This window comes from Phascolarctos cinereus, unplaced genomic scaffold (genome assembly GCF_003287225.1).
Source record: "Phascolarctos cinereus isolate Bilbo 61053 unplaced genomic scaffold, phaCin_HiC Scaffold_5;HRSCAF=322, whole genome shotgun sequence".
Lineage (NCBI taxonomy): Eukaryota > Metazoa > Chordata > Mammalia > Diprotodontia > Phascolarctidae > Phascolarctos > Phascolarctos cinereus.
The window spans coordinates 245,542,977-245,615,065 of NW_027555958.1; the positions used below are offsets into that span (position 1 = coordinate 245,542,977).

Consider the following 72,089-nt stretch of genomic DNA (forward strand, 5'->3'; position numbering starts at 1 on the left):
TTGGGTTAAACTGACCATGAAGAGTACTAGGAGTAGCTCCATCCTCTGGGTCCTTGGTAAGCCCCAGAGCTGTCCCTCCCTCAGCCCTTGAACTGTGGCAATGAATGCAGATTGCTGGCAGTCAATGGGCTTCTTGCTCATTTTCCCCAGCCACTCATTCCATAGGCAAAGTCCCACCCCCACCCCCAAGCACAAGTCCTGTGGGAAGAACCATGTATAGGGGGCACTATTAGACTAGGGAACTTCCTCCATTTGCCTCCACAGCCATCTGTCCCCTCACAAGTGTCCTGGGAAGCAGTCAGTGTGATGACTGATACTTCTCAGACAAATGCTCTACTCCCACTCCATTGCAAGATTTAACATACCCATTTCTCCCCTGCCAATGCAAGACTGCTCCCCAAAGATAGCTTCCCTTTACTCCCACCCAGGTTTCCACTCTCAATGGCCCCTACATTCCCAAGGAGAGCAAAAATGAAATGGCTTGAGAGACTCTTTTCCTAGAGGCCAAAGCCCAGTCGGGATCCCCCCACCCCACACATATTTCTTTTACCCATCCTTGAATTCAGTGGGGTGGTGATCGGGAGGAAAGGCTTCATTTGTCGTCTTTCAGCTCTCAGGCTCAGCTAGACCCCCACTTCGGAACTTCTTCTATCCCTCTTTGCTCGTGTTAGAAATTCCCATTTCCGTTCCTGTACACATCTCTTGGCTCTGGAAAAGTGTCTAGCACGCTCACCCTCCTGCATCGTCCAGACACTGAACTTGGCTCCAGGCTCCCACTCTGCTTTCCGACCAGGAGCCTGCAGCCCAGACCAGGCAGCCCTTCCCGCCCCGCTCCCATTTCCTATAGGAGCGCACTCGCTCTCTCTGCGATCAGTTGAGCTTAAAGCTTGATTTGCCTACTGGCTAGTGAAGTTTAAAATCTGTGGGCGGGAGGGCAGGGGGTGGGACAGAGCACAGAAATAGCCGAGAACAGAAGAAAGCAGGTACTGGAGCTCAGGTTGGACTTTCCCCACTTTCAGGCTTCAGGGATCTTCTCGTGCCTCCAGTACTTGGGTGGATCAAAGGAATCAGCTCAACTTTTGGTTTCTTTTTCCCAGAAACGTCTCCAACGCTTTCTGTCAGAGCAGGCTGCCACAGTTGGCTCCTTGACCTGGCCATCCACCTCATCCTACAGGTGGCCCCAGTCAGGGACAAATTCCAGGCTCTCTATTGGGATTGAGGGAATGCTGCCTTCAGAACCCAAATTCTTTACAAAAATAGGAAGAACAGGAAAGTAAGGAAAGTAAGCCAGAAAACTGTCCTCTCCCAGCTCTGGTTACGGCTCCCAAGCTTCCTTGAATTTCTCAGCTATTCTGAATAACTGTAGGTGTTTCTGTTACCGGAGCTCTTGCTTCCTATTTGCCTAACCCATTGAATGAACCAATGAGCGAACGAACAGACGGACGAATACCTTTCCTCTGGTAATAACAAGCTATGTGGGGTTAAAATATCCAACTGAGAGGCAGCTGGGTGGTGCAGTGGATAGAGCACCGGCCCTGAAGTTAGGAGGACTCTGAGTTCAAATTCAGCCACAGATCAAACACTTGAAACTTACTAGCTGTGTGACCCAAAAAATCCAACTGACAACCAAAGATTTAACTTTTTCATCCAAAAAGGAAGGTGAATGAATTCGGTGATTTCTGGGGACCATTTTAAAGTCTGATATCCCATAATTTCAGTGAGTACGGTGACTTTGGGTATGTAACATTGTAAAGAATGGGGCTCTCTAAGTCTGGAGGTTGTCTTTTTGTCTCTGCATCCTAGGGATCTAGTCGGTCTGGGAGTTGCCAACTTTGAGATAGTAAACTTCTGCAGCCTCCTGGGTTTGCAGGATGGAGTTTGTGTTCGCCAATTGAAATCCTCTAACACCAGGAAAAGCTAAACGGCTGCTCAGTCTCTCAGCATCTTGCTACCGCAAAGCCAGTTAGCTAACCCCGACATTAACTAAAGCCCAACGGGTCCTAGTGCCCTCGTGATAAAAGGTCGCTCTGCCCCTCTTCTCGTTATCTCCCCCCCACAGGTGAGCTTATCTTTTTTTTTGTTTTACTTTCCAGTCTCTCTATATCTAGTGTACAATTGATAGTCAAATACATTCTGAAAGTATGATATCTCAGAATCCCTTTGTTTGACTCTGGCCTCCATCCTCAATTAATATTGAGGAAAATAAAGTCTCTTTTCTTTTAAGGAATAATTTCCTTTTTCTATATCTCGAACTGAGAGTGTTCAATAATGAAGCAAGTTCTAGTTGATGACATAAAAGTCTTTTTTTCCCCCTCCTCTTTCTCCTCCACTTTTAATCCAGTCTCCCAGTGGTGCACTGAATAGAGCTATGGGCAGGCAACTTGCCTTCTGGCCTGGGGCCGGAGACCTCACATCTGGCCTCCTGTGTTCCTGGCCTACTGAGCAAAGATGGAGGGGTTTTGGTTGCTGATCTGGGGTGTGGCTATGAGCCTCCAGCTGGACACAGTCTGTACTTGGCTCCACTCCCTTTTAGCCCAAGTGACACAGACCTTTCCTGAAATCCTTCTAAGTTAAGGTGGAAAATTGTTTCACTTCATCTTTTTGTAGATTCTGTCACTTTAGAACGTATTTAGAGGCTTGATTTATGGTTGTTTTTGAGGGAAACTAGGGAGAGCTCAGGCAACTTCCTGGCTTCTCTCTAACATCTTGGTTCTGCTCCAACAAGGGTCTTTTCAAAATAATTGATAAGAACAGGAAGCTGTTTCTGGCTAAACACTGTTTCCTTCTCACTGAGGCAGGACCTTGTTCTAGGAGAAAAGGAAAGAAAAGTTTTGGAGGGTGACAGGAGCATTTCCTCTCTTTATTAGGTCAAGGATTTTGTTTTTAGGCAATTAAAATCTTTATTGAAAACAAGATTTTCTCATACAACATTTTTACAAGAAAAAAATGAAACAACTGGAAATGTTCACAGAATTCAAACTGGTTTACTAAATGATAAATCAAGAATGTAGGAAAAGGAGTTCAACCAATTCCCAGATCTAGGATGCCATTATCAAATAAAGTATTATTGACAAAACAAAAGTATTTTAGAATTTTAAATGCAGGAAATCTATAAGCCAATAAAAACATGGAAAGAAAATCCTGACCAAACTAAAGCCAGAATGACCCTTAAAGTTTGAATGAGCCCCCTTTTAATAATTAAGCCTATAAAACTGTATTACTTGATATATTTCTCTGTGAACTTTTTGTGAAGTTCTGATTGAAAGGTATCATTTACAAATCTTTTGTCCTTTTTCAGCTCATCTACTCCTTTGGCACAGTTCTTAAAGATCACATCATCATCCCACCTTCTCTTTACTTTTAAGTTGGCATGGGGCTGAGAGGGACCAGTGAGATTAAGAGGAGGATTTCCCCTGAGGATATTATCCATCCAAATTCTTTCTTCTTCAGCCTTTTGTTCTGTCTTTTCTGGTCTGGTTCTTCAGCTCTTGGTTGTTGTTGTTGTTTTTCCCCCTAGTTCTTCCAGCAAAGCTGCAATGTCACCATCAATGCTTTCTTCCTCAAAATCCTCATCTTTATCTGTTAGGGGATCATCTGCATCAAGGTTGGCTGCAGGAATTTGGTCTGAGGTTTCTTAGACACAGAAGATTAGGTTGTATGCTCTCTAGTTGGATGATCTCTGTGTTTTTCTCTTGCAACAATTCTCTTTCTCTCTTCTAGTTCTCGAAGGAAATCACAGTTGCACACCTCTTCAGCAGCATCCTGAGTAGTTTGTCTGTATTTGATCTTTGTGTAAGAAGGTAGATCTCTGCTTGAATTTTGTTTGGAAAGCTGACTCAAATCACCTTCTCCTTTTCCTCTTCCACCTGTTGCAGGTTGAAATGTAGGCCCTATTATCCTCTTCAGCAGCACAAAGAAGCCAAGTTTGCATTTCCTCCATTTCTGACAGGAAAAGTGACTCCTAGGAAGGGTGGGCCTCTTATCTAAGTACTCAGGAAAAGTAGGTGGGAATTCAGACTTCTATTGTAATTCCTGCCTCCCCCAGCAACTGAAACAACAATTTGCTAGAAGGAAAGTTGACAGTTGGCCAAAATAACCTAAATAAGCCTGCTAACAGGAAGGCTATAAGAGGCTAAAACTATAAAGAGTGGAGAAAGTGCTAACTCATTTTGTGAATCAGAAGGAACTTTATCTGGGACTTCCCTAGATCAGTGAATTCACAAGTCCAGTCCCATATCCTACAATTCTGAAGCCTTGTTTTACAAGGCTGGCAGCTGAGTGAAGAGGACTGCTGTGGGGAGAAAGACAAGGCTTACTTCAGCTTCAATGCCACTAGACCCAAGGCAGTCAGGCTAACCTTGATACATATGGTTGTGGCTAGACAAAGAACTAGGTAATAAAATGTAACAGTAACAATGAGGTAGCTTTGCCTAGTGACAAAAAGTCTATTCATGGCAGGGTTTCATGAGAGGAATGTGGTTGCTGCAAGCGTTTGTTTGTTTTGTTCAGTTTATTTTTTTTTTCATGAAAGAGGTCCAGAAATTTATTTAAAAGCCAGTAAGAAAAATAAACAAGGAATTTTTTGTCTTTGTTTACCAAGAGACTAAAAAGTTGAGTGCCCTGAATCTCCTTCCAAGTCATGTCATTGCTGTCCAAGCAAAGAAGCCATGGGGTCATCTGGCCTCCTGCGTTTCATCCTGTATGCCTCCATTTCCTCTTCCGTAGGCTCTTGGACTTCATACATGCTATGGGAGGACCTCTTCCTCTCATATAGCTGCATTATCTCTTTGATGTGCAAGAGTTGGGCCTCCTCAGCATTTAATGCCTTTTTCAGTCTTTCATGTTTCTTCTTTTCTTCACCCTCAGTGTCAGAACTACTTTTCCTGTGTTTCTTCTTTTTCTTCTTCTTCTTCTCCTCTTTCTGTTTCTCTTAGTGGAGCTCCATTAGAGTTTTTGATCTGTCTGTTTGCTCTCCTCCCATGGCATCATCAGGAATAGATTCATCTGCATTAGCTATTTCCTTCTCAACCTCTCCAGTACATTAGGAAAACTTAATAAAGGAATGACAGCACTTGTACTCCCATCTACCTTCTTTCCAATAGGATCCTCAGATATGTGTATGATTGTTGATCGTGACATCCTCCTCATACTTAGAGCAGGCTATAGCTCATTCTTGTCCTTCAATGATTGTTCCATGTCTTGAATATTCCACATAGTCTTCTGTTTGAGCTAACAGTAACTCAGAAGGGGGAACATCCAGATGTTCTTGACCTCCATACTTCTCTAGGATGCTTTCTCTCTGTTGGTCTTTGAAATCATCTTTCTTGACTTTAAATGATTTATACAGCAACTCCAGTTTTGTTGGATCTGCTTGGAGATGCACTTCAGACCCTTTGTCATAAGCCTTCCAGGCAAACAACTGTGTTTGTGCCATTGAAATTGTATCTCCAGTGTATTGAACAAAATTGTCTCCTGCATAACTAACTTCATCAGGACCTTTTCCTGCATTGGCATATGGATTCTCTCGCATTGCTCTGGTTTTTGGATCATAGTAGGCAGAATTGGGATCTAAATTTCGCAAGTATTTAGCAATGTCTTCTTGAATCCTGAGATTAAGTACTGTAATTCGTCTGTTAGAGTCAAAATTTTGTCCAGGCATATCAATGTCATCTGCATACCTATCTTCATCCTCATCTTCACTGTTATGGTCTCTTTCCACAAGAGAATTTGGTTCTTTTTCTCCCCACTGGTGTTTTGAGGAATTGACTTGTTCCATTGATTTTCCTGAGGCTAATTCTTCCTGTAGCTTGTGAGCTTTCAGTATGTGTTTAGCCAGGTCAACTTTGGCATATTCTTCCACAATCTTCATATGTTCCTCTGAGTTATAGCCATTCCACCTATCTCTTTTACCATCATAGTCAAACATAAGCTGAGGCTGAATATGTTCATCTGGGGCTAAGTTAGTCCCTGTGAATTTGGCACCAACACACCTAAGTCTCTCAAAGCAGTCTTTTTTTGTGTGTGTGTCATAGCCCCACAATTTTCACATGCTCCTTTGCGGTATTTTGTAGTCACATTATTCTCTTTCACACCCATCTTATGCCATTCTCCAAATGAACTGTACTCTTTTTGTCAGGTTGGGGTCTTTGATGCTTCAGTGTGGGTCTTTTTGATGGATCTATAGACCATGGCACAGAGGAAATGTACTAAGGAATATGAGGATTGATATCTTTTCCTTTCTCATCTACTTCAGCTGGTGCATTACCTAGCTTTCTCTGTTGTTCTAGCTCCTTTTTCTTTCTCCAGTCTTCCCTTGTCATTTTCCTTGGCTCTTCCAAATCCATGTCATTTGATCCTTCCTGGGGATCAGTGTTTACTACTTCTGAAACAGCAGCCAACTGGGTCCTGATTATCTGGCAGTGCCCCTGCCTCCACCTAGAGGAAAACCCCAGAGGAATGAGCCCCAGACTATGATCCAGACAGACTTCTAAAGCAGTCTGTTTACTGCTGCAGGTATTTGTCCAAGTATATTTTGGACACCTAAGCAGGGCTTCTTTGCCTCTGCCATCACTTGAAAAAATGTTTTGAAGCTATACTTCTTAAACAATGCATTTATTGCCTAGTGCAAGATGCTGAATGCAACCCTAAGGATAGCACCCTCCTCCAAAAATCCCCACTCCAGTTCTTTCAGGAGTTTGCCTTTCCTCTATTTATATAGGAAAAAGTACCTCCCACAAAGGACGTCATGGAAGGGTGGGGTCTCTTATCCATGTACTCAGGAAGAGTAGGTGTGAACTTGGATTTCAATTGGAATCCACCCTCCCCTGCTCACCCAACCCAACAATTGAAACAATTTGCTAGAAAGAAAGTTGGCATTGGCCAAAAGAACCTAAGGAAGGTTGGTAACAAGATTAGCAGTGGTTAAAACTATAAAGTCCAGACAAAGTGCTAACTTGTCTTATAAATTAGAAGGAATTTCTTCATCTGGGGCTTCCCTAGATCAGTGAGTTCACAAGTTCAGTCTTTTCCCTAGAATTTTGAAGCCTTGTTTTACAAGGCTGGCAGCTGAATGAAGAGGGTTGTTGTGAGGAAAAAGGCAAGGCTTCATTCAGCTTCAACTCTATTAGACCATAGGCTGATAGCCCTAATGATAGAATGTTGATAAAGTTGCCCCCAGCCCCAATATTCTAACTTCCTTATGGGTTTCAATGAACAGTAGGCATGTCCTGATTTGACCACACAATCTGACTTTAACCACACCACAGGCCCCCAGACTCAATCATAGGCCTCACTGAACAACAGGTCCTCTGCCCCTGCCTAGGCACTGCCCCTCCCCCCCTAAATATTCTAACTTCCTCATATATGCCTCCTTAGAACAGCAATCATGTACACATGACGGGATCAATGAAGGAATTGATGGGATCACCTTCACAGAAACAGACGCATAGTACGATCTTACATAAATGTGTATGTGTTTATGCGTATACAGGTACATGTTCATAGACATCTATAGATATATGTTTATAGACATCTATAAATATGTGTGTATATGTATATATGTATGTATGTATACATGCTTAATTACAGCCTTCTTTCAGGTGGGAGGTGGGAAGGGAAAATAAAGTAAAAAGTATAAAGCAGAGAAGTAAAGAAAACCAATAAGAAAGCAAAGAAAAGCTGAGCAGCTTTGAAAATAATGTGTACTCTTTATTACATAGGTTTTCTTGAAATTGAAATTTATTGTTTTATAGGGAATCCTCTCTTACTCTCTGTTGTATACATGCAATATTTTTTCTTTTATCATTTTGTATTTAAGTTTAAATTAAAAAAATTACCAAAAAAATTGAGTCACTTAAGTGTATTCTATTGAAATAGGAACAAAAGCCAAGGTCACTTACGTTCTCTCTTTAAAAATTTCATTTATTTATTTATTTATTTTTAGTTTTCAACATTCACTTTTATAAGATTTTGAGTTCTAAATTCTCCCCTCCTTTCCTCCCCTTTCTTCTCCCCTCCCCAAGAGATCATGCAATCTGATATAGGATATACATGTACAATCGTATTAAATATATTTACATGTTATCCATGTTGTGCAAGAAGAATCGGAACAAAAGGGGAAAGCCATGAGAAAGAAAAACAAAACAAAAAAAGAGGGAAAATAGTATGCTTCAATCTGTATTCAGACTCCATAGTTCTTCCTCTGGATGTGGATAGCATTTTCCATCATGAGTCTTTTGGAATTGACTTAGATCATTGCATTGCTGAGAAGAATTAAGTCTATCAAAACTGGTCATTGCACAATGTTGCTGTTTCTGTGTACAATGTCCTTTTGGTTTTGCTCGCTTCACTCAACATCAGACTATACAAGTCTTTCCAGGTTTTTCTGAAATCTGCTTGCTCATCATTTTTTGTGGAACTATAGTATTCTATTACAGTCATATACCACAACTTGTTCAGTCATTCCCCAATTAATGGACATGTCCTCAATTTCCAATTCTTTGCTACCACTAAAAGAGCTGCCATACATATTTTTGTACATGTGGGTCTTTTTCCCATTTTTATGACCTCTTTGGGATATAGATCTAGAAGTGGTATTGCTGAATCAAAGAGTATGCACAGTTTTATAGCCCTTTGGGCATAGTTCCAGATTGCTCTCCAGAATGGTTGGATCAGTTCACAACTCCACCAACAATACATTAGTGTTCCAATTTTCCCACATATTCTCCAACATTTATTATTTTCCTGTTTTGTCATGTTAACCAATCTGATAACTGTGGAACCTGAGATTTGGATTTCTCTAATCAATAGTGATTTAGAACATTTTTTTTTCACATGACTTTAGATAGTTTTAATTTCTTAATCTGAAAACTGCCTGTTCATATCCTTTGGCCATTTCTCAACTGGGTAATGACTTGTATTCTTATGGATTTGACTCAGTTCTCTGTATATTATAGAGATGAGGCCTTTACCAGAGACACTGGCTGTAAAAATTATTTCCCAGCTTTATACTTCCATTCTAATCTTGGGTATATTGGCTTTGTTTGTCCAAAAACTTTTAAATTTAATGTAATCAAAATTATCCATTTTTCATTTCATAATGTTCTCTATCTCTTGTTTGGTCATGAATTCTTCTGTTCTGCGTAGATCTGACAGGTAAACTGTTCCTTGCTCTCCTAATTTGCTTATATCATCCTTTATGTCTAAATCATGTATATGGTGTAAGATGTTGGTCTATGCCTAGTTTCTGCCATAATATTTTCCAGTTTTCCCAGTAGTTTTTGTCAAATGGTGAGCTCCTGTCCCAGAAGCTAGTCTTTGGGTTTATCAAACAGTGGATCACTATAGTCATTGACTACTGTGTCTTGTGTATCTAACCTACTCCACTGATCCACCACTATTTTTCAGCTACTACCAAGTAGTTTTGATGATTACTGCTTTATAATACAGTTTTAGATCTAGCATGGCTAGGCCACCCTCCCTTGCGTTTCTTATCACTAGTTCTCTTGATATTCTGGACCTTTTGTTCTTCCTTATGAGTTTTATTATTTTTTCTAGCTCTATTAAATAATTTTTGGTAGTTTGATATGGCACTGAATAAGTAAATTAATTTAGGTAGAATTGTCATTTTTATTATATTAGCTTGGCCTACCTATGGGTTGCTCACATTCTCCTGGGGGTCACATTCTCTTGCCAGGTGGGAGGAATGCAAAGATAAGGAATGATGAATTTCAGGAGGAAGAGTGCCTTGCCATCTTAGGACCAGCAGCTTAGAGTCTAGTGGCATTGAAGCTGAAGGAAGTCTTGTCTTTTTCCCCACACCAGCCCTCTTCATTCAGCAGCCAGCCTTGTAAAACAAGGCTTTAGAATTGTAGGGATGGAACTGCACTTGTGAATTCATTGATCCCAGATGAAGAAATTTCTCCTAACTAATAAGATGAGTTAGCACCTTCTCTGTACTTTATAGTTTCATCCTCATAAACTTTCTGTTACTCAACTGTTTAGGTTCTTTTGGCCAATTCAACTTTCCTACTATCAAATTGTTGTTTTAGTTGGGGGGCAGGGTGAGATTCTGTTGCCCGCAACCAGATTGTACACTGAACAGAGAGGCGTGGAATAACTTGAGACATGGGCTAGGCAGAGCAGAATTACTGACTCAGTTTATTCATCTGAGGATACAGGATATACAGAGAAAATCTAGCCTAACTTCAAAGAGTCCTCCCCGTGAGATACTCCCCAGAACACCTGCTGAGGATGTGATAACATGAATTTCCTCGTTACCAGGGTTCCTAGATTTGGTTGTATATTCCAAGGTTTTCCCAGGCACCTTGGCGCCACCTGCATAGAGGAGTGAATGTGTAAATCTAAGGTTCAAAGAGTGAGAAGGAATGTCTCAGGGACCTCCTAATCAGGAAGGGATTGGAGAGCCATAGCACTTAATCATTGAGCCCTTTCGGGTAAAAGCCTAGGCAGAAGTCAAACTCTGCCTTGGATCTTAAACCCTTATCAGACTCTTAAGATCGGCCCTCAACAAAATCCCAGTTGAAGTCTGAGTCCACACCTACTCTTCCTGAGTACTTAGGTAAGAGGCTCTACCTTTCCATGATGTCCTTTGTGGGAGGTCTTTTTTCGTATATAAATGGAGGGAATGCAGACTCCTACAAGAAAGAACTGGTTAAAGGTGTGAGGATTTTTGAAAGAGGTTGCTATCTATCCTTAGGTTTGAATTCAGTGTCTTGCCTTTAGTGATAAATGCATCCATCTTTGAAGGAGTGTGACACTTCAAAACATTGGGGAAAAAAACCCCAATAGATTGTCAAAGGGGAAGAAAACTGTGTTAAGGCAAGTTGGAACTGCTCCTACTTCCACTGGCAGGGCTGTGGCTACCGCCACTTCCAAGATGGCAACATCTCTGGGCTCCAATACCTAACACAGGCAGAACTGGGAGGACTCGGACTTCTGTATTCTATGTCAGATGTGCCTCAGAGAAAACCCCTACATCCAGATGACCAAAGAAAAATATGGAAAAGAATGCAAAATTTGTGCCAAGCCGTTCACAATGTTCCACTGGTGTCCTGGTTTTTGCATGTGTTTTAAGAAGACTGAAGTGTGCCAAACCTGCAGCAAGCTAAAAAATGTATGTCAGACCTGCCCTTTAGACCTAGAATATGGCTTACCTATTCAGGTCCATGATGCAGGACTATCCTTTAAGGATGATATGCCTAAGTCCGATGTGAACAAAGAATGCTACACCCAGAATGCTGAACGAGAGATTTCTAACTCTGATGGAAGTCGACTAGTTGGTGTTCTAGGGAAAGCTACAACTACAGGTGACATGCTGCTCAAATTGGCTCAGATGACTCCTTACTACAAATGCAATCGTCCTCACATTTGTTCCTTTTGGGTGAAAGGAGAACGCAAAAGAGGAGAGGAATGAGAAGCCTACAGACCCAGACGATCCTCTTGCTGATCAGAACATCAAAGATAGCTACTATGGTATTAATGATCCCCTGGCAGATAAGCTTCTAAGGCAGGCTTCAACAATGCCTCACCTGGCCCCTCCAGATGATAAGACCATTACCACTCTATATGTTGGTGGCCTGGGATATACAATCAGTGGGAAGGATCTCAGAAATCACTTTTACCAGTTTGATGAGATCTGAACGATAACAGTTAAACAGAGGCAGCAGTGCAATTTCATCCAGTTTGCTACAATGCAAGCTGCAGAGATGGCTGCCAAGAAGTCCTTCAACAAACTGATTGTAAATGGACACAGGCTTCATGTGAAATGGGGAAGATCTCAGGTGACCAGAGGAAAAGAAAAGGAAAAAGAAGGAACTATAGACTCTGGAATTAAGTTGGTGCCTGTCCCAGGACTTCCTGCAGCTCTTCCTTCTCCTCCAGCAGCTGAAGAAGAAGTCTGTACCAATTATTTTAATCTCCCTCCCAGTGTTCCTCCAGTAGTGTTGAATATTGCCCTGCCCTCCTTGTGGGATTGTACCTGCTCACCCACCAGGTTTTTGGATCACACATGTTCAACCTAATGGCACCACTACCTCACTTCACTGGAAACTCCAGGACCCATCCACTATCCTTGTCAGGATCCCATGAGGATGGGGGCTCATGCAGGAAAGCCCAGCAGTCCCTAACATCCTGCTACAGTGGCTGGGCTCTGAGGAATAAAGAAGCTTTTGAAATGGAACAAATAAATCTTTGAGTAATTTTGTTTTCCTTTAAGTTTCCATGGTAGCACATAACATACTGCTAAACTGATATTCACAAAAATGGTCACTGGTGTAACAATGTCCTTTGCTTCTTAACCATACAGGAAAAAAGAGGGTCAGGGTGAGTGTGGAGCTTCTGGGAACTTTTAAGGGAGTTGTAATTTTCATTTTGTATTTTTGTATGCAAATTTTGTACATTTGTATGTATTTTTCTGTGTGTTTGGGGTTTCACAAACTTTGACCTGGAGTGAAAGCAATTGTTTGACAATATTTTTAAAATAATTCTTTTTCTAGTAGTAGTCATTAAGAAGAGTCAGTAAGTATTATTTCCCTATTACCCAAGGTTGAAATTTGAAAATCAAACACCCCTAGATACTTTCTTTCATCTTTTGTCCTCCTTTTGTTAAAGGAAACTCTGCTAAGGAAACCAAACCAACTTCTTTTCAGTCTTAAGAAAACTCTTGTTTATGCTCTGCCATCCAAAGTGACCCTTCTCTTCATAAAACTTTGGGGCCTGAATTGCAAACTCATGCCTTCTTCTGTGAGAGAGATGTTAATCTTTCTTTTTTTTTTCTTAATATAAATTTATTTCTTTTTAGTTTTCAATATTCACTTCCACAAGTTTTTGAGTTCCAAATTTCTCACCCCTCCCCCCACCCCAAGATGGCATGCATTCTGAATACCCCTTCCCCTGTCTGCCTTCTCTTCTATCTCTCCCCCCTCCCTTCTCTTATCCCCTTCCCCTTCTATTTTCCTGTAGAGCAGGATAGACTTCTGTACCCCATTTCCTGTATTTCTTAGTTCCCAGTTGCATGTGAAAACATTTTTTTTAAACATGTGTTTTTAAAACATTGAGTTCCAAATTTTCTCCCTTCCTCCCTCCCCACCCACCCTCATTGAAAAGGCAAGCAACTCAATATAGGTTGTACATGTGCAGTTATGCAAAACACTTCCTTAGTAGACATGTTGTGAAAAACTGACTCTATTTCCCTTAATACTATCCTGCCCTCCCATTTATTCTATTCTTTCTTTTGACCCTGTCCCTCCTCAGAAGTATTTGCTTCTGATTACCCTCTTTCCCAATCTGCCCTCCTCTCTATCACCCCCTGCTCTCTTGTCCCCTTCTCCCCCTATTTTCCTGTAGGGTAAGACAGATTTCCATACCCAATTGAATGTGTATGTTATTCTCCTTAAGCCAAATCCTATGAGAATAAGATTCCCTCATTCCCTCTCACCTTCCCCTGTTTCCCCTCCACTGTGAGAGACTTTTTTTTGTGAGATAATTTACCCCATTCTACCTCTCCCTTTCTTCTCCGAGTATCATCCTCTCTCATCCCTTAATTTTATTCTCCAGATATGACCCCTTAATCTTCAACTCACCCTGTGCCCTCTATCTATCTATCTATCTATATATACATACATACATTTTTTCCTTCAACTACCCTAATACTGACAAAGTTCTCATGAGTTACAAATATCATCTTTCCATGCAGGAATGTAAACAGTTCAATCTTAATAAGTCTCTTATGATTTCTCTTTCCTGTTTACCTCTTCATGTTCCACTGGAGTCCTGTATTTGAAAGTCAAATTTTCTATTCAGCTCTGGTCTTTTCATCAAGAATGCTGGAAAGTCCTCTATTTCACTGAATGACCTTTTTTCCCCCTGAAGGATTATACTCAGTTTTGCTGGGTAGGTGATTCTTGGTTGTAATCCTATCTTCTTTGCCCTCCGGAATACTATATTCCATGCCCTGAGGTCCTTTAATGTAGAAGCTGCTAAATCTTGTGTTATCCTGATTGTGTTTCCACAGTACTTGAATTGTTTCCTTCTGGCAGCTTGTAATATTTTCTCCTTGACCTGGGAACTCTGGAATTTGGCTACATATTCCTAGGAGTTTTCCTTTGGGGATCTCTTTCAGGAGGAGATTGTGGATTCTTTCAATTTCTATTTTGCCCTCTGGTTCTAAATATCAGGCAGTTTTCCTTGATAATTTCTTGAAAGATGATGTCTAGGCTCTTTTTTTGATCATGGCTTTCAGATAGTCCAATAATTTTTAAATTTCTCTCCTGGATCTATTTTCCAGGTCAGTTGTTTTTCCAATGAGATATTTCACATTGTTTTCTAATTTTTCATTCTTTTGGATTTGTTTTACAGTGTCTTGATTTCTCATAAAATCACTGCCTTCCAATTGCTCTATTCTAATTTTTAAGGAAGTTTTCTTCAGTAAGCTTTTGGACTTCCTTTTCCATTTGGCCAATTTTTCTTTTTAGGGCATTTTCTCCTCATTGGCTTTTTGGACCTCTTTTGCCATTTGGGTTAGGCTGTTTTTTAAGGTGTTATTTTCTTCAGTATTTTTTGGGTCTCCTTTAGCAAGCTGTTGACTTGTTTTTCATGATTTTCTTGCATCACTCTCATTTCTCTTCCCAGTTTTTCCTCTACTTCCCTTACTTGCTTCTCAAAATCCCTTTTGAGCTCTTCCAAGGCCTGGGACTGATTCATATTTTTCTTGGAGGCTTTGGATGTAGGAGCTTTGATTTTGTTGTCTTCTTCTGGTTGTATATTTTGATCTTCTTTTTCACCAAAGTAAGATAATATAGTCTGACTCTTTTTGCATTGCTTGCTCATGATCCCGGCCAATTACTTGAGTTTTAAACTCCTTGTTAAGGTAAGAGTCTGCTTCCAGTGTGGAGAATGTACTGTCCCAAGGTTCAGGGGTTTGTGTAGCTGTTTTCAGAGATACTTGTAGGGACCTGTAAATTTTCAGTTCTTCCAAGGTGGTATGATAAGGGGCGAGGTGTTTTCTCCTTTCCTGGCCTGTGACCACAAGTATTTCTTTCTGTCCCATAACTGTGAGGAGGGGTTCCTCTCCACAGCCACTACAAGCTCCACCACGCCAGCACTCCTCCTCACCCCAGCACTGCTGCCCAGAACTGTGACCCAGATCCAAACAGGGGCAAAACAAGAGATTCCTGCCTGAGCACTGGCAAAGAGATCCCTGAAGTCCCTCTCTGATCAGCCACTGGATTCCACCTCAGACTGTGGGCCGGAAGCGCAGAAAGCAGCTGCCCCCTCCAGGGCCATGCTTGTGGGGAATGGAGCTGAAACCCCACCTTCCTCTCTGACCACCGACAGAAACAGACTTTTCCCACTGACCTTCTAAGTTGTCTTTGGCATTGGTGGATTGAGGAGTCTGGAAACCTCCACAGCTGCCCGAGATTCAGTCCTCTGAGGCCTGCTCCAGGTTCCCTGTGGCCTGCGTGCCCACACCGCGCTGTGCTGTGCTCCCAGCCCAGAGCGATACACCTTTCTGATCAATCATCCAGGTTGTCTTGGGCTGGAAATTTGTTTCACTCTGTCCTTTTGTGGGTTCTGCTGCTTCAGAATTTGTTTAGAGCCATTTTTTATGAGTATTTGGAGGGGTTTGGGGGAGAGCTCAAGCAAGTCACTGCTTTCACTCTGCCATCTTGGCTCCGCCCCCAGAGATGTTAACCTTTCTAAGTGTGAAATGAACAAACCTTTTATTTTGTTTGTATAGGTGATTTGTGACTTATAGAAGGGTCTTTGTTTAACTTGCACCTTCATGTGTTTATTTAATTTTCTGCTGCCGCAAAGGAGACTGTCTTACTTTTCTCATTATAGAAATGTTGCTTGGATGTGACTGAACTGTAGGTAATGAAAAAAGTAGAGGAAATGAGACCTGTTCTAAATTTTAGAATTAAAAAAAGCAGTTAAACCAGGCCAGTTTCCCCAAAACAAACAAACAAGAAAGATTACAGGGGCAAAGAAGCTGGGCTTAAATTAATGGGAGGTTGTGGTGCTCCTTGGCCGAGCTGGGACTTTTGGAAGGGTTTGTCAAACTCAACTATCTGTCTCTGGTATCCAAAGTGTTCAACCTGGACAACCACCTGGGGATCAATATAGGCGGTACCAAATTCTTTTGTAAGCAAGTATGTCTCATACAGAACAAGCAGCCCCCAACAGAGCCTTCTGCTGACAAAGACCCAGTTGTTAAGCCAAAGACAGAAAAGGAGAAGCTCCAGGACCTGTTCCCAGCACTTTGCTGACCAGACAGTCCTGCAGTCTGGATGAGGCTTGATGAAGATGATGTGAAAGTAGCTATGGATGTCCTCAAAGAGCTACAAGCTCTAATGTCTAGTGCTGCAGCACACAAGAAGCAGAGAGGCTCTGAGCACTGTGATAGGGCAAAGAAGAAGAAAAGGAGTCAGTCAGAGTTGAAGCCAAGACAGAGACCACAAATGGACATATTAATTCCTATGAAGGTCATGGCTAGGACTTGAGATGGGAATAAAGGAAACTCTGTATAGCAAACTAGGAGCAGAAGTCAAAGCCCTATCAAAGACTATAAGGACTGTGATAAATATGGGGAGAAGAACAATGACTGGTGGTGAGACAAACAAGTGGACCCACCTCCTGAAGAGCCTTCTATGGAGGAAATGTGGAATGGCAAAGTTACCAATATCATGCAGTTTGGGTGTATTCCACAAGTGGAAGGACTAAGGAAATAGCAGGACGGTTTAGTTCACATCTCTGGATTTCAGTGGGAAGACTGAGTGGCTAATGTAATGAGCAAAGGCCAGAGTGTTAAAGTAAAAGTCCTGTGTTTCACTGGGACTGAAATCCAAATCAATGGAAGAACCTTGTTGGGGAGACCAATGAGGAGACCTCTATGAGGAACCCTGATAAACCTACTCACCTCTCCCTCATCAGTGCTCCAGGAGTGGTAGATGACACTCTTGAAAGGAAACTCCTCACCCTAATCTCAGATCCTGAAGAGTGGGAGCTCAAACAGATGATTGCAGCCAATGTACTTTCCCAGGAAGAGTTTCCAGACTTTGATGAAGAGATGGGAATCCTTCCTTAAGTAAAGGAAGAAGAAGATGAAGACCTGGAGATTGAAGTAGTTGAGGAAGAATCTCCATTCTTCAGAGGACACACCAAACAAAGCATGGATATGAGCCCCATTAAAAGTGGTTAAGAATCCTGATGGCTCCCTGTCCCAGACAGCAATGATACAGAGTGCTTTGACCAAAGAAAGGAGAGAATTCAAACAGGCCCAGTGTGAAATAGAGATAGACTCCATTCCTATAGAATTCAACAAACACTGGGTGTATCCTCAGCCTGATATGAATTGGAGGGAGATTACTGCCAACACATTGGGCATTGGAATAATGTCTGACATCCCAGAATGGAAGAAGCATACTTTGGGGGATCGACAAAGCATATGGTAAAAAGACCTAGCTGTCAATCATAGAGCAGAGAGGAAGTCTCCACATCTTCAAACTTCAAGAACAGCTTGTCCAGGCTGTTCATGACAATCAGATCCTGATTCTTATTGGAGAGACAAGTCCATCTGCCCCTCACACACAAGTGAGGCCCAGGACTCTAGTGATTTTTGTTGAAAAGTCATAGCTTTTGTTGAGAGCACATCTGTCCTTGGGTTGAGAGGCTCCAGAGCCAAATCAGGATGTCCTGAACTTGATTCTCATTTCTTTCCTCAGAAGACAGGAGCTCATCCTGGCCTTGAGATACATCCCTTGGCCGGGGTGAGCTTGGGTTCTGTGCATGACAGGTATGTAGTATTTTTTTCTACAGAGATGGGCCAGGAGGAATTGTTACATCTCTGAACAGCTCATGCTACATGATCCTTAGCCAGAGAACCCTGACATGCCAAGCACTGTTATGCCTACCTATTGGTCTAGTGCTTTTTGAGGACTTAACAGCACAGCCCACTGGTGACACTGCCCTAGCCTTCCATTTACTCTTCAACCTGTTTCTTCAGGCTTAACTCCTTGGAAATGTGTATTTGTTTTAGTTTTAAATACATATGTATATATTTTTCCCTGCCAAAAACATATAAATAAAAAGATTGTAAAGCAGTCATTGAAGAGAGATTAGATTTGGAGGATTTTCTTTTCCTGGTGCCTATATCCTGTTGCTCCAGTTACATGGAGTATTTTACTGCAATATTGGGGGATGGGTTAATATTGTTTTTCAGAGATTTTATAACGGATCCTGACAGTAATGGTACACAATGATCTCGCCAATTGGGGGGGGGGAGGGAAGGATAAAGAGAACAAAAGAAAATTAGCAAGGAAGCAAAGAAAAGCTGGTCCTCTTTGAAAATAATGTGTAGCCTTTACTATATAGGTTTTCTTGGAATGGAAATTTATTGTTTTACATTGAATCCTTTATTATGGTCTGCTGTGTACATGACAATGTGTTTTTTTCTTTTCTCATTTTGTATTTAAGTTTAAAAAAAATTAGCAAAAAAACCATGTCACTTAAGTTATTGTGTATTCTGTTGAATTGTGAACAAAAGCCAAGGTTGCTCACATTTTCTTGGGGGGTGAGTTGGGGGGAAATGCAAAAAGAAGGAAAGAGGAAATTCTGAAGGGCAAGTGCCTTGCCATCTTAGGGCCATCACTTTATGGTCTTTTTTTTAAAGGCTCAGTTCACCATGCGGCAAAAGGAGATGAGGACCTGTATAAACTGCTGGATCTTCCCCAGTCACCAGAAAGTAGTCTGGAACTAGGAGTGTGCATCAGTGTCCCCAAAATGCATTTTTGACTTGTGAAACAAAACAAGTGTATAAATGGGGAAAAATATTAGGAGCAGCACTGATCAGAGTAGTTCTCAGTTTAGATCATAATGCACAAGTAACTTCTGATTGAGGAGCAGCTACCTCTCCTCATGATCCATAAAAGCAAGCTAAGGTGGATGTATTTCAGGACTATCAATCATTTCTGTTTTGACTTCACTTGTATCTGCAGGACTTAACACGATGACACAAGAAGCTACTAATAAATACAGCTAAGATTGGTGTTAGATACAAAGTGCTCTACAGGTTGGGAGGTGGGAATAGCTAGTCTTTAAAAACTATGGATTATGATCTACCATACCTCCAAACTGCCATTACTCTTACCCACCAACCACTACTAGATAGAGACCCCAGAAATCAAAGAAAGAAGGAGAGGAATTGTACATACAAAAATATTGAAAGGTTTTCTTGTAACCAAGACCTGGAAGCAAAGTGGATATTCATCAATTGGTGAATGGTCGAAAAATATATGGCATGTGAGCATAATTAACTATTATTTTGCCATGAGCAATGTCAAAATGGACTATTCTGAACAACTGGGAAAACTTAGAGGGACTGAGGCTGAATGAATTGAGGAGAACCATGAATCAAACATTGGAAAGGAAAACAACAGAGGAAGACTTAAGAACCATGATCAAACCAGTGACCAATACTCACTACAGAAGACTGATGGTTCTCACCTCTTTCCAAAAAGATGAATGGTGAGACATGAATTTTCATATGTAGATTTGTTTTTGGTGATCACACTCATTTGTGAGAGAAGATTCTTAACCTGAGAGCCAGCTGCCCCTGGAGGCAGGAAGATGGAAGTTCAATTTCTCCTCCAACTCCTTTTCCTCCTCTGGACTGAGTGGGTGGATCCCTCCATTGATGAAATCACAACGCCAGGTATTAAAAAAAACAACAACCAAAAAAAGCCCCCAAAACAAACAAACAAAAAAAGCCCCAAAGTTCTTCTAGGAAACCTAGCCTGATTTTCCTAGAGCTCTGAGAGATTCAGAAACTGGTTCAGGGTCACACAGCTGAGCTATGTCATGGCAGGACCTGACCTAAGGTCTTCTAATTCCAAGGGCAGATTTTTATTCCCAATGTTAAGCTGCCTCTCCACCCTTGAGCTAGTTTTTAAGGGAAGGGAATGAGCCCTGTGCTAAGCAATTTACAATTTTTTTTCTCAATTGACTCTCACAGCACCCTGTGAGATATTTGACATTGTTTTCCATATTTTATAGTGAAGGAAACAGAGACAAACAGCTATTCAGTGACTTTCCCAGGGTCAAACATCAGGTAAGTGTTTAAGGCTAGATTTTAGCTTCACTTCTTTCTGACTCAAGGTCTAGCACTCTTTCCACTTCACTACCTAGTTTCCTGCTACATTGGGCTACCATTGCTGTGTGGAATACAAAGGAATACAACCTCTTCCTTATAAACTACAGAATGACAGCCTTGGAATTTTCTTTTATGAAATTAAGGAAACACACACACACACACACACACACACACACACACACACACACTCAGAGTCCTGTGTTCCTCTGACTGAATGGGTACAAAATGCTCAGTTGAAGATACTTTCTCCCAATGCTGCTTGACACCTTCTCAGCACATAAAACCAATATATTTTAAGGGTGGAATTTTAATCTAATTTTTCCTAGCTCATGGACTAGTTGTCTACCAACTCTGTCTTTCTGGCTTCTTTTTTTCCTCTAAGAGGAGGTGAATGGGAATCTTACTTCTTGGTCTGATATCAAATCTTTGAAAAACGTTGGCCCACCCCCCAAGATCACAGTAAGGAATACTCACTCCTATTTTTGTGACACTAGCAAGAAAATCATCTAGGTTTTATCTCTCATCCATAATGCCTATCTTCAAAAATTCATTTATTTACTTAAGTCTTTCATTTTTAATTTTGAGTATAGCCTATATCCCCTAAGCCTTCACTTGGGAGACCAAATCATCTCTATCTTTTTTTTTTAAAGAAAATTGGGGTTAAGTGACTTGCCCAGGGTCACACAGCTAGTAAGAGTTAAATATGTGGTCTGAGGCTGGATTTGAACTCAGGTCCTCCTAACTTCAAGACTGGTACTCTATCCACTGTGACACCTAGCTGTCCCAAATCACCTCTATCTTTGGTGAGGACATGCAAGGCCAGGAGAGTCATGCTCTGGGGAGGGACATAGCCCAAGCTGATTTTTCTGTTTACAAGTAAACAGAAGTAAGGGTCCTGCTTTAAAGTAGTTAGAGATAGATCACATTCTTCAACCATGGCTTTGGTTCAAACTGGGAGAGATCTCCTTTTGAGCTAGGCTGAGAAATGGGGTTCGAAAAATGGGGAGTATGATGGATTATGGAGTAATACCGATTATTCAATGATACAGCACAGTATTTATTTTCATCAATGGGCAGAGCACTTGAACTGGAGTCAGGGAGACTTGAGTTCAAATTCAGCTTTTGACATTTACTAGCTGTGTGACCCTGTGCAATTCACCTAACCTCTAAATTAACCTATCAGTTAACTAATGGCTAACCTTTGGTTAACTAATGATTAACCTAATTATTAACATTGCTTAACCTAATGGTTAACTAAGTAAACCACAACCATTGAAGAAGCTTTGGGATGGGCCATTACCTTTTATCATTTAGTTCCATTCATTTGGTGCTGAAAGATGAATATGGACTTGCTGCCAGGAGAAGATAAGAAATCCCCAATTGGTAAGGAAGAAGAATTCTCTCTAGGGTTGTTTGGCCAGCGTCCCTCTTGAGTTTCCAAAGATGTAGAGAATGTATACTTTCATTCCTTATGTTCGGGCATGATTTGTAGGTTAGCTGTAGTAGATGTTTTTTGGGGGTAGGGGTAGGTAGAAAATTTTGTTTTCTAGTTGAAATTCCTTCTGGCTTCTGCTCTTGGCCTTTGGTGAGGGAAGAGGGGAGGTCAGTGAATGAATGAGCTAAGACCCTTGCTAGGTTTATTCAAACACTTTACAGTTTATTAAGTAATAATACATAGAGATTTATTGTGAACTGGAATCAAGCTCTCCTCTCTTCCTCCCTCACCTCCAAATTAACCAGGATATGCTTTTCAGTTGTGCATATTGTATAGCCAAAGGAGAATGCCAACTCCTAGAGGAAAAGTCTAGTTGGGATGGTTTTTTGTTTGTTTGTTTGTCTTTGTTTTATTCTTTCTGGGTGTGTTTGCTTTTTATACAACTTGTTAAGACATTCCCTGATTGATGGGCAGCCCTTCAAATTCCAATTCTTTGCTACCATAAAAAGAGCTGCTATAAACATTTTTGCATGTGTAGTTCCTTTTGCATTTTTCTCCTGGTTCTGTTCACTTCACTTAGCATCAGTCCATACAAGTCTTTCCAGGTTCTTCTGAAGTCTATCTGCTCATGATTTCTTATAGAACAATAGTATTCCATTACATTTATATACCACAACTTGTTTAGCCATTTCCCAGTTGATGGGCATTCTCTCAATTTCCAATTCTTTGTCACCAGAAAAAGAGCTGCTGGAAATATTTTCATCACTGTGGGTCCTTTCCCCGTCTTATGATCTCTTTGGGTTATAGACCTAGTAATGGCATTATTGAGTTAAAGGGTATGCACAGTTTTATAGCTCTATGGACATAGTTCCAAATTTCTCTCCAGAATGGTTGGATCAGTTCACAACTCCACCAACAATGCGTTAGTGGTTCAATTTTCCCACATATTCTCCAACATTTATCATTTTCCTGTTTTGTCATATTGGCCAATCTCGTAGGTGTGAAGTGGTACCTCAGAGCTGTTTGAATTTGCATTTCTCTAATCAATAGTGATTTGGAGCATTTTTTCATATGACTGTAGATAGAGCCTGTTCATATCCTTTGACAATTTCTTAATTGGGGAATGACTTGTATCCTTATAAATTTGACTCAGTTCTCTATATATTTTAGAAAAGAGGCTTTTATCAGAAACACTGTCTATAAAGATTGTTTCCCAGCTTTTCTGCTTCCCTTCTAATCTTGGTGGCACTGGCTTTGGCTTTGTGCAAAACCTTTTAAATTTAATATAATTGAAATTATCCACTTTTCATTTCATAGTGTCCTCTATTTCATCTGGTCATAAGTTCTATTGTCTAAACTCATTTCAACCTTATCTTGGTAAAGGGTGTGAGATGTTGGTCTATGCCTAGTTTCTGCCATACTATTTTCTGGGTTTCTCAGCAGTTTTTGTTCAATAGTGAGTTCTTATCCCAGAAGCTGGAGTCTTTGGGTTTATCAAAGAGTAGATTATTATAGTCATTGATTACTTTGTTTTGTGTACCTGACCTATTCCACTCATCTACCACTCTATTTCTTAGTCAGTACCAAATAGTTTTGATGATTGCAGCTTTATAGTACAGTTTCAGATCTGGTATGGCTGGGCCACCTTCCCTTACTTTTAATTGATTCTCTTGATATTCTTGACCTTTTGTTTTCCAGATGAATTTTGTTATTTTATTTTGTAGCTCTATATAATAAATTTTGGTAGTTTGATTGGTATGGCATTGGATAAGTAAATTAATTTAGGTAGAATTGTCATTTTTATTATATTAGCTTAGCTTACCCATGAGCAACCGATGTCTTTCCACCTGTTTAGATCTGACTTTATTTGTATGAGAAGTGTTTTGTAACTGTGTTCATATACTCCCTGGGTTTGTTTTGGCAGGTAGACTCCCAAATATTTTATATTATCTACAGTTATTTTAAATGGCATTTCTCTTTTTGTCTCTTGCTGCTGGACTTTGTTAGTAAATATATAGAGTTGCTGATGATTTGTGTGGGTTTATTTTGTATCCTGTAACTGATGAAGTTGTCAAGTATTTCAAGTAGTTTTTTACCTGATTCTCTAGGATTCTCTAAGTATACCATCATATCATCTGCAAAGATAGCTTTGTTTCTTCCTTGCCTATTCTAATTCTTCCAATTTCCTTTTCTTCTCTTATTGCTAAAGCTAACATTTCTAGTACAATGTTGAATAATAGCAGTGATAATGGGCATCCTTATTTCACCCCTGTTCTTATTGGGAATGCTTCTAGTTTATCCCCATCATATATAATTCTCACTAATGACTTTAGATAGGTGCCACTTATCATTTTAAGGAAAACTCCATTTATTCCTATACTCTCTAGTGGGTTTTTTTTTTTGTTCTATGCATTGATTTTATTAGTCTCTTACGTTCCTATGCGTTGTCTAAAATTCTCACATCTGGATGTCAGGATATCCTGGCACAAGCACTGGTGTTTCACAGATGGAGAAACTTCAGGGCTGAGCCATTAAGTGGCTTACTTAGGATCACAGAAATTAGTCAGTGGCAGAAGTCAGGACAATATCCTGGGCTCTTTATTCTTAGTTCCATGCTGTGTTATATTTTCCACGTAGTCCTGCCTCTAGCAAATGATGGTTGCTATATTTGATTAGAGACTTTCTCAGCATTCATGCTTTGGTTCTTTAGATATTAAAAGCAGAATTAGAGCATTCAAAGAAATAAGAAGGAAAGATCATTGTTTTCCAGGCAACATAGCAAACCTCTTGAAATCTACAATAGGACCAAGTTTCCAAGGATGTAACAAGTACCTTTGGAAGGAAGAGTTATTCAAAGCTGGGTTAGTCTATATCCAGACCTGAAATCCTTCTCTGCTATTTCTCTCTGCCCAGGAAATATGACTGAGAAACCACTACAACTATCTCAGGGACACATTATACATAGAAGTTCCTAAGGTTAAAAAAAATCAAGTTTTCTGCTTGTTTGGGTAAATATTGTCCACAAAAGTCCAGAGTACTGGAATGTCAGTTATCAATGAGTGTCAGAAATCAGTGGAGGGGTAAAAATGTTCAGTCCAATTTCTTTCAGACCAATTTCTTTTTTTTTCAGCCAAAGACAAGGTTCATTTGAACATCAGACATATTGGGCAGACTCTTAAGGAGTCTGAACATTAGTGAGTTATTGGCTAGATTGTAAGAATCTGAGCAGTGGCTAGATTTTTTTAAGAATCTAAGCCCAGACCAATTTCTTAGATGCTCAGAATGACACATTCAGTTTGGAGTCAAATTGGTCAAATCCAGGGCTACTCTGCTGTTGGAGATAGTTGATACTTACTAAACTGAATATGCCTTAGGCAATTGAGAGGCTTTATGATGCATTTTGTGCAACCTGTAATATAACCCCAGGTGGAGGTTCTTGAGAAGAGGTTGCAGAATAGAAAAGGAAAAATTTTGTAAATTCCGCAGCACAGTGCCTGGCACTATATGAATGCTCATAACCTTTCCTTAAAACCTAGCTCAAGGTTTGAGAGGCAGCTCAGCATAGGGAATAAAAATCTGCCCTTGGAGTTCAAGACCTGAGGTCAGGTCCTGGCTATAGCTCAACTGTGTGACCCTGAGACAATCTATGAATCTCTTAGAGCTCTAAAAAAATCAGGCTAGGATTCCTGGGAGAAGTCTTTGGGTGCGCTATTGTTTTATAGCTGGCCTTATGATTTCATCAGTGGAGGGATCTGCTCACTCAGCCCAGAGAAGAAAGGAAGTCTCAGGTGCAGGAACTTTACCCATCTCTTCCCACCTCCAGGGGCAGCTGCCTGTCAGCATTTGCACCAGTCTTTTCTATTCTGCGTGGAGACATTTCCAAAGAAAAATGACAGAGAACAGAAGGAAGGCTATCAAGAAGCACAACCACATCTACTTTGAAAACTACAGGTAGAACTTAGGATATTTTATTTTATTTTATTTTTATTTAATTAATTTGTTTTTAGTTTTTAGCATTCACTTCCATAAGCTTTTTTCTCATTTGATCCTTGAAGCAACCCTGTGAGGTACTTGCCTTTGTTTTCTGCATTTTACAGTGAAATAAAATGAGACAAACAAAATTTCCCTCCCACAATTTATAAGATTTACTTATTATTTATCAAGTGACAAAATTTAAAGCCTTTCCTCAATCAATAAATGGTCAAAGGATATGAACAAACTTTTCTTTCCTCCCACTTAATCGTACTTTATTTTTTTCCCAATTACATGTAAAGATAGTTTTCAACATTTACTTTTATAAGATTTTGAGTTCCAAATATTTTCTCCCTCCTTCCCTCCCCAAGATGGCAAGCAGTCTGATAAAGGCAATATATGTACAATTATATTAAACATATTTAGTCATGTTGTGAAAGAAAAATCAGGAAAACAGGAGGAAACCATGAGAAAGAAAAAACAGACAAAAGAGGAAATAGTATGCTTTGATCTCCATTCAGACTCCATACCTCTTTCTCTGGATATGGATAGCATTTTCCATCTTTAGTCTTTTGAAATTGTCTTAGATCATTGTATTGCTGAGAAGAGCTATGTCTATCAAAGTTGTTCATTGCACAGTGTTGTTGTTACTGTGTACAATGGTCTCCTGGTTTTGCTCACTACACTCAGCATCAGTTCATGTAAGTCTTTGCAGGCTTTTCTGAAATCTGCTTGCTTATCATTTCTTATAGCATAATAGTATTCCATTACGTTTATATACTGCAACTTGTTAAGCTGTTCCCAATTGATGGGCAGCACCTCAAATTCTGATTCTTTGCCACCACAAAAAAAAAAGCTGCTATAAATATTTTTTGTATATGTAGTTCCTTTTTCATTTTTAATGATCTCTTTGGGATACAGGCCTAGCAGTGGTAGTGCTAGATCAAAGGGTTTTATAGCCCTTTGGACATGGTTCCAAATTGCTCTCCAGAATGGAGTTCACAATTCTACCAACAATGCATTAGTGTTCCAATTTTCCTACATCTTCTTCAACATTTATCATTTTATTTTTGACAAACAGATGTTAAGTTACTTGCCCAGGGTAACCTAGGGGGTAAGTGTTTAGGGCTGGATTTCAACTTCACTTCTTTCTGACTCAAGATCCAGTACTTTCTCCACTTCTCTACCTAGTTTCCTGCTACATTGTGCTACCATTGCTGTGTGGAATACAAATGAATACAACTTCTTTCTTATAAGCTACAGAATGACAATCTTGGAATTTATTCTTATCATTTATTAAGATACACACACACTCACAGAGTCCTGTGTCCTTCTGACTGTATGGGTACAAAATGCCCAGTTGAAGATACTTTCTGCCAATGCTGCTTGGTACTTTCACAGTACACAAAACCAGTGTATTTCAGGAGTGGAATTCTATTTTTTCCTAGCTCATGTTCCCCAGTCTTCTATCTTCTGTGCCTTGAGGACTTCTTCTTCTCTAAAAGGAGATGAATGGGCATCTTACTTCTTGGTCTGTTATCAAATCTTTGGAAAACAGAGTTGACTCATCCCACAAGACGACAGTAAATTACCCACTCTCACTTATATGCATTAATAGTATCAAATACTTTGTGACACTTGTAAGAAAATGATCTAGGTTTCATATCTTATCTATAATGACTGTTTTCAAAAATTCATTTATTTATGTAACATTCTTTTTCTTTTAATTTTTAGTTTCAAATTCCCTTCTTCCCTCCAGGCCATCCACCACTCATTGAGAAGGCAATTAATATTATACCCTACAATGAGTGCTTTAATAATTTTTAAAAGTCTAATATGACCAAGCAATAACTTAAGCCCATTCAACAAGCATTTATTGACAATTACTAACTATAAGTTCTATGATCTAAACACTAAATATAAGAAGCAAACACATTCTCAAAGGATAAAAAAAAAAACAAACAACACCAAAAAAAAAAAACCAAACAAACCCCAAAACCCCATCCCAACCAGACTTTTCCTCTAGGAGCTGGCATTCTCCTTTGGCCATGCAATATGCAATCTGAGAAGCATATGCTGGTTAATTTGGAGGTGAGAGGGGAAGAAGAGAGTTTGATTCCAGTTCATAATGAATATCAATGTATTATTACTTAATAAATTGTAAAGTGTTTGAGTAAACCTAGCAGGGGACTTAGCTCATTCATTCAATGACCTACCCTCCTCCCCTACCAAAGATGAAGTACTAGAGCAGAAAATGGAAGGAATTTCAACTAGAAAACAAAGAACCCTCACAACCTCCCCCCCCTCCAAAATAAGCTAAGCTACAAATCCTGCCTCAATATAAATTCTCCACAACTTTGGAAATTCAAGAAGGTCACTGGCTAAACAACCTTGGAGAAAAGTTGTCTTTTTCACAAAATGAGAACTTCTGATCTTCTCCTGGCCATATTCTCCCAGTCGATATTCATCTTTCAACACCAAATGAATGGAACCCACTCCAAAGCTACTTCAATCCCAGATACCTCCTTTTCCTTTTTAGAGATGTTCTTTCACAGGGCATTTATAGCTTCCAAAGCCACATCCTCAGTTACCAAAAACTCCAGAGCCCAGCCCACTTTTACTTTCTAGAATAACTCTCTCTAGGAGACACAAGCCTAGGAAAATTACAATTTCACTTTTATTGAAACTAATTCTCCTCATGAGTGATGCCCAGTGATGTAACATGTTTTGATTTTTTTTCCCTTTGATTTCTTTCAGATCATGCAAATAATAGGTTTTACCCACACATCTCCTTGGCCTTCAACCACCCAAGCCTACCTGTAGCTTTGATAAAGGGGCATTAGCTCTTTCTGAGAAAACAATTAAACCTACTGCTCAACAATATTTGTGATGGAGTTGTGTTTTTTTTTCTTTCTATTGGGAAGTTGTTTTGCTGAGCGACAATAAGCAACTGGAGGGAACAAACAAATAAGCACATGTATACAGATGTAATACATACACATAAAAACTTCAATGTCTAATTATTATTTGTGTTAATACTTAATTATAAGGCAAAGTGGGGGGGGGGCTTTGTATCTAAGTCCTCAGGAAAACTCCAGGTTAACTTTGACTTATATTGACTTCAACATTCCCAGTAGGTCAAACACTTTATCATCTTTATGGGGAGCTGACGCTTGTGTATATTGGCACTTTTTATGAGTTTTAAAAATTATTTTGGGCTCCTTCTGACTGAACTGGAAGTCCAACTGACTTTTGCCTCAATAATAAACTAAATAAGCCTGGAAACAGAGAGGTTATAAGAAGCAAAAACTGTAAATAACAAAGAACGTGTTCACTGGACACATTAGTAGGACTTTTTCATCTGGAGGTTTCCTAGATTAGTGAAATTACAGTTCCAGTCCTTATCCCTAGAATTCTGAAACAACTTTTTACAAGACTGGAAGCTGACTGATGAGAGCTGGTCCAGAAAAAAACAAGATGAAAAAGTTTGAGTTGCATTTGCAAGGCTTCAATCAGAAGAAGACCCTTTGCTGAAACCCCTCAGATAGTAGGATACTCCTTCCTGATATTATTTTGTATCTCTCTACCACTGATGCAATGGTGTGGCCAGTGAAAATACAAGGTAGACTGAGGCAAATTTTACACGCAAGATAAATGTTACTAAGCTCCCTCAGACTGTTCCTGATCAGGTAGGTCAGCAACCAAGATGGTACTGAAAAGACCATATTTCTTGAAACTTGAGGGAAGAGGATATTGGGTAGCAGAAAAGCTTTATGATTAGTTAAAACTGGGAAAAATGGGTTGGCTTTCAGTTGTGGCTGCTCATCCTCCTCTCCAATAACTAAGAAATACTAATTGCTTTATGAGGCTCAGCCACTCCAGGTAATTACCTGACACAGGATTCCCCACTCTCCTAAGTCTTCTCCTTGGATACCAAATTACCCATATCTTTGATGAGAAAAGGCAAGGCTAGAAGAGCCATACTCTGGGGATGGACCCAGCCCAAGTTACAGTCAACGGATTCTTCCATAATTAACATAACCCTTTCTGTAATTATCCAAACCTCTTTCCTCATCCCACTCCCAACTCAACCCTGCTTTTTCTAAGCAGATAACTTTTCTCAATTTCTTGAGAAAATTTATGCCCTTTACTATCCTTTTTTTTTTTTGTACAGCTTAACTTCAAACCCTTCTGTCTTCATCCTTTTCTTTTTTGCTTCTATATCTGAGGAAGACCCTTTTTTGCCAAGGTTGGCCAGCCTACTTATGCAGTTTTGGAGGTGTGAGGGGTCATAATCCATAGTTTTTAAAGAGTATTCCCACCTCCCATCCTACAGAGAACTTTGTGCCTAATAACAGACTTAGCAATATGTATTATGAGTGTCCTGTGTCATAGTGGTTAGTCCTGGGGTTATAAGGAAAGTCAAAACAGAGATGATTGACTGTCATAGAATACATATACTTGCTTTTAGGAGCCATGAGGACAGCTAGTTGCTCTTCAGTCAGGAGAAGTTACTTGTGCACTATGAGCTAAACCAGGAACTCCCCTGATCAAGCTGCCCCTTATATTCTTTCTTCATTTACAGACTTTCTTTGTTTAACAAATCAACAGTGGTGTGCTCTGGACATGTTGATGCACAATCCCAGGTCCAGACTACTTTCTGGTGACTGGGGAAGATCCAGTAGTTTTTGTGGTTCCTAATTGCCTCTCCTACTCCAATGAACTGAGTCTTTTTTCCTTAAATATATTTATGTCATTAAATATTTTCTAATTACATGTAAAACTGTTTCAACATTCATTTCTTTTAAACTTTGAGTTAAATTCTCTCCCCCCCTTCCTTGAGAAGGCAAATAATTTAATATAGATTATACAGATGAAGTCATGCAAAACACTTCCATATTAGCCATGTGCTGCACTGAGTCTCAACAATGATCATGATACACAGGTCCTAAACATGCCCCATCACACTGGGGAACTCTAAGTAGCTTGATGAGTTCAGCTGGATGCATGGTACCTGAAATGAATGATGGATGATGGAGGAGGGAGGCTGACATTTTCAAGCTGAAAGGGTACTTTGGACCTGACTGCAGTGTTTTGAAAATGGCATTTGTATTGGCCTGGCAGCCTGGTGGCTGCCAACAGGCTCCACTAACCCAGCCCTCAAGAAGAAGAGTAGGTCTGTGACATAGACTATTTGTGTGACCCTAGCCAAGTCATCTCTCAAGACTCTGAACAATAATATAAGAAAGGAAATTTAGGGTTGAGAGCAGAAGCTGAGTACCAATTTGCATTAATAGGAAGCTCTTCATTACAGGTTCTATCCCTAACACTAGGTTGAAAGTCAGCTCCTTCAACAACAGAGATCATTCTTTAAAGGCAAATGCCATTCTTTGCATCCCCGGAAGGTAGCTCAGGGCCTGGCACACAGTAAGTACTTTCCTGAATGCCTGTGGACTGACCGACTTCTATGTGCCTACACTATTATTGGGGGAACCCAGGTACAAAACCAAAGTTTCTGTCTTGTAATTGCTTAGTATATATTTTGCATCACTTTTATGGAGGTTTTCTATGGACTCTACCTAGTAGAATGGAACCACCTGGAAGCCATGGAATTTAATTGGTGGGTAGAAAGAAAAGTATCTTAACTTTGTAAATACTTGTGAAACTGTCACTTCAATATTGTGTATTCTATCGAATTGGGAACAAAAGCTGAGGTTGCTCACATTCTCTTGGGGATGAGCTGGGAGGGAAATGCAAAGAGAAAGAAAGAGGAATTTCAGGAGGGAGAGTGCCTTGCCATCTTAGGGCTATCTGCTTAGAGTCTGGTGGCATTGAAGCTAATGGAAGCCTTGTCTTCTTCCCCACACCAGCCCTTTTTATTCAGCTGTCAGCCTTGTAAAACAAGGCTTCAGAATTCTAGGCATGAGACCAAACTTGTGAATTCATTGATCTAGGGAAGACCCAGATGAAGAAGTTCCTTCTAACTTATAAGATGAGTTAGCATCTTCTCTGCACTTTATAGTTTTAGCCTCTTATAGCCTTCCTGTTACCAGGCTTATTTAGGTTCTTTTGGCCAAGGTCAACCTCCTTTCTAGTAAAGTGATCTTTCAGTTCTTGGGTGGGGGGATTCCAATTGAAGTCAGAGTTCACACCTATTTTTCCTGAGTACTTAGATGCTCTCACCCTACCATGCAAATCTTTCATGTACATTTAGGCAGAAGGGATCTGTCAGGGCTCCACATCAAGATCACTCCTCTTTTTTCTCACTCTTCTCTTTTTACTATTAAGAGACACCCTGTTTTCCGGAGTTAAGGCCCAGCAACCAAGCTGTGCCCTGAGCCTGGGCACAACAGTCCTTTGCATTCACCCTTTGGATGAATTCTGCTTCCTCTAAATGACACCAGCAGCTTAAGCCAGCCATAAGTGGTCCCTGAGCTTGGGCAAACACCTGAAGCAGTAAACAAGGCTCAGCCACAGCAGAAGTGTGTCTAGGTTGTGATTGAATTTGGTGGCTCATTCCTCTGGGGTCTTCTCCTGGGCAGACGTGGGGTACCACCAGATAACCAGGACCAATTTGGCTGCTGTTTCAGAAGCAGTAAACACTGATGCCCAGGGGGATCAAATGACATGGGTTTGGAAAAGCAAAGGAAAACGACAAGGGAATACTGGAGAAAGAAGGAGCTGGGTAATGCACCAGCTGAAGTAGATGAAAAAGGAAAAGATATCAATCCTCATCTTCCTCAGTACATCTCCTCTATGTCATGATATATAGATCCACCAAAAAGATCCACACTAAAGCATCAGAGACCCCAACCTGAGAAACAAGAATAATACAGTTCATCTGGAGAATGGCATAGGAGGGGTATGAAAAAGAATATGGTGACTACAAAATACCACAAAGGAGCATGTAAAAACTGTGGGGGCTATGATACACACACAAAAAGACTGCTTTGAGAGATCTAGGCCTATTGCTGCCAAATTCACAGGAACCAACATAGCCCCAAAAGAACATATACAACCTCAGCTTATGTTCGACTATGGATGGCAAAAGGGATCTGTGGAGTGGCTACAACTCAGAGGAACATAGGAAGATTGTGGAAGAATATGCCAAAGTTAGCCTGGCTAAATGAACACTGAAGGCTCAGAAGCTACAGGAAGAATTAGCCCCAGGGATGTCCATGGAAAAAGTGAATTCCCCAAAACAGCAGTGGGGAGAAATTCTTAGATGGAAAGAGACCATAACAATGGAGGTAAGGATGAAGTTAAATATGCATATGACATCAATGTGCCTGGACAAAATATTGACGCTAAAAGATGATTTACAGCCTGGAATCTCAGGATTCGAGAAGACATCGCTAAATACTTAATGAAATTTAGATCCCAATTCTTCCTACTATGATCCAAAAACTAGAGCAATAGGAGAGAATCCCTATGCCAATGCAGGAAAGAGTCCTGATGAAGTTAGTTATGCAGGAGATAATTTTGTTCAATACACGGGGGATACAATTTCAATGGCACAAACACAATTGCTTGCCTGGGAGACTTATGACAAAGGGTCTGAAGTGCATCTCCAAGCAGATCCAACAAAACTAGAGTTGCTGTATAAATCATTTGAAGTCAAGAAAGAAGATTTCAAAGACCAACAGAAAGAAAGCATCCTAGAGAAGTATGGAGGTCAAGAACACCTGTATGTTCCCCCTTCTGAGTTACTGTTAGCTCAAACAGGAGACTATGTGGAATATTCAAGACAAGGAACAATCATAGAAGGACAAGAAGGAGCTCTTGCCTGCTCTAAGTATGAGGAGGATGTCAAGATCAATAATCATAAGCATATGGAAGCTGGCTGGCTGAGCAAACTGTGAGGCCCTGCCTTTCCTAGTACTCCCCTAGAGGCCCTGGCTTTTGGGGTCACCTTTAGCTGTTTTCTGCTGCTGGCCCAAGCCCCCACTTGTGGCCCTTCTTTGCAGAAGGCAGCCTTGATGTTACAGAACTTTATGAAAAATATTTGGACTCCACTGAAGCCCTACTATTCCCAGGTTTATCAGGAGATCTAGATAGGAATGTGATAGGGGACATTATTTACAAAATCAGAAGTACTGATAAAAAAAAAAGCTTTGAAAGGTTCAGATTCAGCTGCTCCTGCACATGGGCATCATTAACTGGATTTACCTTTAGGATTATGCATAATGTGAAACATCAGGCTGGCTGTAAATTTGGGCATTTGACCATAGAAGAAAGAATGCAAGGATTTCCCATGTTAACTTTTAGGCTTTTGCTCATACAGTGAAATAAAGCCATATAGATACATGGAAATTGTTGTGTTCCGATTCAACTATGTATACATTACAAATTCAGCATTTGTTTTGTAATGTGTCTGGTGGATTCATTGTAATTACCTCTAAAATAAAATGATTAAAAATTTTGGAACCATCAAATTTTGGTAAGTTTAGAGGAGATGAGGGATGTCGATAAATATCTTGACTTGTTTAAAAAAATCATACGCATATCTAGAGGTCCTATTGGAAAGAAGGTAGATGGGGGTACAAGAGCTGTCACTCCTTTTTCACATTTTTCTACTGTACTGGAGAAGCTGGGAAAGAAATGCAGATGAATCTATTCCTGATGATGCCGTGGAAGGAGAGCAAACAAGCAGACCAAAAACTCTAATGGAGTTCCACCAAGAGAAACAGAAAGAGGAGGAGAAGAAGAAAAAAAAGAAGAAACACAGGAAAAGTAGTTCTGACAATGAGGGTGAAGAAAAGAAGAAACATGAAAGGCTGAAAAAGACATTAAATGCTGAGGAGGCCCAACTCCTATGCATCAAAGAGATAATGTAGCTAGATGAGAGGAAGAGGCCCTACCATAGCATGTATGAAGCCTGAGGGCCTACCAAAGAGGAAATGGAGGCATACAGGGCGAAATGCCAGAGACTAGATGATCCTGTGATTTCTTTCCTTGGAAAGAAATGACATGACTTAGAAGGAGATCCAGGACACCCAACTTGTATTGATACTTTTGAGTCTCTTGGTAAACAAAGATGGAAAAATCTTTGTTTGCTTTTCTTACCATCTTTTAAGTAAATTTTTGAAACTCTTTCATCCAAAAATTAAAAAAAAAACCACCTGCAACAACCACATTCCTATCATGAAGCCCTGCTTTGAGTAGACTTTTTGTCACTAGACAAACTTGCTTCATTGTTGCTGTTATATTTCACTGCCTTGTTATTTGTCTAGCCCAAGGGTGAGGAACTGTCAGCCTGGAGGCCACCTGTAGCCTTCTAGGTCCTTGGGTGTGGCCTTTGACTGAGTCCAAGTTTTACAGAACAAATCCTTTTCTTTCTTCTTTTTTTAAAATTTATTTTGATAATCACTTCCATAGGCCTTTTAGTTTTAAATTTTTCTCTCTCCCTCCCTCCCTCCCTCCCTCCCTCCCTCCCTCCCTCCCTCCCCAAGACAGCTTGAAATCTGATATAGGCTATACATTTACTTTCTGTTAAACATATTTTCACATTAGTGATGTTGTAAGGAAGAATTAGAACCAATAGGAGGAACCATAAGAAAAAGGAAACAAAACAAAACAGAAGAAAAAAATAGCAAATAGTATGCTTTGATCTGCATTCAAACTCCATAGTTCTTTCTTTGGATGTGGATAGCATTTTTCTATCATGAGACCTTAGGAGATGTCTTAGATCCTTGCATCACACAGTATGGCAATTACCGTGTACAAGGTTCTCCTGGCTTTTCTCACTTCATTCAGCATCAGTCTATACATGTCTTTCCAGATTTTTCACCACAACTTGTTCAGTCATTCCCCAATTGATGGGCATATCCTCAATTTCCAATTCTTTGTCTCCACGAAAAGAACTGCTATAAATATTTTTGTACATGTAGGTCCTTTTATCATTTGTATGATCTATTTGAGACACAGGCTTAGAAGTGTTACTGCTGGGTCAAAGAGTACGCACATTTTTATAGCCCTTTGGGCATAGTTCCAAATTGTTCTCCAAAATGGCTGGATCATTTCACAACTTCACCAACAATGCATTAACATTCCAGTTTTCCCACATCCTCTCCAACATTTATCATTTTCCTGTTTTGTCATGTTGGCCAATCTGATAGGTGTGATGTGGTGCCTCAGAGTTGTTTTGAACAAATCCTTTTCTTAAGGAGATTTGTTCTGTGAAGTTTGTATTCAGTCAAAGGGCCATACTTGAGAACCTAGAGAGCTACAGCCAATATGCACCTTCCTGGGCCCTGCAGGGAATAACAGAACCAGAAAATCATGGCACGTGAGCCATGTGTGAGCATGCATGCACACCTCCTTTTGTGGGGGAGTGAAACCACACTCTATTGTCAGGAGCAAGGCCTGGCAAGAGACAGTTGTACTCAAACCCTCGGCCACTGCCTTTTCAGTGTACAAATGAGCCCCTACCTCAGCTGCAGCAGCCTCACCCTCAGCAGTCTCCAGCTCTGCTGCCCTCAGTGCAGCCCCCACCAGCCCCCACCTCCCAGGTACAGAAGCTCACCTCTTGTCTGCATCAGTCACCCCAGTCACATCAAAGCCAGAAAAAGCCATTGCTGAAGAGAGAACAGCAATCATGTGAATTGTTAACTTTTTTTTTTAACCAGAAAGAACAAATGCAGCCCATCAATCTCTCCAAGGTTCAGCAGTATCAGACCTTCAACTTTATTATAAGGGCGAGTATTGTTGAAGTGTAAGAAGGATAATTTTGATTATTTCAAATTAAAATTTCTAGTGCAAATAAAACCTATGCAGTTAAAAAGAATGCAGAAAATTGGGGGGAAACTTTCATAGACAATCTCTTAGGATGTTGGAATATTGCATTGGTGTAGGAAATGATGAGCTGGTTGATTTAGAAAAGCTTGGAAAGACTTGGACTTATGAAAGAAGATATTCACCTTCAGAGAAACAGATGACAGGTGGAAATAAACACACTATGGTCTTATATATGTGTGTATGAGTGTCTATGTGTAAATATGTGTATGTTTATAGATATCTATGTACATGTATATATTGATGCATAATTATAGCCTTCTTTAGGGTGAGAGGGAAAAATAAAATAAATAGTACACATCCAGGAACAAAAGAAAACCAACAAGGAAGCAAAGAAAAGCTAGGCATCTTTGAAAACAATGTGAATATTTTTATAAAGGTTTTCTTGAAATGGAAATTTATTGTTTTATATGGAATCCTCTCTTATGGTCTGCTGTGTATGTGGCAATATTTTTTCCCTCTAATTCTGTGTTAAAGTTTAAAATAAAAAATTTGACCAACCCCCCCTCCCTCCCATGCTTGCTTTGGCAGCACATATACTAAAATTGGAAGGATACTGAGAAGATGAGTATGGCCCCTGCTCAAGGATGACATGCAAAATCGGAAAGCGTTTCAAAAACAAAAAACAAACAAAACCCCAAACCCCAGTCACTTAAGTATAGTGTATTCTATTGAACTGAGAACAAAAGCTAAGGTTGCTCACATTCTCTTGGGGATGAGTTGGGGGGCAAATGCAAAGAGAAGGAAAGAGGAATTCAGGAGGGAGAGTGCCTTGCCATCTTAGGGCCATCAGCTTAGGGTCTGGTGGCACTGAAACTGAAGGAAGCCTTATCTTTTTCCCCACACCAGCCCTTTTTGTTCAGCTGCCAGCTTGGTAAAACAAGGCTTTAGAACTCCAGGGAATGAGACTGGACTTGTGAATTCACTGATCTAGGGAAGTCCCAGGTGAAGAAATTCCTTCTAACTAAAAAGTGACCTTCTCTTCACTTTATAGTTTTAGCCTTTTATAACCTTCTTGTTACCAGGGGGCTTATATAGGGTTTTTTTTGTTTGTTTTTGTTTTTGTTTTTTGGCCAAAGTCTACTTTTCTTCTAGCAAATTGTTCTTTCAGTTGTTTAGGGGGTGGGGGTGGGACGATTCCGATTGAAATCTCAGTTCACACCTACTTTTCCTGAGTAATTAGACACCAGGCCACACCCCTCCCTGACTAGTCTTTCATAGGAGGTACTTTTTCCGATATAAATGGAGGGAATGCAAACTGGACAGCAGCAGCAAGTCCTACGTCGGAACCTGCAACAGAGAGTTGCTGCAAGAGTGAAAAACAGATCGTCCTTCGGTTAGATCAGATTCCTGAAGCCAACCTTGATGTCCATGATCCCCTAACCGATGACAATGATGAAGCCAGGGGCTGCTGCCAGCAGCAGCAGCACTATGGCAGCCGCCTCGCCCTCTAGAAACGGCAAAATCTGTACCACCACCGCAGTGCAAACTTCGAACGCGAGTAATGTGATGAACTCGCCGCATATAGGAAATGCTTTTGCCTTTGCTGGGACTCCGCCTGCGACTGCTGCCGCCCCCCGCCGCCCCCGCCGTTATAGCTGCTGCCCCCGCCGCGACATCTGCTGCACCCACAGTCACCCTAATCAACTACGAACCAGGCTTCGTGGTGTTGCCGCTGGGGAAGGAAAATGTTCTCAATGCTGTTTTGCCTTCAGCTTCTTCTAACACTGTCATCCAGACTTCTTCCCTCAGCACTGCTGTGTCCTTTTCTTCCTCATCCACCATTATCTTCTCCCACAGCACTGTAAATGTGGGACCCACGGTGGCACTAGTCAGGCCACCAATTCACACAGCAGGACCTGCTGCAGCTTCTGTTGCTGCACCTACCCGGAATGAGAGCAATACTGTGATCAATTCAGCTACCAAGGTGCGGAGTTTGCCTGCCACTGCTGCTGCTTCTGTAGCCATTGTGGGTTCTGAAGTTTCCCATCAGGCATCCATTGTGAACAGCCAACTTGGCTCCAGCATGCCAGCCACAGCCACCACACAGGCCATCAAATCAGAGTCCCCTAAAATTATTGTGCAGTTAACCTCTCAAAGGCCAACACTGACAATCAGTGGCCAGTCTACCACAGTGGGTAACATGATCATTGAGCAAACTAGGCGAGATGGCATCCACAATCATAAGGGGATACCATCTCCTCCTCCAGCTCCTGGGACCCTTACAGGGATGGCTAAAGGCGCTGTCAATACAGTGGCACAAAATCTGCCAAAGACTTCAACAGCTACTATAGGTGGTATCCAAGCACTCTGTCTGCCTCCACCACCTCAGAATACTATAAATATTAAAAATATTCAGCTACCTCCAGGTATGGTGCTCATTCGATGTGAGAATGGACAGTTGTTAATGCTTACTCAACAGGCCTTGGCACAGATGAAGGCCCAGACCCAGGCTCAGTCACAGCCTCAGAATACCATGGCACTATGCCCTGCAACTACCGCCTGTGCACCTCTTGTTCAGAAATCAACTGTGCAGGCTCCTGGAACACCAATTACTGCACAGCGAGTGACACCAACTACCATGCTTAAGCAAGTGTCTCAGTCACAGAAAACCGTACAGCCAATTAAAACAATACAAGGTTCTCTTGTAGTACAGCCTCAGATTGTTGTGGGTGCACCAACAGCCGCATTAGGAACAGCCTCCACTGTACAGCCTGAAACTCATCAGGGTGCTGCACAAACAGTCACAACAGTTTCTGCTGCCACCCCAGAAACAATGGAAAATGGGAAGAAATGTAAGAATTTTCTATCCACATTAATAAAACTGGCCTCCTCTGGCAAACAGTCTACAGAGACAGCAGCAAAGATCAAAGAATTAGTACAGAACTTGCTGGATGGGAAAATTGAAGCAGAAGATTTTACCAACAGGTTATATAGAGAGCTGAATTCTTCACGTCAACCTTACCTCCTGCCTTTCCTAAAGAGGAGTTTACCTGCTTTGAGACAGTTAACACCAGATTCGGCAGCTTTTATCCAGCAAAGTCAGCAACAACAGCCCAGGACACAGGCAACAACTGCCTTGGCGGCAGGGAAGGCTGCTGTCACAGTCACAAATGCTCTTCAGATGCCGGTCATCAGCCTGACACAGTCCTCACCAGTCATCGTTAGCAAACAAGGACAACCTGCATCTCTGGTTAAGCAACAACCTCGGAAACCAGGGGCGTTGGCAAAACCTCCACAAGTAACACTGACACCAACTCCTGCGATGGTGTTGCGACAGCCACACACTACTCCTCAGCAAATACAACAAAATCAGCTTAAAACAATTCCCGTGGTCAAACCGCCTGTATTATCTGGCACTAACATTCTCTCTACTGTTTCGGTGCAAGCGTCTGCTGCACAAAAGAATAAACCTAAAGAACCTGGAGCATATTCTTTCAGGAATGATGAAGACATTAATGATGTTACCTCCATGGCTGGAATAAACTTATCAGAAGAGAGTGCTAGGATATTGGCAACAAATCCTGAATTATTGGGCACATTAACAAGGTCTTGTCAAGATGAAACCTTTCTCCTTTCAGCACCTTTACACAGAAGGATATTGGAAATAGCTAAAAAGCATGGAATAACAGAACTGCATCCTGATGTAGTAAGTTATGTGTCACGTGCAACATGGCAAAGGCTACAAAACCTCATAGAGAAAGTATCAGTAACTGCTCAACAAAGGTATCTTTCTTATTATAAGGGTGATGAAAGATACGAACAGGCAAGTGATGTCCGGGCTCAGCTCAAATTCTTTGATCAGCTTGATCAAATTGAAAAACGGAGAAAAGACAAACAAGACAGAGAAATTTTAATGCGAGTGGCAAAATCTCGATCTAGGCAAGAAGATCCAGAACAACTTAGGTTGAAACAGAAGGCAAAGGAGATGCAGCAACAAGAGTTAGCACAGCAGAGGCAAAGGGATACGAACTTAACTGCATTAGAAGCAATTGGTCCTAGGAGAAAAAGGAAAGTGGATTCTCTGGGACCTGGATCAGGGACAGAGGGGTCTGGAAAAAGTACAGCAGTTTCAGAAAGTTCTGGAGTTGGAACAGCTAGACAGTTTACACAGAGGATAATTCAGGTCAACCTCAGGGATCTCACATTTTGTTTAGAAAATGAACGAGAGACAAGACATTCACTATTGCTATACAAAGCATTCCTTAAGTAAAATGGAAAACATCAAGGTATTTTTGATGAGGAGGTGCAGGGATATTTTTATATATTTGCAGATTATGCCTTTTTTGTAACAAGCAAATGAAATATTGTTTAAAAAAGCCACCTTTTTACATGGAACAGTTTTATATTCCTGTTAACTCTTCAGTATGAGAGAAAGTCCATTTCTCTAACACTGAGAATATTTACAAAGGCTTATGGATATTATTAGAAGACAATTCAATCTTAACAGATAAAGATGATGAAGGTGAAGATTTTGAGGAAGAAAGTTATGATGATGATATTATAGCTCTACTGGCAGAACTAGGGATTTTTTTTTTAAAAAGAGTTGAAGAACAAGCCCAGAAGGAAGAAGAACAAAAAACTGAAGAAGAATTTGGATGGAAAATATCCTCAAGGGAAACCCTTTTTTTAATCCCACTGGTCCTTCTCAGCTCAGGCCAACTTCAAAGTGAAGAGAAGGTGGGATGATGTGATCTTTAAGAACTGTGGAAGGAGAAGATGAGTTGAAAAAGGACAAAATATTTGTAAATGATATCCTTTGACACAAATTTCATAAGAAGTTCATGGAAAAATATATCAAATAATACAGTTTTATGTGCTCAGTTATTAAAAGGGGTTCATTCAAACTTTAAGGGTCAGTCTGGCTTTACTTTGGTCAGGGTTTTCTTTCTATATTTTTATTGGCTTATAGATTTCCTGCATTTTAAATTCTAAAATACCTTTGCTTTGTCAATAACATTTTATTTGATAACGGCATCCTAGATCTAGGAATTTGTTTAACCCCTCATCCTATATTCTTGATTTATCATTTAATAAACCAGTTGGTGTTCTGTGAACATTTCCAATTGTTCTATTTTTTTTTTCTTGTAAAAATGTTGTATGGGAAAATCTGGTTTTCAATAAAAATTTTAATTGTTTAAAAAAAAAATCCTTGATTTAGTAAGAGAAGGGAATGCTCTTGTCACTCTCCAAAACTTTTCTTCCTTTTCCTCCTAGAACAAGTTCCTGCCTCATTGAGAAGGAAACTGAACAGTATTTAGCCAAGATCAGCTGTGTATTCTGACTATTTTGAAAAGAGCCCATATCCTGTCATAGGAAGAAAGGAAGAACTAGCAACAAGGATCAATATTGATAAGTCTGTCGCTTGTCCTTTATTCTTGAAGAGGACCAAAATGACATCATTTGTGTTAGAATGAAGTTACAATGCATCCGACTATGGCTGATCAGACCAGTACAAGCTCAGATAGGGCACAAATAGCTCATGTGAAGATTTGGGGTGGATTTTCTAAATTTGCACATCTTGAATTTCTTTTGAGCTACTTCAATTCTGCTTTGCTCATAGAGCACAGCACCTTCTCTGGGAAGGGCACACCATGATGGGCAGTCCCATGCCCATATCTCCCACACCACATAATCAATTAAGAGAGACTTTCAGAGTGTCGTTGTATTGCTTCTTCTGACCATCACGTGAGCAGTTGTCCTGTGTGAGTTCTCTGTAAAATAGCCTTTTAGAGAAGGAATACATCTGGTATTCCAACAATATGGCCATCCTGGAATGGTTGTGCTTTCTGCAGGAGAGTTTGAATGCTTGGCAGTTTAGTTTGAGAAAGGACCTTGGTGTCTGGTATCTTATTCTTCCAGGTGATCTTCAGAATCTTCCTGAGATGATTCAAATGGAAGCTATTCAGTTTCCTGGTATAATGCCTGTATACTACCCAGGTTTCACAGGCAGGTAACAATGAGGTCAGCACAATGGCTCTGTAAGACCTTCAGTTTGGTAGTCAGGCTAATACCTTTTCTCTCCCACACTTTCCTTTAGAGCCTTCCAATCACTGATCTAGCTCTGGTAATGCACGAATCAACCTCATTATCAATTATACTAGAAAGTATACTCCCAAAGTAAGTGGACTTATCCACAGCATTCACAACTTCTCTATTTTCTGTAACCAATGGTTCCACATGTGGGTGGTGTGGTTCTGGCTGATGGAGCACCTGTGTTATCTTGGTGTTAATTGTTAGGCCAAAATTAGCACAAGTAGCAGGGACATGATGAATCTAGAGTACAGGTAAGTGGATAATTGATGCTTTGATGTAACGTGTGCTTGTGCGTGTCTTTAATGTTCTGTTACAGACAGCATGAAGGCAGAGAGAATGCCTGGGCAAAGTCACTGGGGTGGGAGAATGAGACACTGGTTGTTCAATTTGACTGGAGAATGTAGGAGAAAATTGGAAAGGTAGGTTGGTTCAAAAATGTTTAGGGGAAGACAGAAACAAGAAGGCAGGGACTCTTCTAAGCTTACTCCTTTGTATGATGAAGATGAAAATGAAGTCAAACTAATGGACATCATTACATATTTGGTTTCAAAAGGGAAGAGCTAGACAATCCATACAACCGAAAGAGCAGGTATCTGAGGTTCCACCAGCTCAAGAAAATGGATGTGCCTGGATAATGTATCTCCAAGTTCAGTTCTGGAAAAGACCTCTGAAGATGAGCTGTTACCACCAAACACATCCAGGTTTCTGTCCTCAGTGAGTGAGCCCAGTCAGGAAGCTGAGTCAAGGACAAACTTGCTCCATAGAGAGGAGGAGTGCAGCTTCAACCACTGAGCCTGCTCGCTCATATGGATGTGGCATTCCCCAAAGTCATCACTTCAGCTCTTCCCAAACCACCAGAATGTCAACTCCACTTCAGTCTTGTGTCCTCTCCGGGCCAATATCCCAGGGAAGCTCCAGCAAGTATGCACCTTCCTGGGCCCTGTAGGGAATGAAAGGACCAGAAAATCATGGTGCACCTGCACACACACACACACACACACACACACACACACACACACACACCTACTACCTTTTATAGAGGAGTAAAGCCTACTCTATTGTCAGGAGCAAAGCCTGACAAGAGACAGTTGTGCTCAACCATCACCCACTGCCTTTTCAGTGTACACACAAGCCTCAACATCAGCTGCAGCAGCCTCACCCCAGCAGCTACAAGCCCTGCTGCCCTCAGTGCCCCAGCCCCCACCTCCCAGAAACAGAAGCTCATCTCTTCTCTGTGTCAGTCACCACAGGCACATCAAAGCTAGATATGGCCATTGCTGAAGGGAGAAAAGCAACCATATGAATTGTTGCCTTCTTTTAACCATAAAGGTCAACTGCAGCTCAGTAGTCTATCCAAGGTAACTGTTGGGCTTGGGTCTATATTACTTTTGCCTGATGAAGATATGACTGCCACTCTTTGAGATATGACTGCTCCCTAGGGCCATCTGGGTGCCCCCTAAGAGATCCAGCTGCTTCCCAGGGCCATCTGACTGTCCATCAGGGACATCTGGTTGATCTCTTGGGAAATGTGACAGAGATACCAGATCCCATTCTGACCAGCTGAACTATTTAGGTGACTTATTAATTGCTTTAAAAGATGAATTTTCAGGTAATTGGAGAAATTGGGTTTTTTTGCCATTATGTAACAGTCACCATAATAAAATCCTTCATCATCTTCATTATCAATAATAATAGCTAACATATAGATAGGGCTTACTCTTTTCCAAGTCTTGCACTAAGCACTTTGCAATTATGATCTCATTTGATTCTTATCCTTGGAGGTAAGAGCTAGTTTTATCCTCATTTTATGGATCAGGAAACTGAGACAAACAGAGGGTAAGTGACTTGACCAGGGTCACACAGTTAGTAAGTGTGCAAGGGCATATTTGAACTGAAGTCTTGCTGACTTCAGGCCCAGTACTCCATCCACTGGGCCACCTATCCCCCTTTTAAAGGGTAAGTGTAGTATGTGGGTGCTTGAACATGCCCAAGGCCAAGCAGAATGGTGGGATAGGATTTTGATTCATTTTGGTCTTTGTTTGTTTGCTTTATCCATTTTAGGGTTAGGCTGGGGCTTCGGCGAATAGGTGGCCCAGTGTACAGAGTGATGGGCCTGGAGTCAGCAAGACTTCAAATATGACCTTGTACACTTACTAATTATGTGACCCTGGGCAAGTCATTTACCCTCTGTTCGCCTCAGTTTCCTCATCAGTAAAATGTGGATAAGACTAGCTCTTACCTCCGAGAGTGAGAATCAAATGAGATCATAGTTGTAAAGTTCTTAGTGCAGGTCCTGGAAATGAGTGAGCCCTATCTATATGTTCACTATTATTACTGAGGATGAAGATAATGAAGGATTTTATTATGGTGACTGTCACATGATAGTAAAGGATCCCTATTTCTCAAATTACTTGAGAATTCATCTCTTAGGGACATTCTCCTCTATTTGGGACAAATTTCATCACAGGCAATCAGCTACTCTTCAGGCAGGACAAAATGTCAACTCTTAAAGAAAAACTGATTGTGCCAGTTGCAGAAGAGGAGGCAGCAGCCCCAAACAACAAGATTACTGTTGTGGGTGTTGGACAAGTTGGTATGGTCTGTGCTATCAGAATACTTGCAAAGAGTCTTGCTGATGAACTTGCCCTTGTTAATGTTTTGGAAGACAAACTCAAAGGAGAAATGATGGCTCTGCAGCATGGGAGCTTATTTCTTCACACTCCTAAAATTGTGTCTGTGGCTGATAAAGGTTACTCTGCCACTGCTGATTCCAAGATTGTGGTAGTCACTGCAGGAGTCCACCAGCAAGAGGGAGAGAGTCGCCTCAATGTGGTACAGAGGAATGTGAATGTCTTCAAATTTATTATTCCCCGGATTGTAAAGCCAGACAGTATCATAACTGTGGTTTCCAACCCAGTGACTATCCTAACCTATGTCACCTGGAAACTGAGTGGCCTGCCAAAGCACCAGGTGATTGGTAGTGGTTTCAATCTGGATTCTGCCAGATTCCGCTACCTTATGTCCAAAAAACTTGGCATCCATCCAAGCAGCTGCTATGGCTGGATCCTTGGAAAACATGAGAACTCAGGTGTGGCTATGTGGAGTGGAGTGAATGTGGCAGGTGTTTCCCTCCAAGAGCTGAATCCAGAAATAGGAACAGATAATGACAGAACTGGAAGGAAGTTCATAAGCTGGTGATTGAAAGTGCCCACAAAGCGATCAAATTTAAAGGATACACCAACTGGGCTATTGGATTAAGTGTTGCTGACCTAACCGAGACCATGTTTAAAAATCTATCCAGGATTCATCCTGTGTCTACTATGGTGAAGGGGATATACGTCATCGAGAATGAAGCATTCCTCAGCCTTCCATGCATTCTGAATGTCTGAGTACTGACCGGCGTTATCAATCAGAAGCTGAAAGATGAGGAGGTAACTCAACTCGAGAAGAGTGCCAGTACCTTGTGGGACATCCAAAAAGACCTGAAAGACCTGTAACATTTATAATAATACTCTGTAGAAACCCAATCAACATGATATGAATCTCTGTGCCCACTTAGTAATTAGCCATCTTGGTGGATAGAATTTTTCTCTTGAACTCAACTCTGGCCACAGAATCAAAGTATATGATTAAAAGACTTGCTATATGAACCTATGAACCAATAAATAAACTACTGAAGTGTGCTTTCTTCTCCAAGATACATTCTTTTAATACTTTCAGTTATATAAATAGCTTTTTTGTCTTTTTAATATAATAGTATGATTAAAAAAATACAGCTGTAATTGCTAGGCTAAATAATCTGTGTCTCAAAAAAAAGAATTTATCTCTTAGCACAACCAATAAGACAGTTGAGCTGGTTAGACTGGGATTTGGTGTCTCTGTCACATCTCCCAAGAGATCAACCAGATGTCTCTGTTGGACAGTCAGATATTCCAGGTGGGCACTTAGATGTCCCTGAGAGGCAGCCGTATATCCCTCTGAAGCAGCCAGATGTCCCTGCTGGGCAACCAGATGTCCCTGGTGGGCAGTCAGATCTCATAGGACTGTAGTCACATTTTCATCATACAAAAGCAATGTAGACCCAAGCTCAACTTTGGACAGATTGATGGGCTGCATTTGTTCTTTCTGGTTAAAAGAAGGCAACAGTTCATATGGTTGCTCTTCTCTCTTCAGCTACAACTGTATCTGGCTTTGATATGCCTGTGGTGACTGATGCACAGATGAGCTTCTGTAGCTGGAAGTGTGGGGCTGGGGCACTAAGGACAGGGCTGGTGGCTGCTGCAGCTGAGGTGGGGACTCCTGTGCACACTGAAAAGTGGGTGATTGTTTGAATACAACTATCTCATTGCCCTGCTTTGCTCCTGATCATGCAGTGGTGGCTTCACTCCTTCATAAAAGGAGGTGCAGGAGCCATAGCTCTCTGGCCCTTGTAATCCCTGAAGGGCCTAGGAAGATGCACACTGGCTGGAGCTTCTCTGGGACATTGGCCTAGGGCAGGCACAAGACTGAAGTTCAGTTGACAGTCTCATGGTTTGGGAATTTTTCTTTCCTGTCTGTTTTCTAGAGCAGGTGGAAGCTGGAGATACACACTTTTGCTGTTGTCTGGTTCTTCCCTTTTGAAACCAAACCTAGGAAGGAAGAAGAAGAAATGTAATTATTTTTATTAAATTGCCCTAAATTTTATTTTTTTCCTTGTCATAAAAAGGGGTAACTGTATAAAACTAGTCTTTAAACTAGTCTTGCTCTTAACTTGACAGGACAAGTTGATAAGACATTTCTGTTTTGGGAGAAAACTTCAAGGAGAAGAACACATTGAAAAAACAAACAAACACTACTTCATTTTTAAAGGTCGCCATCCCTACCTTTTTGTCTTTCAGTCTGTTGTGAGTAGTCACAAGTTTGTTGCATGGTACCCAGCATATAGTATTTGCTTATTTAATTGAATTGCTGAGGAAATGGAAACTGTAAATCTTTTTTAATTCTTACAAATAGAGGTTATCTTTGTTGCCCTCCTAGTTTTCATCCAAGCTCAGCCCAAATGTCTCCGCCAAGAGGTCTTTTCTGAGTCTCTCTCCCCCATCATTCATGTTCTTCCCTTTCTGTTGAATGACCTTGTATTGATATGACATATGCCTCGGTGTCCAAGTTATCTCCCTGTAAGAGAATAAGGTCCTTCAGGGCAGGGACTGGGTCACTTCTTTCTTTGTAGCCTCAGTACTGAGCACAGTGACTGGCACTGAGGAGTTCCTTAAATGCTTATGGACTGAATTCAGGGAATATCTACAAAGTGCCTACTATGTGCTAGGCACTGTGTGGCTTCTCTCCTGTGAACAGGTGGCTGAACCTGACAGAGCTAAGTTGGCCTCTGAGCTAGCTGAGGCAAATATATAACCTTTGGGGGTATAAGTTAGACCAGCATAATGTTCCTAGTGACCTCAACTTCATAAATCCACGCTTTTTTCATTCATACAGGTTATGTCTTGGTTTTTTGTTTGCTTTTAAAATAGAGGAGCTGATTTAGGAACACTGACAACATTCATAAGAACACAATGTGTTTTCATATTTGGTGATTTGTTAATAGGACTTACCTATCTGTGCGATCTGTCAATGTTTTATTTCTACCTACTCAGGGAGAGAAAAGCCACAGAAGTAATTCACCTTCAGCAAGAGATGCCAAATTACCACAGAAGAATCTAACCCATAAATCACTTTTATAACTGCCAAATACTGGCTTCTCTTTTCCATGGAAATGCCTTTGTCTTCACATGCTGAGAGATCTGATATGCATTTGATTGCTTGATATCCTAGCACTCTTTATTCTGGAAAAGATCTTGGCAAATTGTTTTATTGTTTTTGTTTTATATTAAAGTATTTTGTAGGGGCTCAGAAGTGAATGGGGTTTTAATTATAATTCATTAGTATGGTGTATTTTGAATTTTACCCTTCCAATTACAAGTCGTTCAAATAGTTTTACAGGATGAGTTCTTGTCAACCACAATTGTAAGAATACATTTGGAGAAGATTCTGGGAAGATAGTGGAGTAGATCAGAAAATTTCAAGCTCTCAAGATTTCCCTTCACCAAAGATAAATTAGCACTTCAGGGTGAATATTGAGCCATAAAAATAAATAAGAGTAGGGGCAGAACAGGGGTTCTCCTGGGACAATCGGAGAAGATCTGAAGAAAAGTCCCAGGATAAGGTTTGGCCCATGTGAAGAGTAAGCACCTCCAGGCTAGGTCCTAGGTCTGCTTAAACAACAAGCTTCAAACCATGGGGTTAGCTGGGTTGAGATGCTGCCTCGGACCCAGCTGCAGGAACTTTTACCAATGGGACAGTGAAGGGTATTGGACATCTGAGCCAGGGAAGATCGAGGGAACCTCTGCTGACAAGGGACACCAGACCCAGCTGTGCTGTAGAGATGTGGCCTGGGGCAAAAAGGGACATGCCTAGTGACTGCAGAGGGAGTGGGGGGAGTACTCACTGGCTGTGGGCACTTACAGGAAGCTGCAGGACTTGGTTCCACTTCCAAGCTAGAAGGGAGAACTAAAGGAGGATCTGAGGCCGGGGGCACCATCCTCAGTACCCCAGGACTAGAAGCGATTATAAAAATTGAATATAAAAACAGAGTCCTAGATGAGGAGTGATGAACAGACAAGCAGTAAACAGCTGTGCCTAGTGCTAGCATCCTTGAGTAGACTGATAAATAACATTGAAACCTGCAATCCAAAGTTATGCTTTACTCTAAGCCCATATGTTTTCCTCTCATGTCTGTCTGCTTCTCTGAAATTCCTCTAATGTGTATCTAGTTTTCACCACCTCTCAGGTGAGGTGCTGTAGCATTCAAAAATTATGCACAGGTCATTTTCAGTCTCAAACTGTCCACACCTGAATGTGGACATTTGAAAATTGTTTCTTCATGCACATTTACTAGCAGATTATGGTGTGTATTAAGAGAGCATGAGATAGCTTTATATGTGTATTGTGATTTTTTTATGCCTTTTGCTTTAACATTAATTACCTATGGAATTTATTTGGCCTAATTGTTAAATAAATGGTTATGTTTGGTAAAAAAAAAACACCAGAGTCCTGCCCCTGGTGCCAGCAAAGGGATCTCTGTTATCTCTTTCAGACCACTTTTCTGGCTCCTTTATCATCAGTGAGCTGAGAGGTCCAAAAACCGCCACTGCTGCCACTGATTCAATACCCGCCCAGGGCCTGCTTTTGGTTTCCTGGGGCCCGGTCTACACTGGCACTCTGGTGCGAAAGACCTTTCCTGACGACCTTCTAAGATGTCTTGGACTGAAAATTATCCCACTCCAAGTTTTTAGGGTTCTGCCACTCTAGAGTTTGTTTAGAGGCATTAATTAAAGGTATTTGGAAGGGGTAGAGCTCAGGTGAGTTCCCCACCTTTTCTCCACCATCTTGGCTCTGCCTTTCCTAAACATTTTTGAACCAACCTACCTTCTATCCTTCTCCTACATTCTCCAGTCAAATTGAACAAGCAGTCTCACATTCTCCCACCCCAGTGACTTTGATCAAACATTCTTTATATCTGAATCCCCTCCCCCACCTCTTCTGCAATTGACATCTTTCTTTCCTCTCTACCTGCTCCATGATGACTGCCTTCTCCACCATCGCAATCCTGGTTGGCAGTGATCTTCCCTTCCTCAGACCTCATTCCTCCTGTCCTCCAGATATACTATAATTATACCATGTTATATCAGTTATGGCATAGGTTTCCTCATTTCTAAAATGATGGGATTTGCCTGGATGATCATTAAGGTCTCTTCCATCTCCAGATTTTTGCTCCCATTTCAGATTGAGGTTGTTTGTATGTTTTCTACCTTTTGCCCTCTTGTCCTCACTCAAGTTTTTGCCCAGGTATAAGATATATTCCCATTCCATCCCCTTCCTAAACTCCCTGGCTTCTTTCCAAAGACAGTTCAGGTACCATATCTCATCCCCAAGGCCTTTCCTGCCACACTGCCATACTCACACACCGGTTAATGGCCTTTACTTCTTGATGTAACTTTGCATTTATTTTTGTGTCCTTGAAGTATGGCTCCACGGGAACAATCCTGGTTCTGGAGTCAGAGGAGCTCAGGTGCAAACCAGCTTATGCCACTTCCTACCTGGGAGGTTTCACTTCTCCAGGTCTCAGTTATTTCCTTGATCAGGTAAGGGGAGGGTACTCAGCAGTTTCTGAGGTCTCTCACACCTTGAAAATAAATTACCAAAGGGCCACAGAGGTTATTATACCACTTACTCTTAACTCTGCAAATACCAAAAACCTCACAGAGATTATACATGAACTGTTAACTCTGAAAAATAAAATAAAACAAATTCAGATACCAAAGAGATTATAGGCAAAAAGACTTCTTTATTGTGTTGTAGGAAACAAAGTAGACACAAAATCCAAATTTTCCTCTAAGACTGAGGAGACCCAAGCCTTTCAGGACTTTAAGCCTTGATACATATAGTTGTGGCTAAACAAAGAACAAGGCAGTGAAATATAACAGCAACAATGAGTCAAGTTTGCCTAGTGACAAAAAGTCTATTCATAACAAGGCTTCATGATAGGAATGTGGTTGCTGCAGGTGTTGGCTTTTTTTTCCTGTGTTTTGGATGAAGTAGCTCCAGATATTTATTTAAAAGACAGGAAGAAAAAGAAATGAAGATTTTTTTCCATCTTTGTTACCAAGAAATTAAAAAGAATATATACAAGTTGAATGTCCTGAATCTCCTTCCAAATCATGTTATTGCTGTCTAAGCAAAGAAGCCATGAGGTCATCTGGCCTCTGGCATTTTATCCTGTATAGCTCCATTTCCTCTTCTGTAGGTTTCTTCTGTAGGGGCTTCATACATGCTATGGTAGGAACTCTTTCTCTTATCTAGCTGCATGATCTCCTTGATGTGCAGCAGGTGGGCCCTCTCGGCATTTAATGCCCTTTTCAGTTTTTCATGTCTCTTCTTTTCTTCACACTCACTGTCAGAATTACTTTTCCTGTGTTTCTTCTTCTTCTTCTTCTTCTTCTTCTTCTTCTTCTTCTTCTTCTTCTTCTTCTTCTTCTTCTTCTTCTTCTTCTTCTTCTTCTCCTCCTCCTCCTCCTCCTCCTCCTCCTCCTCCTCCTCCTCCTCCTCCTCCTCCTCCTCCTCCTCCTCTTTCTGTTTCCCTTGGTTGAGCTCCATTACAGTTTTTGGTCTGCTTGTGTGCTCTTCTCCTATGCCATCATCAGGAACAGATTCGGCTGCGTTAACAATTTCCTTTCCAGCTTCTCCAGTACAGTAGAAAAATGTGACAAAGGAGTGACAGCACTTGTACCCCCATCTACCTTCTTTCCAATAGAATCTCTAGATATGTGCATGATTATTGATCTTGACAACCTCCTCATACTTAGAGCAGGCAAGAGCTCATTTTTGGCCTTTGATCATTTTTCCATGTGTTGAATATTCCACATAGTCTTCTATTTGAGCTAATAGTAACTCAAAAGGAGGAGTATCTAGGTGTTCTTGACCGCCATACTTTTCTAGGATGCTTTCTTTCTGTTGTTCTTGGAAATTGTAGTTGTACCCACCTCTTCCCACCTCCAGGGGCAGCTGCCTTTCAGCATTTGCACTAAGCATTTCAATTCAGCACCCTCTTCTCCAGAACCTTCATCCCTGAGCTAAGTTGCAGGTGACACACAGATAAATACATCATGGAGCTTCTAAGCTACCTAAGCCTATTCAGTTTCATAAGTCCCAACTACCTACTCTGTCCAGGGAACTTTGCTAAAATTGGGATACTAAAACAAAGATGCAAGGGACAGAAGAGAGAAGGGACCTGAGGACAGACCTCCTGGATTACACATAGCGAAGGCAGAAAAGGAGGAAGAAAAGTTAGAAGGACCAGTCAGATGTAGAATAAAACCACATTAGAGAAACCAAAGGAGGGAGGGTTGAAGGAGGTACAGGAGTATCAGCTACCACAGTGAGACCAATCTCACAAGGTAAAGAAAATCTGATTGTTTCTGTAAAGTAACTCTCCAAAGCCTTTTTCTCCCTGTCCTCTTGGAACAGGTTTCTGCCTCATCAGGAAGGAAACATGCAGTATTTAAGAAAGAGCAAATGAGGCTTTTATCAACTAAGTTCAAAGGAAGCAATTTTTCCTGATATTGGAGAAAGCAAAGAAATTTCAGAAAAGGTCAGTATTGATGAGGAAAGAATACAGACAGATATGTTGAGAACTTATGCAGATATATATATATATATATATAACATACACATACCTACAAATAACATATATACACATATACATATAAACACAGGCATGTGTAACTATATAGAGATATACATATAACCTTCTGCTCTCTCTCTCAGATTACATGAAAATAGCCTGTGTTGTTTATCGTCTTCATATACCAAAAGGCTGATATACATTTGAGCACCTCCACTAAAGTCTTACTGCCATGCTTCATTGTAATACGGAATCAAACATAGACTTCCTCTAAAAAAAAGTAAAATAAAAAACAATTAAAACAAATTTTAAAAAATCACTCTCATTTTCTAATACTGCCTCTTACTCCAAACAAACAGAACCTTTCCTGGTAACAAAGAAGGACAGTCAAGCAAAACAAATGAAGATATTGGCCATGTGTGATATCACCTGTCTCCTTTGGTGATAAACTATGTCTTGACCAAGAAGAGAGAAGCAGAAATGTTCGTAAGTTTTCTTAATTCAATATTAATCATATCATTGTTCTGAGTTGTGATGTCTTGATGTTTTCCCAAGTTTCTCTGAATTCTTTATAATATTGGGTCATTACATTCATATGCTACCATGTATTCACACATTTCCCCTATAATAGTCTTTATTTCAAAGGATCACAGATTTAGAACTGAAAGGCAACTCTGAGACACTCTAGTCTAACTTCTTCATTTTATGAAGAAGGATACTGGAGCTTAGTCATCATAATTACACAGGGTTGAATTTGCTTTATGCCCCTCCCTCCCTTTCTGTTGCGATTCTTGACACTGTCATAGTAGGAATCATGAATAAAATGATAGCTGTGATTTCATTTGTGTGGGGAACTTCCAGCTGAGGACTACCCTTCTGCCAATGCAGATCAGTAATCATTCTAAAAATTACAGTCTGGGAGTTGCTTCAGCAGGAAGAGGCTGTGACTAGACCAGGATCACACAGACAATATATCAACTTCAAGGGTCACAGATATGAACCTGCTCTTGGGAAAGTTGTCAAATAGGACGCCAGGTTGACTGGTTGGCCTTTGCTTGGGCCATTATAGCACCATCCGCATTTAGAGCTGTTTTTGCTCCTGTAAACAACCTATGATGACATTTCAGATTCTCAAAAATCCAAATTTTCTAGACCTTTCCATTTTGTTTCATGTGTAGCTTCCTTTCACGCCCACAGAAACAAGATGGACTGCATGAAGTCTTCCTCTTGGAATTACTTTGTGTTTTCCCATTACAATGGGATGGTCCCAATAGAATGTAAGCTGCTCCCTCTACTTCTTTCTTCTCCCCAATATCCTTTTATTGCTATTTCCACAATGCTTTGTGTTGAACAGCTCCAGGGTCAAAAATGAAAACCCTGGCAAGTAATTTTTACATTAAGAATACTTATAGCTGAGAATCCATTAAGATTTTTGCAGCAGAGCTAAGTCCTATTTGAAGGCTCTACTCTGTGCACCATTCAATTCCTATATAACTTTATTTCAGAAGACATAATCTATCAGAATAACACATTCACTCATACTGTTTAAATAAATCTAAGTTTTGAACATAATCAACATGTCTTTAAAAAACTTTGTATTATTATCATCCTTAGCAAACATTAACATTTTCCTGTACAAAGAAGAATAGAAAAATAAGAGTATCTAAAACTGCAATTCTCCACTGTGTACAGCTGGGTTATTTTCTAGGTATATTTCAGACTTAACAAGGTAGCTCCAACACTGGCCTGCTCTGCTTCAGACTTCCCCATGTGTCCATAGTCAGGGAAGTAGGTGGTTGAATCCTAAGTAGTTTTCATCTTCTTGGCAGATGGCCTCTCAAATACATCTTGTACCCCAGCTGCTTTTTGCTTGAAGAACTTGGTATTTTGGGCACTGTCTTGTCCCCAAGCTGAATCAAAGGAAGTGGTGTCTCGATCCACAAGGTGGGTGTATTTGGTTCTGCCCGACTGTCCAAAATTCTTGACCTGCATCACTTTGGGAAGAATTGTCTTATCGAAATGATCCTCCAGGGTGGGAGCACTGAAGTCTCTCTTGTATATTTCTTCCTCTTCATCCATAAAGAAAGCATCCCGGTGATAGTGCTTCTGCAAGAACTTGTGTTTGCCCTTAAGAGCTTTGTTCGTAATAACTTAGCCATTTGCTCGGAGTTCAGCTCGTCTTTCTTCCTCTGTCAGGTTTCGCAGGCGTTCAACTTCTGCTTTCTCCTTCTTGATCGCTTCTCGTTCCTCTATGTCTCGTTTGATTCTTTTTAGCTCCCGAACTTTCCATGCCTCATATTCCTCCTCACTGTTCTCGTCATCTGTATTGAGTGCATCTAGGGCAGCCAGGGAACGTTTGTTGGCCTTCAGTTCCTTCTTTTACCTCCTCTTCCACGATCTTCAGCATGTACTTTCGCTTCTCCTCAGCCAGACGTTTTGCCTGCCGCTCCAATTCCTTCTTCAATGCTTCCGCCTCATGTTCTTGAACTGTCTCCCTGTTCTGCTTTTGAATGAAGACTGGCTTGAGGCTGGGTTCCATTTCATCCTCACCGTCTTCATACTCGGACTCTAATTCTGATTCTTCAGAATGCCTTTCATCGACCACTTCCCTGACTTCCATTTCCTCATTTTTCCTCTCCTGTGCTCGCTGAAGCATCCTGCAACTTCATTGGCATCAGGAACTCTTGGGTGAGGAAGAGCCCCCGTCAATGCAAATTGGTACTTCTGCTCTCATCACTAAATTTTCTATCTTTTAAAAATATTTATTTATTTTTAGTTTTCAACATTTACTTTTATAAGATTTTGAGTTCTAATTTCTCCTCCTTCTCTACCCTTCCCCCTGTACAAGATGACTTGCAATCTGCTATAGACTATATATGTATAATCATATTAAACATATTTCCATATTAGTCATGTTGTAAATGAAGAATCAGAACAAAAGGGAAAAACCACTAGAAAGGAAAAAAAAGCTAAAAAAAGAGAGAAAATAGTATACTCAGATCTACATTTAGACTCCATACTTCTTTCTTTGGATGTGGATAGCATTTTCCATCTTGAGTTTTTTTGAGTTTTCTTAGATCCTTGCATTGTTGAGAAGAATTAAGTCTATCAATGTTGGTGTTACTGGGTACAATGTTCTCCTGGTTTTGCTCACTTCTCTCAGCATCGGTACATGTAAGTCTTTCCAGGTTTTTCTGAAATCTGCCTGCTCATCATTTCTTATGGAACACTAGTATTCCATTAAAATCATATATCACAACTTGTTCATCGATTCCCCAATTGATGGGCATGCCCTCAATTTCCAATTCTTTGTCACCACAAAAAGAGCTGCTATAATTATTTTTGTATATGTGGGTCCTTTTCCCTTTGTTATGATCTCTTTAGGATACAGAACTAGTAGCAGTATTGCAGTTCAAAGTGTATGCACAGATTTTTAGCCCTTTGGACATAGTTCCAGATTGCTCTCTAAAATGGTTGGATGAGTTCACAGCCCCACTAACAGTACATTAGTGTTCCAATTTTCCCACATCTTCTCCAACATTTATAATTTTCCTGTTTTGTCATGTTGGCCAATCTGATAGGTGTGATGTGGTACCTCAGAATTGTTTTGATTTGCATTTCTTTAATCAATAGTGACTTAGAGCTTTTTTCCATATAACTATAGATGGCTTTAATTTCTTCATCTGAGAACTGCTTGTTCATATCCTTTGACAATTTATCAATTGGGGAATGACTTGTATTCTTATAAATTTGACTCAGTTCTTGGTATATTTTAGAAATGAGGCCTTTATCAGAGACATTGGCTATAAAAATTGCTTCCCAGCTTTCTGCTTCCCTTATAATCTTGGCTGCATTGGCTTTATTTGTGCAAAAACCTTTTAATTTAATGTAATCAAAGTTATCCATTTTGCATTTCATAATGTTCTCTATCTCCTGTTTGGTCATGAATTCTTCTGTTCTCCATAAATCTGATAGGTAAACTATTCCTTATTCTCCCAGTTTGCTTACAATATCAGCCTTTATATCTAAATCATGAACACATTTTGACTCTTTTTGGGGTATATGGTGTGAGATTTTGGTCTATGCCTAGTTTCTGCCATACTCTTTTCCAGTTTTCCTAGCAGTTTTTGTAGAAGAGTGAGTTCTTATCCCAGAAGCTGGGGTCTTCAGGTTTATCTAATAATAGATTTCTATAGTCATTGACAACTGTGTCTTGCATAGTTAACCTATTCCACTGATCCACCACTCTATTTCCTAGCCAGTATTAAGCAGTTTTGATGATTCCTGCTTTATAATACAATTTAAGATCTGGAATGGCTAGGCCACCTTCCCCTGCATTTCTTTTCATTAGTTCCCTTGATATTCTGGACCTTTTGTTATTCCAAATGAATCTTGTTATTAGTTTTTCTCACTCTATCAAATAATTTTTTGGTAGTTTGATTGATATGGCACTGAATAAGTAAATTAATTTAGGTAGAATTATCATTTTCATTATATTAGCTCAGCCTACTCATAAGCAACTGATGTTTTCCCAATTATTTATATCTGACTTCATATGTGTGAAAAGTGTTTTGTAATTGTGTTCATATAGTTCCTGGGTTTGTCTTGGCAAGTAGACCACCAAATATTTTATATTGTCTACAGTTAACTTTAAATGGAATTTTTCTTTCTATCTCTTGCTGCTTGGTTTTGTCAGTAATATGTAGAAATGCCAATGATATATCTGGGTTTATTTTATTTCCCGCCACATTGCTGAAGTTACTAATCATTTCAAGTAGATTTTTAGTTGATTCTCTAGGATTCTCTAAGTATACCATCATATCATCTGCAAGGAGTGATACTTTTGTTTCTTCATTGCCTATTCTAATACCTTCAATTTATTTTTCTTATTGCTAAAGCTAATGTTTCCAGTTTCGTATTGAACAACAGTAGTGATAATGGACATTCTTGTTTCACCCCTAATCTTATTGGGAATGCTTTCAGCTTATCTGCATTACTTGTAATGCTTGCTGATGGTTTTAGGTAGATGCTACTTATCATTTTAAGGAAAACTCCATCAATTCCCATGCTCTGTTGTGTTTTTAATAGGAGTGAGTGTATTTTGTCAAAAGCTTTTTCTGCATCGATTGAAATAATCTTACAATTTCTGTTAAATTTTTTTATTGATATGGTCAATTATGCTGATAATTTTCCTAATATTGTACCAGCCCTGTATTCCTAGTATAAATCCCATCTCATCATGGTGTATTATTCTTGTGATAAGTTACTGTAATCTATTTGCTAGTATTTTATTTCCTTTTTTTTTTGCATCTATATTCATTAGGGAAATTGGTCTATAATTCTCTTTCTCTGTTTTGGCTTTTCCTGGTTTAGGTATCAGCATCATATTTGTATCATAAAAAGAATTTGGCAGGACTCCTTCACCTATTTTCCCAAATAGTTTATATAGTATTGGAATTAATTGTTCTTTAAATGTTTGGTAGAATTCACTTGTAAATCCATCTGGCCCAGAGGTTTCTTCTTCTTCTTCTTCTTCCTAGGCAATGGTGTTAAGTGACTTGCCCAGGGTCACACAGCTAGTAAGTGTTACGTGTCTGAGGCCACATTTGAACTCAGGTCCTCCTGACTCCAAGGCTGGAGCTCTATCCTCTGAGCCACCTAGCTGCCCCTCTTTTTCCAAGCTATTGACTATCTGTAGCACACCTCTCATATCTTTTCCCAATTTTTCTTTTACCTCCCTTATATGACTTTTAAAATCTTTCTTGAGCTCTTCCAAGAAGGCTTTTGGGGCTAGAGACCAATTCATATTCCCCTTTGAGGTTTCAGTTAAAGGTATATTGACTATGTTGTCCTCTTCTGATTTTGTGTTTTAATCTTTCCTGTCACCATAGTAATTTTCCATGGTCAGTGTTCATTTTTGCTTTTTTTCCTCATCTTGTTTGGTTATTTCCTGGCTTTTAAAGTTTAGCTGTCCTGCTGGAGCTCAGGGAGCACTGTCCAATCTTCTTATGCTGGGGGCTGGGGTCCTGGTCATTTGCCTTTGTATGCTGGAGCCTCAAGTGCTGGCAGCTGGAGGCTGTAGGGGTCTGTCAGCTTACCTGGTGCTGAGTTGGGGTCCTAGTGGTGGTGTCTGGTATGTGCCAAGGCCAGGGGTTTTTCTGCATTTCCCTGGGGCTACACTGAAGCACATGGAAGTCTGGCTGCTGAAGGATGTCTGCCTGCCAATGGCTACACCAGAGCACAAGGTGGTTCTCTACCTGTCTGGGGCTCATCACCTCTCACTGGTTTTTACCCAAGTGAGACACACTTTTCTTTCCAATCCTCCAAATTTACTGGGCTAAAAGAGTTCTCCACCCCATTTTTCCTCTGGTTCCAGGATTTTTTCTGGGGTGCTATTTTTTGGGAGGTCAATAAGGGAGAGTGACAGTGATTTACTGCTTACTCTGCCATCTTGGCTTCCAGAAGTCCCAAATTTCCTATCTTATCGTATTGTTCAGAGCCCTGAGAGCTGAGTTGGCCAGGGTCACACAAATAGTTTGTGTCAGAGATCAGGTCTTCTTTTTGAGGGCTGGGTTAGTGGAGCCTGTTGGCGGACCCCTGTCTGACCAACACAAATGCTATTTTCAAAAGATTGCACTTTCAGCTCCAAAGTTCTTTATCTTCCAGCTTGAAAGTGTTAGCCTCCCTTTTCCATCTTCCATTATTTATTTCAGGGGCTGTGCATCCAACTCAACTTAACAAGCTACTTAAAGTTCCCTGAGAATGTTAGCTATGGGGCAAAGTGAAAGTTCCATAGGGACATGTACTGTGGCAGCCACTCCCTCAGGAGTTTGAGGGGTTAAAGCTGTGGTTTTTGCTGCTTGGTCAACCAGGTCACTTGCATGGGAATGAATGCTGTTCCATTGGCTGTGCCCTGGAATTTTAATTACTGCTAAGTCTTGGGGATACAGTAAATAGTCTAGTAGATGGGAAACCTGTTTCTGATTTTTAATGAGCTGTCCTGAGTAGGTGAGGAAGTCCCCATGTTTTCATAGCAACCTCACTTTCCATCTCAGGTAGATAGGTGGCAGGATTGAATGTACTTACAGCAACTACATTCCCTCCATTCCCAGAGGTGAATAAATCAAATGGGAAAGTTAACAACAATAGGTGGGGCACTGATGACTGACTCAATGTCAGTAACATCTGAAATCCACGAACTGGAGGGAGCTTGGATAAGAGCAGCCCCTTTCTCTTAGCCATTGGTGATGAGCTCAAGGTGGACCCCAAGAATGTTGAGGTACTACCTGAAATGATGAGGAATAGATGTGCAGGTCCTAGTGTCCTGAAAGAATTCGCTCAGTCTCCAGGTTAAAGAAAGGCATTTATTGGGGTGACGCATCCAAGCGGGCCTGCTCCCTCTGAGGCAGAGCCCCAGTGGGCTCTATTCCACATGGGAGGCAGAGCATAGGACACAGGCCCTGCTCCCCTAAAGGAGCAGAGTCAGGTTAAAGGTATGGTTTAAATACAATTTTATGGAATGGAGGAAGGGGACAAGAGAATGGGAGGAACAAGCCTGGCTCCAAAATGCCTGGGATGTCAGGTGGTCTGGAGGTGATAAGCAAAGAGAACAGAAAAGGGAGGGAAAGAACCTCTCTGGAATTGAGGGTGCTTTGTGAAAGCACATGGATGAGTCTATGGTGGGGGCTTCAATGCATAGTCTTCTCTGATCACTTTTCTGTCAGGTCACATCCTGCATCTTATCTCCTATCTCATGACCTGATTGCTCTACCTTCCTCAAACACTCTTTTATACCTCATTATTCCCCCCTCAAGAAATATATACCCAAATGCTTTTGAGAGAGTGATGAAGGTCTCTTCTTCTGGAACTACTTCCTGCTGGAAGGGGCACTGAGCTGTCCCTGCCTGAGTAGGGGTGGGGAGGGGAGTAAAATGAGGCTGAAGCAACATCCAGGGGATGAAGAGAGTGTGGGACAGATATCCTTATTGCATGACCATCTGCAGGTGGACAGCCAGTAGTCTAGCAGACATAAATCTGACAAGCTAGTTTAATATGCAGGGCCCAAATAGAAGGAGCATTAAAAGTGATGTCAGAATAGAGGAAAATAAAGAAAGAAACCAAGAGCCCCATGATGCTATTATTTACTTTTGACATACAGGATTATCTGATCTTTTTATTTCCTCAAAAGTTTCCACTCTGATTCCACTTCCTTTAGAAGGATGAGATGCTATTGAGAATCCAACTCTACACACGTAAATATAAGTAACAACACTTTTGCAGGTAGAAAGTTTTCTACCCTCAAGTTCAATAGTTATACAAATGAATTTACTTATGAGACTGATTTTATTCTAATTATCATAAAATACTTGAGAGGACACATATGTAACTAGTTCCAAAATAGTGCATATCAATAAGTTGTTTACAATAAAACATGTTTGTACCATAGGACACAGTATAAATAGGTATTGTTTCCATAATAATAACAAACTTTAAATGAAATTGGATTTTCCATTAATGCAAAAATATTCCATAAGTTACCTCCTCTAAGAAATTTGAATGCACTGAAATTCTTTCCCTTAAACTGAAGATGTTTCTGATTTAGTTTCAGTAATTATTAGAATAACAGCTAGGTCCCTCAACCAGTTGTAACAATACCCAATTATTCTTATATTATTTTGAAACATTTAAGGACTTTATTCCATACAGACACATATCTAGTAACATACAGATAACTAGGACAAATGCCCATTTACTAAATTATTTAAGGTATAGGGGGGAATATAATTTTAGGCTGAATAGCTGAGATCTTAAATTCACATTTTATTATAGTAGATCAGATGTATCCCAGCCTTAATCTGTGGGATAATGATTCAACACTATGTTTGTACCTTTGTTTCACAAACTTCTTTTCCCTTTGTCTAATTATTCCCATTTCATTCAGAAAGAATGCTCTATTCCCAGGATTTAATCTTTCACATGACTATGCAGGAGTACTAATTTACCCAACTGTTTGGAATATGGGATGACTACACATTCAGACTGAAAACAGCAAGATTTCACGTACTTGCATTGTGCTCACATCTTTCATTAACCACTTGCTTTGACTATAGAAATTTACCACAAAAAAAGAAAAGCAAGGACATAATTAGATAAAATATCATAGTTTCCCAACCATGTATTATCAATTCCACCTCATAGCCAGACTCAAGAATACTTAAATGGGAAACATTCCTTTTCAAAGGAACACAATGGGGAAGCTGAATCAGGAGGATCCCATCCTAGGCTGAGTCTGCCTGTCCTCTCAGCTTTTCCAGATGCAGACCTCCACCTGTAGCAATCACATTCTCTCTGAGTAGCTTGTGGCATTTCTCTCACATGGTGGATTAGTAATGACTATTGACTATTGATGGATTTTTTATGATCCATCAGACAACTCAAAACAGAATTTGTTATGGTCCCATGAGCTTTTACCTCAGATGGCAAGTTTCGCTAATCAAAAATTTACCAGGACTCACATCTCAAATTTAAATTTGTCCTTTGGCAAACCCAATCACTAGAGATCATTTCTATATACTTGCACATTCTCAGCAAGCCAAATTCCTTTTTTAGAAACAGCATAACCCAAACAAGCTCTTCGGCAAGCTTATAAAATTAAGAAGGATGGACAGGGATCCCAGAGAAAGGGCTGCCTTATGCACCCCATCCACCTTTAGAACTGCCATAGGCTGTGATTTTTTACTAGCTCTGAAGACTGCTCTGAATGGGCAGAGGCTATCAGGATAAGGTGTCCCCTCATCCCCTTCTTTCCACACACACATGCAGTAATTAATTACCAGCTTTAGGTTTTACCATTTAAACAATAACCAACAATCTTACAATTTTCACAAGTGATAGCCAAATTGTTTTTAGCTGTAACACAAATAATAAACTTCAGATGACATCAATTGTATTTTCAGATCATGTAAAAATTACTTATAGAAGTATGGGCTGACACCGATTGGTTGGTTTTTTTACCTTGACCTGTCCCCCTTAACTCTCTCCCCATGGCTCTGGCTGTAAGATACTTCCAGGCTGTAGCTGCTGCCCCTCTCCCTCCTTCCTTTCATCAGGTAGGGGAAGGTGAATTTGCAGGTGGGGAAAAGGATGAAATTGTTTTCCTAATCTGATCTGGGATGAGAGGGGTTTACAGAAAAGCTCCGGGGGGGGGGGGGGGGAAGTTTGTAATCCCCTCACTGAGATACCCTTTTGACTCAAGGGAAGGGAGTGGGGAAAAGTAATGTTCAGGGTTGTAAGGAGGTGTTTCCAGACTCCTTAATGATCAATCACAAATCCTCCAGAATCTGCTAAGGTGTTTTTAACTGTTCTAATTTTTCACAACCTGGTCAGAGATGGAACTACGGGAAGAATAATCTCAATTTTTATTTGAACTTTTATAATGTATCTTGGTCCTCTAGATCATAGAGTTCAGGCACAAAGCGTTCATTTTCAAGGTCTTGGAGACCTAGCTTTTTCTAGTTCTAACCTAGGGGTAACTTTCAGGGAAGTTCCACAGAGTCCCCATGCCAGGATATGGTGGCCAGGAGGCCAGGAGAGAATAAGGATCCTGCAGGCATGGGCATGGGGACAGGGAGTCTTGGTGTGTAGAGGAAAGGTAGTAAGCAGCTGCAGTTTTCCCAATTCCCTAGAGCCGAGAGAATTGAATTGGGCATATGCTTCTGGATAGGGCATCTATCCTCTATGCTGTGGAAGGTGTGCCCAGGGCCACGATCTCAAACCACTGGACTGAGAGCCTGTGAGCATCAAGCTGAGTGCAAGACAGCCTTGTAACTGTCTGATCTAATGGGACCTGAGAGGTTAGGCCTGAAAAGTACCTCCAAGCCTTCCTAGGTGCTTGGAGAGCAACCCCAACTGCAGAGTGAAAAAGGTATAGGGAGAAAGTTTTCTCCAATCTTGGCTGGAGAAAAACTTGAGAATAGGCAGTTTCCCAAATAAGAAAACCAACTGCAGAGGCCCACTTCCCCACCTCCTCCAATGTCTCATGGGGGAGGGGAAGGAGCAACAAAGGGTCTTTAAGTTTTGGAGACCAAATTTCTTCACAAATCATTTTTCTGGATTATATTGAGGTCAGGCTGTGTTATGATGAACACCGGGCATCTTTCCTTAAGATCTCCTCCCCCTAATTTCCCATCCTAGCAGCAATGACAGACTCAGTGCAAGGAACTGCTAGATGTTCCCCCTTGCTTTTGCCACAATCTGTCCCATTTTAAAGGTAAATACTCAAAGATAATAGCACCATTTAACCATACAAGTGCACACAATACACAAATACACAATAAGGGGATATAACAACACAAATACATAAAATACAAGTACACAAACACAAATATTCCACATTGCTAGCAATTCATTCAAATTATAGAAGTAAACATTCCATAACTCTAACCAAGCATGCAGCTAAAATGTTAATTTCAGCCAGTTTAACCTCATAGAAAACCAAGTGTGCAAGCAATTCTTATGCAAATAAAATTTACCTTGTGTGGAAATAAAACCCATAGTCCATGGCTAAGACATGCATTTATAAAAGAGAAGAAAAGAGAAAAAACCCAGGCCATAGCTGGCCCTGCATTATAGGAGAAAAGACATAGGCAAAAGCCAAATCTTGTACTAACAGGCCTTTTCAGAGTAATCAGGGCCAAGAAAACGTCCCAGGAATATTCCTCACAGTGAAAGTGAGTTTGATCAAAGGCTCCTTTAATGGAGTGAGAGTGAGCACTGAACCTGCCAGACCACATGAGTTGAAACTCTGGAAAAAAATACAGTGGCCCCTGTCCCTTCTCCCTGGTATTGCAGAGCTCAAAGCTTCACCCTATGTCCACCCCTTAAAAAACTTCTGACATCAATTAATGTTAGCAGGATTTTGCTGAGTCAGTCTCTAACCTAAGAATAAAACAGCAGGCCAGAGACAAAGTGCCAGTAATCAGATAGCCATTTAATTAATTAGTTTCATTATGAGAAACAAATTTGCAAATTGGGAATTCTCCAGATCAGAATTCCACTTTGGTGAAGTGAAGACAGAGATTATGTACAAAAATCACAATGGGAAGGGTGGGGAGAAGGTAGATTGCAAATACTCATTCTCAGGGCCAGAGAGATTTTCCATGACAAACCCACAAACAGAAGACAATACAACAATTGTGGAGTTCAATGGGAGCAATATTGCTTGAGTCCTTGGGGGTCATTACTTGTGCACCACAGGACCAGAATCCTGTGCCAGGAACAGGTTCTACAGTCTTTGATTCAATTCACTTGAAGTACATAGGCAGAAGTATGTCAGTGATAGTGAGTATTATCAAAGGTTTGAATTATCATTTCAAGCTGCATTGTGAGCTGACTCACAAGGCAGGCAATTCTGAAAAACCTAAACTATTAGCATATTCATTACACATATCATATCTATTATTATAAAATCATAATTCCATTCATGTCATGTTTTCAGAATGTAGTCAAATGCCATTTGTACACTAAACACAAAGAGAAAGGAAGGGAAACCAAAGATTAGTTCACCTATGTGGGGAGAGGAAGAGAAGAGGGGCTGGGCAGACATTTTATTATAAATGCACTGGGACCTTTGTGCTTTGGTTAATACTGGGGATGTCTAACTAGCTTTGGCATAGCAAGATGCTGAGAGCCAAAACAGCTGCTTAGCTTTTCCTGGTGTTAGAGGATTTTGCTGCCAGTCACAAACTTTTTTTCTGCACATTCAGGAGTCTTACTACTCACAAAAATTATGGATATTAGACTTAAAGTGGAACTCAGAAATTACCTAATACTCTTCATGCAGGCATCGGACACTGAGTAATAATCTCCAGCAATGGGGAGAAATTGCCGTACAACTGGACCCTTGAGCCAAAGGTTAGACAGCTAACCTAGAAAATGCCCTATTTCATCATATCCTACTCAATCCTCAACTTCTTTTGGTGTGGTTTTTGTCACTACTACTCAACTGAAACTGCTCTGTTTAAGGCATCCAAAGAAAATTACCCAGATGATCTCATCAGATCACATGGGTTTAACTAATCTCTGTGCAGGTGAGTCACCAAATCTGCAGATTCAGCCACTCTATCTCTTCTGAGCTCCACTCCCCATTCAGGAATTGCCTTTTGGACAATCCCAGGTGGATATCCAATAGGCATCCCAAATTCAACATGTCCAAAATGGAACTCATTTTCCCCACCAAACTCATTTCTCTTTAACCTTCCCTGTTTCTGTTGAGAGCATCACAATTTTTGACTTAACCCAGTTCACAAATTCATAGTCATCTTTTCATCTCCACTCTCCCTTATCACTCTCCATAACCAATGAATGGCAAGTCTTTCCAAGTCTAGCTCCATAGCATCTCTGCTATTTATCTCTTTTTCTCTCTCTACTCAGAGGCCCACTACATTATTTAAACTATCATCATCTTTTGCCTGGACTATTGTGATAATCCCCCATTATACACTTCCTGTTTCCAGTCTCTGCCTCTGTAATCCATTCTTTACCCAGATGCCAAATTATTCTTCCTAAAGGGAAGACAGAATCCTGTCATTTCACTGATCAAGAATCTTTAACGGTTCCCTATTCATGCTGCTACAAAATTCAAACTCCCCTGTTTAGCATTGAAAGCCCCAATCTGTTTAAGACATTTCATTTTACTAGACCATATTTACTCGACCTTTCAGCCAGACTGGACTTCTTGCAGTTACCTGATCTTGATACTCAATGTCCCACCTCCATTCCTTTGTACAAGCTGAACTCTGTGTTTGCAATGTTCTTTTGATTTCCCCTCCACCTTCTAAACCATTTTGCTTCTTTCATGTTTCAGCTCAGGCATCATCTCTGGGCACCCTTCCCTGCTACCCCTGCTTGTTAGTGTCCTCTTCCTTCTTAAGCTGGATTCCCTAATTACATGAAAGTTTCTTGTAGGCAGGTACTGTTTTTTTCATTTTTTCCCCTTCATATCCCCAGCCCATAGCCTTGCCCATAGTAGGACTTTAAAAGTGAATATTCTATAGAGTTTTAGTGGAAAGATCTCTGGATTAGAATTCAAGGCACTTTTCCTCTCCCTAGACCTTAACTTCTTTCTCTATAAAATGAGCTAGATGGTGTTTAGAATCACTTTAACTTTATGAGTTTCCTTTGTAAAAGGGGAATAATGCTTGCACATCACAGAGTTCTTGAGAGAACTGAATAAGATAGTGTACATGGAGACCAGAAGTATAAATAAGAGTAAACTGCTGCTGTTTCTGCTGCCACTATTATCACCATTCCCACCAGCAGATGAGAATGAGTGTGTGTGAGAGACCTTTGTAAACTGAAAAGGTGTAGGCAAATGTAGGCATGGTTTATCATGGTTACTTTCCATTACAAGGCTTATAACCATCTTGGCAGGCTTCCTCCTATTTCTTCCCATCTTTCCCCTCCTCATTTCTTCCCAGGGGAAGTATACCTAGTGCCAGCCAGGCCACCTGTAGCTGTCACTCTGGAAGTAGACACTTTCCAATATAACAAGTGAATGAGGAGCCAGGAGAATGGAGCATGAGCAGCCAGCACTCAGGGTGGAAAGACTAGTTGAACCCTTGACTGAAGCTGCACTTTCCCCTTTCTCTCTTTTTCCAAAGAGCACTACTTCTTCCTTCCTCTAGAGCTCCTGACTGTCACATATACCATTGGCTGGACCAAGGTTCCCTGGTTAGCCCCTGAGCATCTCTTCCAATCAATAAAGGCTTTGTTTCATGACATTTTAGGTGCTAGGCAGATTAGACTGTGCCAAATTGGAGCCCAAGGCCAACTTCATAGCCTCATCCAGTGCTTTCCATATTTTATGTAGCAATCCCCACCCTCTCCTTTAAAAAAAATCAAACTCGTATCACTTATGGTTTTTGGCTGAGAGTGATAGTGATTGGGCTGAATTAATTGTCAGTGAGAACAATTTTGCTGTGTTAGCCTCAGTTTGAGTGACTGATTGGAAATTCACTGTTATATTTAAAAGCTGGATTTATTTATGTCAGAGTTGTACTGAATAGCATCCAATAATTTTGATAATTGCCTCCCTTTTCACAATCCCTCCTCCCCCAAAGAAAAGAGTCTTACACTCTTCCTTCCCAAGGTAGACATATCACTCCACTTAGTTTGGAAAACTGTACACATCTGAAGTCAACTGATCAGGATTGGGGGTGATTTGTAAGGGAAGGGAGAGGAGAAACATCTTAGGAGGACTGATGGGTGGAAAGGTGTACCTCTCTACAGGCTCCTCCTTTGTCTTCCCCATATGATTTTCCACCCCCAAATGCACTGTCTTAGCAGTGGCTGGCCCTAGACATGATCTCAGGAGTCAGTGTTATCCCTGTGCTCCCTCTAGGCCCAACTTATCACTATCCCAGTCCATATACTCTGTACCTCCCTTCAAAACACTCCCCTCATTCACTATCTCCACCTCCTTTCCAGAACTCCCTAAAACTATGTAGTATTTTCACACCTCAGTTCTTTACCTCACAGTTTCTCTGGGCTTGACTCTACCTTAGCCTTTTGGTCTCCTTTAGGTACTCCCTATCTGTTCACTATTTTTAAAAAACAATGATTTATTTCTTTTTTTAATATCATGTATATTTCCCATCGTATTCCTCCTCTTCCCCTTCCCAGAAAGCCACCCTTTATAATAAATAATAAAAAAGAGGAAAATACAGTTCAGCAAATTTAATTGGTATATAGAACAAGTCTGATATATATGTAATGTTCCACAGACATAGTTGCCCACCTCTGCATAAAAGTAAAAGGTGTCATTTGTGTCTTCTTAGGGGCTAGGCTTTGGTAATTATAATTCAGCAGCATCAGGTTAAAATTTCACAGTAACTGCCATGCAAAGTCTTTCTGAGGTGGGATAGACAGAGACCAACACAGGAATAAGATTAGATTTTCAGTAAAAGAATTTCCGATTCTTTGACTTAAGGAGCCACCTTGTGGGCAACTCAGGTCGGAGAATCCCCAGTTTGGGGACTCACTACTGGGAAGCAAAAGTGAAAACCCAGGCTCTGCGGCTAGGGCCTGGGGCAGAAAGAAAAGGGATAAAAGGAACTGGGGACCCAAAGCAGACGCTGGAGACACACCTATTTTCAGAGTTAGTTCTGGGTATTTGGAAGTTTTTGGCTCTTCCAAGGTGATGTAATCTTCATAAAGGTATGGTCACTGTTCTTCTGGTCTGTACTCTGGGTCTTACTTAGGAAGGGCCTCTGATCCCTTCCATTGCAATCAACACTGCTATTCAGGGCCTCCTACTCCCTTGGCATCAGAAACAATACTGTTCCTCAGGATGTGTAGTCCCTTGGGACCAGAAGTTATGCTGACTTTCAGGACTTCTCACTTTGACTAAAAGTCCTCCTTTCTACCCTTGAACCTGGAAGTGGGTATAGGTAATGGAGGTGCCAAACAGCATCTGGTCCTGTGTCCAGGGCTGGCACAAAGGTTTCATACAATCTCTTTCTGACCAGTTGCCAGATCCCCATACAGGCACTGGCTTGAGAGTTCCCAAAGCTGCTAATGTTTTTGTCATTACCACATAGTCCCACCACTAGAATTTCATGCACTGACGTTTCATGCGTTCTGAGCCAGCCTCCTCCCCCATGTCACAGATCTCTCTTTCTGACCTCCTATGTTGTCTTGGACTGGAAAGATGTCTCACTCTGCCCTTTTGTTCATTCTGCCACTCCAAAATTTGATTTTAGTTGTTATTTGAGAGTTGTTTGGAGGAGGATGTTGGGAGGGCTTATCTAAGTGCTTTTGCTACTCCATCATCTTAGCTTCACCCTTGGAAGTCCTCCCCAAATTAATCTCATCACATTTCTTCTCAGACTGCCTACAGCAGATTTATTATGACACCCTCACTCCATCATGTTACTTCAACCCCTGCTTCCCTGTCTGTGGTGTCACAGCTCTGTTTACTGAATATCAAAACCTCAGGACATTTTTGACTTCTCTGATTATATTCTGACTCTTCAATTTCTCTCTTTAAAATTTCTGGTTTGTATTCCTCCTTTCTATCCTCACTGCCACTACCCTAGCCTAGGCTTTTATCACTTCGTGTATGAATAGCATTAAGTCTCCTACCTGGTCTCTCTGTCTACAGTAACCTCAGGGGAATGTCAGAGATTTGGCCATATGGGAAAGTTCAGGGTTTTTACTTTTTGGGGTCCAGATTCCATCTTCTTCATTCCTCCCTCAAACAAATGGGACCCAAATTCTTTTCAGTCTACTAAAACACTGTTCTCAAGAGACTTCAGTGACTTTATTGTTGCCAAATCCAAGGCCACCCCTCTAACTTCTGATATTTCATCTTTCTGTATCATTTAGTATTGAATACCTCTTCCTTGACATTCTCCCCACTCTTAGCTTCTGCACTGCGGTACCCCCATATTGTTCTTACCTTTCTGACTACCCTGTTATGCTTGTGGGTTTGTTCTTTAACCATTCCCCAAGGTTCAATCTAGTCTACAAGCCTCCAATTTTCCTCCCTCTGTACTTTCTGGAGCTGATTCATGTTCGTGGTTTTATAGTCATCTCCATTCTGATGGCTTCTAAAGTTATATTTCCAGTCCTGATATTGGAGCCTGAGTTCCAGTCCCTTTATCTTTACTGCCAGCTGGACATCTCCATTTTCATTGCATGGCCCATTGCCTTTTATCAACTCAACTCATATCACTTCAAACATTACATGTCTCCACAGTTCCTCTATATCACCTCCCCTTGGACCTGGTTTCCCCACCTAACCCAAACTCTTACCTCCTTTTTTCTTTCTTTTTTTTTTTTGACATTACTATTCCCACAGTCATTCAGTCTCAGAATCTCGGGCCATCCTTGAACACTTTTTCTCCTCCCCTCATTTCTAACAGCCACTGAGTTCTCTCATTTCTTTCTTTAAAATAGCTCTCATTTCCCTATTTCCTTTCTTTCTCCACTACCAATATCCTAGTATAGGCTTTCATCATCTTATTGCTGGATTTCTTCAAGTGTCCTCTTTTCTTTTTTTTTTTTAATTTTCTTTTTTTTACTTTTTAATATAAATTTATTTATTTTTAGTTTTCAACATTCACTTCCACAAGTTTTTGAGTTCCAGATTTTCACTCCATCTCACTCCTCTCCCCACCCCAAGACGGCATGCATTCTGAATATCCCTTCCCCTAGTCTGTCCTCTCTTCTATCTCTCCCCCCCTTCTCTTATCCCTTCCCATTCTATTTTCCTGTAGGGCAGGATAGACTTCTGTACCCCATTTCCTGTATTTCTTAGTTCCCAGTAGCATTTGAAAACATTTTTTTAAACATATGCTTTTAAAACTTTAGGTTTCAAATTTTCTCTATTCCTTTCTCCCCACCCACCATCATTGAAAAGGCAAGCAACTCAATATAGGTTGTACATGTGCAGTTAAACAAAAAGCTTCCATAGAAGACATGTTGTGAAAAACTAACTCTATTTCCCTTAATTCTATCCTGCCCTCCCATTTATTCTATTCTTTCTTTTGGCCCTGTCCCTCCTCAGAAGTATTTACTTCTGATTACCCTTTCCCATCTCCCCCTCTCTATCATCCCCCTGCTCTCTTGTCCCCTTCTCCCCCTTTTTTCCTGTAGGGTAAGACAGTTTTCCATACCCAATTGAATGTGCATGTTATTCCCTCCTTAAGCCAAATCCTATGAGAATAAGACTCACTCACTCCCTCTCACCTTCCCCGTTTCCCCTCCACTATAAGAGACTTTTTTGGTTTTTTTTTTATGAGATAATTTACCCCATTCTGCCTCTCTGTTTCTTCTTCTCCAAGTATAATCCTCCCTCATCCCTTAATTTTATTCTCCAAATATGACCCCTTAATCTTCAACTCACCCTGTGCCCTCTATCTATCTATCTATACATACATATAATTTTTTCCCTCCGACTACCCTAATACTGACAAAGGTCTCATGAGTTATAAATATCATCTTTCCATGCAGGAATGTAAGCAGTTCAATTTTAATAAGTCTCTTATGATTTCTCTTTCCTGTTAACCTCTTCATGTTCCACTTGAGTCCTGTATTTGACAGTCAAATTTTCTATTCAGCTCTGGTCTTTTCATCAGGAATACTTGAAAGTCCTCTATTTCACTGAATGACCATTTTTTCCCCTGAAGGATTATACTCAGTTTTGCTGGGTAGGTGATTCTTGGTTGTAATCCTATCTCCGTTGCCCTCTGGAATATTATATTCCATGCCCTGCGGTCCTTTAATGTAGAGGCGCCTAAATCTTCTGTTATTCTGATTGTGTTTCCACAGTACTTGAATTGTTTCCTTCTGGCAGCTTATAATATTTTCTCCTTGACCTGGGAACTCTGGAATTTGGCCACAATATTCCTAGGAGTTTTCCTTTGAGGATTTCTTTCAGGAGGAGATCTGTGGATTCTTTCAATTTC

At 40.6% G+C, this 72,089-nt stretch overlaps 1 non-coding gene and 8 pseudogenes across 1 annotated transcript; 6 read left to right on the forward strand and 3 right to left on the reverse strand.

Annotated features, from left to right (window-relative positions):
• Positions 1–3,217: 3,217 nt before the first annotated feature.
• Positions 3,218–4,641, reverse strand: LOC110199357 (protein CWC15 homolog A pseudogene; annotated as a pseudogene).
• A 1-nt stretch (position 4,642) lies between these two features.
• Positions 4,643–8,087, reverse strand: LOC110199323 (pre-mRNA-splicing factor SLU7 pseudogene; annotated as a pseudogene).
• Positions 8,088–10,897: 2,810 nt separating this feature from the next.
• LOC110199322 (pre-mRNA-splicing factor RBM22 pseudogene) lies at positions 10,898–12,146 on the forward strand (annotated as a pseudogene).
• Positions 12,147–16,307: 4,161 nt separating this feature from the next.
• Positions 16,308–34,543, forward strand: LOC110199360 (pre-mRNA-splicing factor SLU7 pseudogene; annotated as a pseudogene).
• On the forward strand, positions 33,554–33,733 carry LOC110199330 (ATP synthase F(0) complex subunit j, mitochondrial pseudogene; annotated as a pseudogene).
• A 2,344-nt stretch (positions 34,544–36,887) lies between the features above and the next one.
• On the forward strand, positions 36,888–36,990 carry LOC144458022 (U6 spliceosomal RNA). The gene has a single exon (XR_013487585.1). It is a non-coding gene; the product is annotated as a U6 spliceosomal RNA (small nuclear RNA).
• Positions 36,991–37,754: 764 nt separating this feature from the next.
• On the forward strand, positions 37,755–40,581 carry LOC110199361 (transcription initiation factor TFIID subunit 4 pseudogene; annotated as a pseudogene).
• Positions 40,582–44,841: 4,260 nt separating this feature from the next.
• LOC110199326 (L-lactate dehydrogenase B chain-like) lies at positions 44,842–45,901 on the forward strand (annotated as a pseudogene).
• Positions 45,902–54,423: 8,522 nt separating this feature from the next.
• LOC110199327 (microfibrillar-associated protein 1 pseudogene) lies at positions 54,424–55,276 on the reverse strand (annotated as a pseudogene).
• Positions 55,277–72,089: the final 16,813 nt, after the last annotated feature.